This window comes from Oncorhynchus tshawytscha, unplaced genomic scaffold (assembly GCF_018296145.1).
Source record: "Oncorhynchus tshawytscha isolate Ot180627B unplaced genomic scaffold, Otsh_v2.0 Un_contig_6493_pilon_pilon, whole genome shotgun sequence".
NCBI classification, from domain to species: Eukaryota; Metazoa; Chordata; class Actinopteri; order Salmoniformes; family Salmonidae; genus Oncorhynchus; species Oncorhynchus tshawytscha.
The window spans coordinates 1-69,291 of record NW_024608595.1 but is presented as its reverse complement, the minus strand read 5'-3'; the positions used below and the strand labels follow the sequence as shown (position 1 = coordinate 69,291).

Below are 69,291 nucleotides of genomic sequence, written 5' to 3'. Positions count from 1 at the left end.
TGTTTATATCTGAACCTCTGTCTGATAGATGTTTATACCTGAATCACAGCCTCTGATATGATGTTTATATCTGAACCTACAGCCTCTGCCTGATAAATGTTTATATATGAACCTCTGTCTGATAGATGTTTATGTCTGATCCTACAGCCTCTGTCTGATAGATGTTTATATCTGAAACCTACAGCCTCTGCCTGATAGATGTTTATGTCTGAACCTCTGTCTGATGGATGTTTATGTCTGTACCTACAGCCTCTGTCTGATAGATGTTTATGTCTGAACCTCTCTGCTTGATAGATGTTTATGTCTGAACCTACAGCCCCTGCACACACACATGATCTCATCAAAGTACTGCTCCACAACCATGCTGCAGACAAACACACACACACACACACACACACACACACACACACACACACACACACACACACACACACACACACACACACACCCATCTACCAGTGGAGGTGACAGACTTGCTGTGGTCCCATTTTGCACCCAGCTCCTTGTCTCATTGGTGCGTCTGGAGAAAGAAAAAGCAGCTGCACGTGTTTTCTCTCTCTGGTATTTTCTTTTGATGGAAGAAGGGGGGAAGAAACAAACAAACTCTCTGCCACCCCACCTTTCCCTCTTGTAGTGGGCTGAAAGGAGACGTGGTGTTTAATGTTGAGAGGACTGTGTGAGAACTGACGGAAAAACACCGACAGACAGACTGACTGCCTGACAGACAGACGGCCCTCTGTTTGTTGTTGTTGTGTAGGTCAGGTGTGACGTCCATTACATGTCAGACCTGTCGTAGATACACCAGACACCCATACACAAACACCTGTGGGCCTCACATGACTTCCCAGACTGCCAGTCTGGAGTCTGCAATGGGCATATACACTTCACAGGTGTGACTGTGGTCAACATCCAGCATGTGGCACAGCGGCTGTGAAGAGACACTCCAGCACCACCTTGAATGCAGCTGTGGTCAAAGCTGAGGTACTTCAAGGAATGTTGTTATTTCTATCTTATACCAAGTCATTAACACCAAGTACTGGAGGATGAAAGCCTGTTGGATATCAGGTGAGCTGCCACTGTCAACTCTTCATTTGTTGTTGAAGACAATACATCGAGTTATTCACTTGGTAGGTGACGCACCCGGAAGTAACGTGGTAAAGAAGAGAGGTCACTTTGCTTCTGTTTGTATAATGTTTTGATTCAGCAACACTGCTGATAATTATGGAAGCAACCAAAGCAGGTATTGTATAGACAATATGTTGCGTATCATTTTCCTATGTCGCTTTTACGGCATCGGTATAGTTATAAAGCATCTGTAGAAAAGTGTGTGGTCATACGCACATCTTTAAAAACACAACGTTAGGTTCTGGGCTAACAACGTCTAGTGAACAACAAGAAGGCCCCGCCGCACAACTGTCAAAGCTCCCAATTCACCGACAACGTTTCCATCCCGACCCGGATCTTCGTCAGTAAAGCGGTGGATTGGGAGTTTTAACGGTGTGCGGCGGGGCCTTCTTGTTGTTATCATGGTAAGCAAGTGTCGTAGCCGATTCAACTTGAACTTATAACTGAGTTTTATTTCATCTACAAGTCACGTAGCTGTCATTTTGTTTTAGCTATTATACTTCTAATCTTCGACGTTCATTGTTTACGTCCTCAGAAACGACTGGGTGAGCTAGATGTTGTTAACTAGCTGTTTAGCTAGTTAGTTTGATGGATATGCTAGCCCTGGCACAGCAGGGTAGCTATGACTTGTGTGTGTGTGTGTGTGTGTGTGTGTGTGTGTGTGTGTGTTATTGGGTTGTGTTTCAGAGGAGCCTTTCCTGAGGCATGTGGAGACTGATGTACTCATCCCCAAGATGATGAGGGAGAAAGCCAAGGAGCTCTGTGCTGAAAAGGTTACAGGTGAATATCTGAGATTTAATAAAATCTTGTGTTCGCTAACCTGAACAAATGCTTAGGCTTTAGGTCAGCGGGCTTACAGTCTTGTGGCACCCATGGGCTGGAACCCAGGCTATATGGGCTGGAACCCAGGCTATATGGGCTGGAACCCAGGCTATATGGGCTGGAACCCAAGATGGTCACAGAGATACAGTTGAAGTCAGAAGTTTGCATACACCTTAGACAAATGCATTTAAACTCAGTTTTTCATAATCCCTGACATTTTAATCCAAGTAAACATGTCCTGTTTAAGGTCAGTTAGGATCACCACTTTATTTTAAGAATGTGAAAAGTCAGAATAATATTCGAGAGAATGATTTATTTCAGCTTTTATTTCTTTCATCACATTCCCAGTGGGTCAGAAGTTTACATACACTCAATTAGTATTTGGTAGCATTGCCTTTACATTGTTTAACTTGGGTCAAATGTTTCGGGAAGCCTTCCACAAGCTTCACACAATAAATTGGGTGAATTTTTGCCCATTCCTCGTGACAGAGCTGATGTAACTGAGTCAGGTTTGTAGGCCTCCTTGCTTGCACACGCTTTTTCAGTTCTGCCCACACATTTTCTATAGGATTGAGGTCAGGGCTTTGTGATGGCCACTCCAATACCTTGACTTTGTTGTCCTTAAGCCATTTTGCCACAACTTTGGAAGTATGCTTGGGGTCAATGTCCATCTGGAAGACCCATTTGCGACCAAGCTTTAACTTCCTGACTGATGTCTTGAGATGTTGCTTCAATATATCCACATAATTTTCCTCCCTCATGATGCCATGTATTTTGTGAAGTGCACCAGTCCCTAATGCAGCACAGAACCCCACAACATGATGCTGCCACCCCGTGCTTCACGGTTGAGATGGTGTTCCTTGGCTTGCAAGCCACCCCTTTTTCCTCCAATCATAACGATGGTCATTAAGGCCAAACAGTTCTATTTTTGTTTCATCAGACCAGAGGACATTTCTCCAAAAAGTACAATCTTTGTCCCCATGTGCAGTTGCAAACCGTAGTCTGGCTATTTTATGGCTGTTTTGGAGCAGTGCCATCTTCCTTGCTGAGCGGCCTTTCAGGTTATGTCGATATAGGACTCGTTTTACTGTGGATATAGATACTTTTGTACCTGTTTCCTCCAGCATCTTCACAAGGTCCTTTGCTGTTGTTCTGGGATTGATTTGCACTTTTCACACAAAGTACGTTCATCTCTAGGAGACAGAACACGTCTCCTTCCTGAGCGGTATGACGGCTGTGTGGTCCCATGGTGTTTATACTTGCGTACTATTGTTTGTACAGATGAACGTGGTACCTTCAGGCGTCTGGAAATTGCTCCCAAGGATGAACCAGACTTGTGGAGGTCTAAACATTTTTTTCTGGGGTCTTGGCTGATTTCTTCAGATTTTCCCATGATGTTAAGCAGAGGCACTGAGTTTGAAGGTAGGCCTTGAAATACATCCACAGGTACACCTCCAATTGACCCAAATGTTGTCAATTAGCCTATCAGAAGCTTCTAAAGCTATGACATAATTTTCTGGAATTTTCCAAGCTGTTTAAAGGCAAGGTCAACTTTGTGTATGTAAACTGCTGACCCACTGGAATTGTGATACAGTGAAGTAGATGTCCTAACCGACTTGCCAAAACTATAGTTTGTTAACAAGAAACTTGTGGAGTGGTTGAAAAACGAGGTTTAATGACTCCAACCTAAGTGTTTGTAAACTTCTGACTTCAACTGTATATCCAAAGTTCACCTCCCGCTGTTTACACACATTGTCGGGTTGCTGAGGTCTCTACCTTCCCAGTTACAAGCTCAAGTAAAGGCCCTATTAATGCCCTGAGCCATGACAGAGTATTAATGGATACCTCCCCTGTTGCGTTCATCTGGCTGTCATGCCCGGTCTGAAAACCAGTCAGAAGTAGATGACCTGATAAAGGGGAAAAAAAGACAGTCAAGTCATTTTCTATCTCGACCAAACCTGATATGGTGGTTTAAATATGAATATTCCTCTTGATACACTTCCTCTTTTCTGTCCCCAACGCCTTTTTTAAAATAGCAGTGTTAATGGTACCTTTTATTATAAGGAGTAGAGGCTGCTGATCTGATTGTGTTATAGCTCGACACGTCGGCCTAACAGAAACGTGTTCTCCTTTTTTACAGGAAGATAGTTAAATGTTTTTTGTTAACATCTCTAAATTCACTTTATGCTGCTGGCATGAACACGGTTATTTATTTTTAACCTTACGGAGTCTCGGGGTCACTGCTGTTATGTTGCTGCAGGGCATTTCCACGGCAACGGAGAGATGCTGGAGACTCCGATTTTTTTTTTTTCACTTTAAAAAAATGTATGCCAAACAAAAAAAACAATGATTGCAAAAGTTAAACAAACCATTACAACTCGATGCATAAAACTACTTTTAACAATTTCCACCATTTTTTTTTTCTTCACAAAAACACATTTTTCTTGAAGAACAGTACATGGCACCAGCAGCACAAACCGTCAGTCTGTTACCAAAATGTACATCTGCACTGTTCAAGTAAATTAATTAATCAATTAAGTGTTTTTTTTGTTGTTGTAAAACTATTATTTTGAAAATCGTTAAAAGTAATTGTGCGTAGAGTTGTATTGTTTTGTTTTTTTAAAAGTTAGCAATCATTGTTTTTTTGTTTGGCGTCCATTTTAAAAGTGAAAACGTCTCTGCATCATTCTGTTACTGTGGGATTGCCCAACAGCAACTCTTGGTGCTGCATAGGTGCTTCGATTGTGGTTAGGCCTAAAGTCTGTCCTCTTCATCCTCTGAGGCGGCACGCCTGCTGCTGCTCGCCCAGAGAGACACAGCCCTCGAGGTGACAGGGCTGTGGAAATCCCCTTCTGGTCTCCTCTCTGCCCCCTCCTTTTCACACCTCCGCCCCAGCTGCTGTATTGCCTGCATACTACTCTATTTGTATTACTGATGCCTGCAGTGGCTGTTTGCTCTGGTTCTGCTCTGGTTCTGACCTGGTTCTGACACGTGTGTCCTTACTCCTCAGTACTGCACTGATTAGATCAGCTACTTCAGAACAGTCAAACGTGTCCTCAGTACTGCACTGATTAGGTCAGCTACTTCAGAACAGTCACACGTGTCCTCAGTACTGCACTGATTAGATCAGCTACTTCAGAACAGTCACACGTGTCCTTACTCCTCCGTACTGCACTGATTAGATCAGCTACTTCAGAACAGTCAGCTCTCCGTATCTCATCACATACAGTGGGGTGAACAAGTATTTGATACACTGCCGATTTTTTGCAGGTTTTCCTACTTACAAAGCATGTAGAGGTCTGTCATTTTTATCGTAGGTACACTTCAACTGTGAGACACGGAATCTAAAACAGAGTAGGAATGGGAGAAGGTCAGGTGGTCTGATGAGACAAAAATAGAGCTTTTTGGTCTAAACTCCACTCGCCGTGTTTGGAGGAAGAAGAAGGATGAGTACAACCCCAAGAACACCATCCCAACCTTGAAGCATGGAGGTGGAAACATCATTCTTTGGGGATGCTTTTCTGCAAAGGGGACAGGAGGGACGGGTTTCTCCACGGAAACATCGCGCCGACAGAAACAAACATCTTTCTGGTAAGAAGAGGGGCGGGGCGTATGTCTTATGGCCACGACTGCACCGTATTGAGGGGAGGATGGATGGGGCCATGTATCGCGAGATCTTGGCCAACAACCTCCTTCCCTCAGTAAGAGCATTGAAGATGGGTTGTGGCTGGGTCTTCCAGCATGACAACGACCCGAAACACACAGCCAGGGCAACTAAGGAGTGGCTCCGTAAGAAGCATCTCAAGGTCCTGGAGTGGCCTATAGCCAGTCTCCAGAACTGAACCCAATAGAAAATCTTTGGAGGGAGCTGAAAGTCCGTATTGACCAGTGACAGCCCCAGAAACCTGAAGGATCTGGAGAAGGTCTGTATGGAGGAGGGGGCCAAAATCCCTGCTGCAGTGTGTGCAAACCTGGTCAAGAACTACAGGAAACGTATGATCTCTGTAATTGCAAACAAAGGTTTCTGTACCAAATATTAAGTTCTGCTTTTCTGATATATCAAATACTTATGTCATGCAATAAAATGCTAATTAATTACTTAAAAATCGTGTGATTTCTCTGGACAGAGGAATACCTATGTGAGAATGCTGTTCATCGACTACAGCTCGGCATGGACCCTGGGTCTCCCCCGCCTGTGCAACTGGGTACTGGACTTCCTGACGGCCGCCCCCAGGTGGTGAGGGTAGGCAACAACATCTCCTCCCCGCGGATCCTCAACACTGGGGCCCCACAAGGGTCGTTCTGAGCCCTCTCCTGTATATTTGTTTTCGATTCCGTGTCTCACAGTTGAAGTGTACCTATGATAAAAATTGCAGACCTCTACATGCTTTGTAAGTAGGAAACACTGCCGATTTTGCAGGTTATCAAATACTTGTTCACCCCACTGTAGATGATTATGTAGAGGTGATTGATGTCAGTTTTGTCTGGGGACTTGGATTAGGAGATTATAATTTTAGTGGAGGGGGGGGGGGTTGTGATAATCCCTCACTACTTCATACCTCCTCCTCCCGAAGTCCCCTTCCTCTCACTACCACGGAGTCTCTAGTGGAGATCACTGGATAATGTGTACGTCCCACGTGGTACCCTATTCCCTAATGGGCCCTGGTCAAAAAAAGTGCACTATATAGGGAATAGGGTGTCAGTTGGGAGGCTACCTCTGAGATCACTGTCAATATGGTCCTTTCTGTCACTGTGTTGCGTGACTGCTGATGTGTGATGGGATACCCCCAGTACAGTCCTCTGAGATCACAGTCACTGTGTTGCGTGACTGCTGATGTGTGATGGGGTACCCCCAATACAGTCCTCTGAGATCACAGTCACTGTGTTGGGTGACTGCTGATGTGTGATGGGATACCCCCCAGTACAGTCCTCTGTGTTTCTGTTCTGCTGATTTACATTAGTCACACTGTTCTGCCTCGTCAAATTGCTTCTGCAGGTTTTCCTGCGTTGGGATGAAAGCAAGTCGTGGTGATAATCACGCTGATCAGAACAGGGAGATTATTATGATGGGTTTGCATCCCAAATGCTACCCTATTCTCTATACAGTGTACTGCTGTTGAGCAGGGCTCTGGTCTAAAAGGTTGTGCACTTCGTAGGGGTTAGGATACATTGTCATTTTGGGATGCGTTCCATTGTTGTTTATGAGACGCTGGAGACGGTGGGGGTGGGGGGGGGACGAGGCTAATTAAAGTCTGGCTAACAGCACGAAGAGACGAGGACCCTTCAGCACCTCTTTAACACCACCAACACAATGGCACCTTTTCATCCACAACACCTTGATATCCGTTAGAAAGGATTGACAGGGAATATCTCTGTAGTCTAACTCAGTTAGGCCTAATGGCCAACTCCATCTCTGTATGATTCACTTTGCACTCAGCTGTTTGTCAGGGTCTCAACTGCTTTTTGGCAAACATCGTGTATTTTTTTATAAAATGGTTAGAAAAGGAGAGTCTTTGTTAAGTTGAACATCTCAGCCCTAAATGTGTCTTCTACGGTCAAACTAAAAGAGACACACTGAGTTCTGTACGTCATTCAGAGTAACTATAGACCTCGTTGGTTTACAGAGTTCTATACGTCATTCAGAGTAACTATAGACCTGGTTGGTTTACAGAGTTCTGTATGTCATTCAGCGTAACTATAGACCTGGTTGGTTTACAGAGTTCTGTACATCATTCAGAGTAAATATAGACCTGGTTGGTTTACAGAGTTCTATACGTCATTCAGAGTAACTATAGACCTGGTTGGTTTACAGAGTTCTGTACGTTATTTAGAGTCAATATAGACCTCGTTGGTTTCATTTCCTCTTTCTTCCGGTTATTAAACAACTACTTGACCGATGTCGGTTCAATTACTTGAATTCCATTTCGTTAGTTTTTTTTGGGAGCCCAAATAATTCATGAAAGAAATCAGACTAAAGACCGTACAGTATAGGGAGCACATAGCGCTAGATGGCCTGGCTGGCTGCTAATGCCTGAGCAGAGATCAGATGATTTTACTTTAAAGAATGAAAAAGAACAGTTATCAAATGAAAACTAAGTAAAATACGCAACTGAAATATTTAAATTTTTTCATTGTAATTTCCTGTTCTATTGATGTCTACCCAACGTGGGCCTGACAGAGACAGACAATATCATATTTTCCAAGTTTTGGAAATTGAATGTTCACTATTTTAACTAAATCATTCTAACATTATTTCATAATACGTTATCAAAACCGAAATCGAAAACCGTGATGATTTTTTACAATAAAATGCAACCGAAACTGAACTAACCTTCAAAAAGCCCTATTGGCTCAGCACTATTCTATATGTCGGGCCTCTGTGTGAATAGAAAGCCCTATTGGCTCAGCACTATTCTATATGTAGGCCTCTCCTCTGTTTGAATAGAAAGCCCTATTGGCTCAGCACTATTCTATATGTAGGGCCTCTGTGTGAATAGAAAGCCCTACTGGCTCAGCACTATTCTATATGTAATCTGTGTGAATAGAAAGCCCTATTGATGTCTATTCTAATGTGGGCCTGAAAGCCCTATTGACAGCACTATTCTATATGTCCCTCTGTGTGAATAGAAAGCCCTATTGGCTCAGCACTATTCTATATGTAGGGCCTCTCCTCTGTGAATAGAAAGCCCTATTGGCTCAGCACTATTCTATATGTAGGGCCTCTCTGTGTGAATAGAAAGCCCTATTGGCTCAGCACTATTCTATATGTAGGGCCTCTCCTCTGTGTGAATAGAAAGCCCTATTGGCTCAGCACTATTCTATATGTCGGGCCTCTCCTCTGTGTGAATAGAAAGCCCTATTGGCTCAGCACTTCTATATGTCGGGCCTCTGTGTGAATAGAAAGCCCTATTGGCTCAGCACTATTCTATATGTCGGGCCTCTGTGTGAATAGAAAGCCCTATTGGCTCAACACTATTCTATATGTAGGGCCTCTCCTCTGTTTGAATAGAAAGCCCTATTGGCTCAGCTCTTTTCCATTATATTAATATGATAGGCCTGGTCTGTGTGTGAATAGAAAGCCCTATAATGGACCATGCACAGACAGATAGGCCTGGTCTGTGTGAATAGAAAGCCCTTATAATGGACCAGCAGATTCAGATATGCCTGGTCTGTGTGAATAGAAAGCCCTTATAATGGACCATGCCAGCCAGATAGGCCTGGTCTGTGTGAATAGACAGTTATAATGGACCATGCCAGACAGATAGGCCTGGGCCCTATGGCCAGCACAGATATGGCCTGGCCTCTGTGTGAGGGACCGTTATAATGGACCCTATTGGCCAGCACTATTCTATAGGCCTGGTCTGTGTGAGGGACCGTTATATAATGGACCATGCCAGCCAGATAGGCCTGGTCTGTGTGAGGGACAGTTATAATGGACCATGCCAGCCAGATAGGCCTGGTCTGTGTGAAGGACAGTTATAATGGACCATCCAGACAGATAGTTACACTGGTGCCAATGTGGACAGAAACGCCAACCACAAGTATGAATAGATATGGAGTCTCCTTTTTTTACCTCAGCCTGGTGGAAGAGGAGACACTGGGGCTGTGGTAAGATAAGAGGCCTGTCAGTACCCACTACTAGTATCTACTCTGACCAGGCTTGTCACCTGTGGCAGAGATGCCCTAGCAGAGACAGTATGGTTGGCTGTCCCCTCTCTCTCCTCTCAGCCTGTGGCTACACTCAGATTGGCTAGTAGGGGGACAGATTTGAAAGAGACATGACCTGTTTAGACTGGGGGCTCTTACCCTGGTTGCTTTTTAAAAGGCTCTTGTCTTAACGGTATCATAGCTTGGGAATCCAAACTGAATCGCGCTGCGTTTTGCCATTGTTTTACTTTCACTAATTCAGTCTGGTTTTCGTGATTAAGTTTGGATTTCAAGACTACTCTGATCCACTGGCTAAATCTGTCTCCTTCCACTGATCTGGTTTCAGGGTTCAACCACTGTTGTAAAGAGACTGGTTTCCTGATGGTGGTAATTTACTGGCTAAATCTGTCTCCTTCCATCTATCTGGTTTCTGGTCTGTTGTAAAGAGACTGGTTTCCTGATGGTGTTCAAGTGTCGGGATCAGAACGCTGCCCTGAAGGAGTGTCTGACCGTACAGTGAGTCAACTAACTCACACCTCATGTCATCAAGAAGACTTCCTAAAACATGTATTTTATTTACAGTTTAAAACAAATAAATTTCATGTTTTATAACCGTTTTAAGACCAAACAAATTATATACAGTACAATACATTTTTTTTTTTCTGGTATGTTCTTCATACTAGTTCCAATGATAACTGTTGTTCATAATGACTGTTCTAATGATAACTGTTGTTCATACTAGTTCTAATGATAACTGTTGTTCATACTAGTTCTAATGATAACTGTTGTTCGTACTAGTTCTAATGATAACTGTTGTTCGTACTAGTTCTAATGATAACTGTTAGTTCCTGGTTCTAATGATAACTGGTTCATACTAGTTCTAATGATAACTGTTGTTTTACCTGCCAATGAGAACTGTTGTTCCTGTTCTAATGATAACTGTTGTTCCCACTACTAGTTCTAATGATAACCAGTTGTTCCGTGTGGCTAGATGCCTAGATAACTGTTGTTCTGTTATAGTTCTAATGATAACTGTTGTTCCTAATGGTGTTGTTCATAATGACTGACCTGTTCTAATGATAACTGTTGTTCATACTAGTTCTAATGATAACTGTTGTATCATACTAGTTCTAATGATAACTGTTGTTCATTGTTCTAATGATAACTGTTGTTCAGTCTGGTTCTAATGATAACTGTTGTTCAATGACTGTTCTAATGATAACTGTTGTTCATGGTCTAGTTCTAATGATAACTGTTGTTCATACTAGTTCTAATGATAACTGTTGTTCATACTAGTTCTAATGATAACTGTCTGTTCCATACTGGTTCTAATGATAACTGTTGTTCGACTAGTTCTAATGATAACTGTTGTTCGTACTAGTTCTAATGATAACTGTTGACCGTACTAGTTCTAATGATAACTGTTGTTCGTACTAGTTCTAATGATAACTGTTGTTCGTACTAGTTCTAATGATAACTGTTGTTCATAATGACTGTGTTCTAATGATAACTGTTGTTCATACTAGTTCTAATGATAACTGTTGTTCATAATGACTCAGTGTTCTAATGATAACTGTTGTTCATACTAGTTCTAATGATAACTGTTGTTCATACTAGTTCTAATGATAACTGTTGTTCATAATGACTCAGTGTTCTAATGATAACTGTTGTTCATACTAGTTCTAATGATAACTGTTGTTCATACTAGTTCTAATGATAACTGTTGTTCGTACTAGTTCTAATGATAACTGTTGTTCGTACTAGTTCTAATGATAACTGTTGTTCATAATGACTGTGTTCTAATGATAACTGTTGTTCATACTAGTTCTAATGATAACTGTTGTTCATAATGACTCAGTGTTCTAATGATAACTGTTGTTCATACTAGTTCTAATGATAACTGTTGTTCATAATGACTCAGTGTTCTAATGATAACTGTTGTTCATACTAGTTCTAATGATAACTGTTGTTCATACTAGTTCTAATGATAACTGTTGTTCATACTAGTTCTAATGATAACTGTTGTTCATACTAGTTCTAATGATAACTGTTGTTCATACTAGTTCTAATGATAACTGTTGTTCATACTAGTTCTAATGATAACTGTTGTTCATACTAGTTCTAATGATAACTGTTGTTCATACTAGTTCTAATGATAACTGTTGTTCGTACTAGTTGTAATGATAACTGTTGTTCGTACTAGTTGTAATGATAACTGTTGTTCGTACTAGTTGTAATGATAACTGTTGTTCGTACTAGTTGTAATGATAACTGTTGTTCGTACTAGTTGTAATGATAACTGTTGTTCGTACTAGTTCTAATGATAACTGTTGTTCATACAGTTGTTCTAATGATAACTGTTGTTCAACTAGTTCTAATGATAACTGTTGTTCATACTGGTGTTCTAATGATAACTGTTGTTCATACTAGTTCTAATGATAACTGTTGTTCATACTAGTTCTAATGATAACTGTTGTTCATACTAGTTCTAATGATAACTGTTGTTCATACTAGTTCTAATGATAACTGTTGTTCATACTAGTTCTAATGATAACTGTTGTTCATACTGAATATTTACAGTTGTAATGATAACTGTTGTTCATAGTTGTAATGATAACTGTTGTTCGTACTAGTTGTAATGATAACTGTTGTTCATACTGTTGTTTGACTAATGATAACTGTTGTTCGTACTAGTTCTAATGATAACTGTTGTTCATACTAGTTCTAATGATAACTGTTGTTCATAATGATAACTGTTGTTCGTACTAGTTCTAATGATAACTGTTGTTCATACTAGTTCTAATGATAACTGTTGTTCATAATGATAACTGTTGTTCGTTTCTAATGATAACTGTTGTTCATAATGACTAGTTCTAATGATAACTGTTGTTCGTACTAGTTCTAATGATAACTGTTGTTCGTACTAGTTCTAATGATAACTGTTGTCAGTACTAGTTCTAATGATAACTGTTGTTCGTACTAGTTCTAATGATAACTGTTGTTCGTACTAGTTCTAATGATAACTGTTGTTCGTACTAGTTCTAATGATAACTGTTGTTCGTACTAGTTGTAATGATAACTGTTGTTCGTACTAGTTGTAATGATAACTGTTGTTCGTACTAGTTGTAATGATAACTGTTGTTCGTACTAGTTGTAATGATAACTGTTGTTCGTACTAGTTGTAATGATAACTGTTGTTCGTACTAGTTGTAATGATAACTGTTGTTCGTACTAGTTCTAATGATAACTGTTGTTCGTACTAGTTCTAATGATAACTGTTGTTCGTACTAGTTCTAATGATAACTGTTGTTCGTACTAGTTCTAATGATAACTGTTGTTCGTACTAGTTCTAATGATAACTGTTGTTCGTACTAGTTCTAATGATAACTGTTGTTTGTACTGACTCAGTGTTCTAATGATAACTGTTGTTTGTACTGACTCAGTGTTCTAATGATAACTGTTGTTCATACTAGTTCTAATGATAACTGTTGTTCATACTAGTTCTGTGTTCTAATGATAAGTCTTCTGTATACCACTCTCTCTCAGCTACAGAGACTCGGCGTTCTTCGAGGAGTGCAAGCAGGAGTACATCAAGGAGAAGCTGGAGTACCAGAGGACAGGGGTGGCGGCTAAGAACCGCTCACAAAAACTACCAACCAGCATGTAGGTTCCAAATTGACCCCTGACCCCTGAACGTGTTGCTTCCACCTGTCCAATCCTCTCAGATCTACGGGATTGGTTCGGTAGCAGGGGCTAGGGGTCATGGAGGGTGGCAGGGGGAGTGAGGGCTACTCACGGGGCATTACAGTGTGTGTATTGTACATCTGGTTGGGATGCTCATTGCCCCAACGGGAGGAACTAGATCAACGAAGTGGCAGGAGACAGGAGGTCATCCTAGGCCCTAAGTGACCTGTGTAACGACTACGCGGCAGGTTGGCAAGGTGTGTCTAAAGGCCTCCGTTCACCTGTATGTAGGGAAAAGGAATCTCTTACAGATACATGTCCTCAACAGAGTCTCTCTGGTTGATCTGATCAAACAGCCATGATGGAAAATCACACTGTCCTCAACAGAGTCTCTCTGGTTGATCTGATCAAACAGCCATGATGGAAAATCACACTGTCCTCAACAGAGTCTCTCTGGTTGATCTGATCAAACAGCCATGATGGAAAATCACACTGTCCTCAACAGAGTCTCTCTGGTTGATCTGATCAAACAGCCATGATGGAAAATCACACTGTCCTCAACAGAGTCTTCTGGTTGATCTGATCAAACAGCCATGATGGAAAATCACACTGTTTCTCCTAATTTCAGAATGATCCAAAATGCCATGATGGAAAATCACTGTCTGTCTGCTCTGCAGTTTGTATATTTATGAAGAATTCTTTGTCAATGCTTTGGAAACGTTTTCATGTTGAGTTTGTTAGCAACAATACTGTCAATGACTGTCCCAAATTTCAGTAATGATTCCAATAATATTTTGTTGTTGATGCTGACATCCCAACATCCTCCAGTCCAAAGTTTGATTCCATGATTTATCTGTCCAAAGTACATTAATATTCAATGCTGACATCCCAACATTTCAAAGTGAGATTGATTCCAATGATATAAGATCTGTCCAAAGTACATGAATAGTATTCAAGGTGCTGACATCCCAACATCCTCCAGTCCAAAGTGAGATTGATTCCAATGATATAAGATCTGTCCAAAGTACATGAATAATATTCAAGGTGCTGACATCCCAACATCCTCCAGTCCAAAGTGAGATTGATTCCAATGATATAAGACCTGTCCAAAGTACATGAATAGTATTCAAGGTGTTGACATCCCAACATCCTCCACTATGAGAATGTTCCGGAAGGTTCATAATTATACACAAGATTGATACTGCATAGAGGCTCTATCCTGTAGTTAGGATTCACCGGTGAGTTGCTGTAACTACTGGTGTGATGACCGGTGAAGCATTATGGGTAGAGTTGTTATAAAAGGTCTGATTTTTAATATAACATTTGACTTGACATTGTGTTAAGGTACATATAAATAGTAAAGACAGATGTTCTAGCCTCTGTGTGTGTGTGTGTTGTGACTTCTGCTTTTTAAACCATACAGGTGTCACAACGAATGACTTCCAGGTTCACAATCACACTTTTGTTTTTTCTCGATGTCCCTTGAAATACCTATTTGAAGTCTTATTACGGAGTCACTTAGGCTTGTGACTGTAGTACATCCACACAGCCTTGATTTATACAGTTTGTGGTTCGCTGACTCTCACCCAGATCTCATCTGCCATGTTTATATTACATGTGTTAATCTCTATTCATTTTATTCATACGAGCCTGACGCTGTTGTGCTACCAGACAGGAATAGCAACACAACGAGCCGTGGCAGGGCCCATTTTCAGTGTTCGGCTGTCAAAGCAAGTAGTCTCACCCAAGTGAGACGATTGTTCAGCGATGTCTGCCTATCATCAGAATTCACCTCCTTGGATTAAAATGGATTGAATTGTTTTTTTTGTCAATGATCTACAGAAAATATTCTGTGAAAGTGATTTTTTATTTTCTTTAAATATTAATTAAGAAAACCCTCATCTATTTTGATTAGATAACTATTCACTCCCCTGAGTCAATACACGTCAGAAACACCTTTAGCAGCGATTACAGCTGTGAGTCTTTCTGGGAAAGTCTCTAAAGGGCCGATCTCGATATAGGAATTCATGCCTTTACACACAGTAGAATAACGTGCGCACTCTTGAATACATTTCATTCAACCGTTGAAAACCCATCCCACTTGGTGTCCAATAGATTTATTTATTTTTTCGTGGAGTTTTCATTCAATAAGAGTTTTCAGTACATTTATCTTAGCCATCCTTTTAAATACGGTGTGCAATTTTAATTAGAATTTAGTTGACAGACACTAGAATACATGGAGAGAACGGGGTCAGAATACAGGAATCAAGGGAGAAAAAACCCATCTATGTATATTCGCTTCCGTTTCAGGACCAACTAGTAGATTTAAAAATACTCTTGATCTTCAAGATTATTTAGGCACATTTTAGGTTTAGGAAAGTATGCGTGTATATATATAAAAAAACACGTTTTGGAGAGCCTTTACGCACGAAAAATTTTGATAAATAAAAAAATAGTGATTGAATTCATCCTGAAAGATGTCATATTCAAGTTTAATCCATAAAATATCGGAAGGTGGTGAAAAGTGTACAATAGAGGTTGACAATAGTCGTATAAATCTACCCTGATCCTCACTAATGGCACTGTATGACCACCGCCGCGGTGAACCGAGCTGCCAGGCTCCAGGTTTAACCTGTTACGCTACGTGAGTTGCGTAATGATTCAATAGGCTACACGTCCCAAATCATTACACGTTAGTCTAATGTCATCCACTAACTCTAGTGACGCCCAGGAACAACTTTACAAGGACGTGACAGAGGAAATACAATGTAAACGGAATGGAATGATAAAAAATAAAAATAAATGTATGTGGGTATTTATTACTGACGTGGCTCTCGATATTCGCTAATATTTAACATGATACAAATTGTAAAATAAAACGGAGAAAAGCCCGGACATAATCAAGACATTCGAAAGCGCAAACACAACTCGGCAGGTTGAGCCCTACAGAAACATGTAGCTTGGATGTCCACATTTCATCCATGCAAATGATGAGGGCACATCATAAAAATTCTGAGTAATGGCGAAAGTATTTATATCCTATTTCACAGTATTAAAAGGGACCGCAATACACGTGATATGATTTTCAGTTTGGCTTCCATATATATGGCTGGCTTCACATTCGTCTCCAGGGATCATAAGGAAAACTAATCTAAAACAAGTGCTATGTATATTTACAATCGCCTTATCCAAATGGATTACTCATTTACCTAGGTTTTATCAATAGTTCTTATCAATGTATAAATTGTTTATAAATTTATGAAGGCATAAAAGGGAATTGCATTCCATTTAAGAGCTTAACTCGAGTCAGAACAAAATCGGGATTTATTATTGAGTTTTCCACACCTGGATTGTGCAATATTTGTCCGTTATTCTTTTCAAAATTCTTCAAGCTCTTGTCAAGATGTTGGGTATCATGGTTAGACAGCATTTTATAAGTCTTGCCATATATTTTCAAGCAGATTTAAGTCAAAACTGTAACTTGGCCAAATTCACATTTTCTTGGTAAGGAACGCCAGTGTAGATTTGGCCATATGTTTAAGGTTATTGTCCTGCTGAAAGGTGAATTCATCTCCCAGTGTCTGGTGGACAGCAGACTGAAACAGGTTTTCCTCTGGAATTTTGTCTGTGCTTAGCTCATCCCATTTATTTTTATCCTGAAAAACTCCTGTCTTAGCCGATGTCAAGCATACCCATAACATGATGCAGCCATCACCATGCTTGAAAATAAGGAGGCAGCTACTCAGTGATGATGTGGATTTTCCCCAAACATAAGACAGACAACTATATTCCTTGGTGGAGTCACTACAATGTTGTCGATCCCATCCTCAGTCTTCTCCCATCACAGCCATTGAACTCTATAGCTGTTTTTTTTTTTTTTTTAATCATATGGGTCACAGAACCAAGTGTTTTAAAAATCGTCATGACGACATCCCCGAGCAGTTTCCTTCACGTCCTGCAGCTCAGGAGGATCACTATCTTGGTGTCTGGGTGATGTAATACATCATCCACAGAATAATGATTCACTTGACCACGCTGTGATTTGTTCTTGTTACCCATCCACCAATCACGGCTCTTTTCTCTATGAGGCTTTTGAAAAGCTCCCTTTGGTCTTTGGAGTTGAATCTGTGCTTGAAATTCAACACTTGACTGGAGGGACCTTCCAGGTGTTGTATGTTGTATTATTCCAGACAGAGTCCATGTCATTTATGTGATTTGTAAAGACACATTTTATTCCTGTACTAAATTGAGGCCTAAACAAAAGGGGGTGTATACATAAGCAACTAATATTGGTTAGCTATAAAATGTGTATTCATTTGTAAATATATTTGTAGAATTATTTTCACTTTGACTTTATGGAGAATTTTGTGTAGATCAATGATAAAAAAATAAAAATCACAATTAAATCTGTTATTAATCCCTCATGGCAACACAGCACAATGGGAAGAAATCCAAGGGGGGTGAATACTTCTGATACCCACAACTATGTGGAAAACTGGAAATCCCAGCTAGCCAATCATCAGTATCCATGATAGAAGAACAAGGAGGGGGGGGTGAATACCTCTGATACCCACAACTATGTGGAAAACTGGAAATCCCAGCTAGCCAATCATCAGTATCCATGATAGAAGAACAAGGAGGGGGGTGAATACCTCTGATACCCACAACTATGTGGAAAACTGGAAATCCCAGCTAGCCAATCATCAGTATCCATGATAGAAGAACAAGGAGGGGGGTGAATACCTCTGATACCCACAACTATGTGGAAAACTGGAAATCCCAGCTAGCCAATCATCAGTATCCATGATAGAAGAACAAGGAGGGGGGGGTGAATACCTCTGATACCCACAACTATGTGGAAAACTGGAAATCCCAGCTAGCCAATCATCAGTATCCATGATAGAAGAACAAGGAGGGGGGTGAATACCTCTGATACCCACAACTATGTGGAAAACTGGAAATCCCAGCTAGCCAATCATCAGTATCCATGATAGAAGAACAAGGAGGGGGTGAATACCTCTGATACCCACAACTATGTGGAAAACTGGAAATCCCAGCTAGCCAATCATCAGTATCCATGATAGAAGAACAAGGAGGGGGTGAATACTCTGATACCCACAACTATGTGGAAAACTGGAAATCCCAGCTAGCCAATCATCAGTATCCATGATAGAAGAACAAGGAGGGGGTGAATACTCTGATACCCACTGTACCTACAACTATGTGGAAAACTGGAAATCCCAGCTAGCCAATCATCAGTATCCATGATAGAAGAACAAGGAGGGGGGTGAATACCTCTGATACCCACTGTACCTACAACTATGTGGAAAACTGGAAATCCCAGCTAGCCAATCATCAGTATCCATGATAGAAGAACAAGGAGGAGGGGGGGTGAATACCTCTGATACCCACTGTACCTACACAACTATGTGGAAAACTGGAAATCCCAGCTAGCCAATCATCAGTATCCATGATAGAAGAACAAGGAGGGTGGTGAATACTTCTGATACCCACAACTATGTGGAAAACTGGAAATCCCAGCTAGCCAATCATCAGTATCCATGATAGAAGAACAAGGAGGGGGGTGAATACCTCTGATACCCACAACTATGTGGAAAACTGGAAATCCCAGCTAGCCAATCATCAGTATCCATGATAGAAGAACAAGGAGGAGGGGGGTTGAATACCTCTGATACCCACTGTACCTACAACTATGTGGAAAACTGTACTGTATCTGAGCCAGTCAGTCTATAACTGGAGATGTGGATGGTGGGGCGTCTGATGCCGAGACACAATCTGAACTCATGTCGCTCTTGTAAAACAATTGATAGCTAAAAATCAAATAAAATGATTTGCCCGAATGAGAAATGACCAATGTCATGGGACAATGGGCCTGATACAGCTACAACTTGATATGAATTAATCAGTCTTTAGATTGCATGACTGTTTGACTGGTGAATAAGTACCGTACAGTTGGCACTTATATATGCACTACTCTGCCATCACTCGTTATATTACAGTACTTGGTATAACTGAAATAGGTCTCAGGGTTGGACTGGAATAACCTGAATAACTACGGTATGTGTGATGGGGTCACTTCCTGTATTTTATCAAATAGAGACACTGGCTCGACCTTTTCCCTGCTCTTCTCTGACGGAACTATTTTAGTCTACGAGACAGAACCTCTCTCCCCTCTCTCCCCTCTCTCTCTCGAACTAGGTTGGTCAGTTATCCGTTGCACAAAAATAGATGGTGAAAGAGAACGCCTTTATTCACACATTAGTATAAATAGCGTGATCTTTCTCCAACCCGTTTCAAACCAGTCAATAAATATTCCTCACTGGCAGTCCACATTATTTATGGTTTTTTTTTATGATGTAGAATCACAGGATATGAAATAGTGAAAAAACATTCACATTCAATCATTTATTTAATTTAAATCATATTTACATACAGTGGTAGGTTCTAAAATATAATTGTTATCTACTGTACATTGCATTGTGGTCTGCAAATCTTTTACAGGAGTAATGAAACAACTGCTGTAAAAGAACGTTGGTTTAAAACAAATTTAAAATATAAATAAATCAATGATCACAATTGTAAGGGACTGAAGGAGAAAATGGAGGTCAGAGAAACTCCCTTTTAACATCGTGGACCCCCCAGACAAGACAGGAAGTCACATGACATTTCCCCTTTATATCCATGGAGACGCTTCCTCTATATTAAGACGCCTCTTTAAGAAAACACTGGAGTGAACTCAACTCAGCCCGGCTGAAACACTTCAAAACATCCTGTACACGACTCTACATGGATCTCAGCACCTCCCAAACGGCACACTATCCCCTACATAGTGAACTACTTTTTTAAACCCGGGTAAGTGCACTAATATAGAGAATAGGGGGCCAAATCTTGCGTGCCCCACTGACCTAGTGGATTACCATCTCACAAGAAACAAGACTGTACATCTACTGCACACCAACTCTCATATGATTAAATGTGTTTCCCATAACACCTCTTTCATATATATATTATTGTATTGACACGGTTTTGGTGTAAAAGACAAGCCCTACTTCCATTGACTTCAAAGCAGAATAGCTGAACCATAATCATTGGGGAAAAAAGTGAGTAATTTGGAAATAAAGATTCATTTTGACGTGAAGATACCAGGTTAGGTGTGGATTTGGCCCGTCAGCCCACCAGAACTTGGTACCAGGTTAGGTGTGGATTTGGCCTGTAAGCCCACCAGAACTTGGTATCAGGTATGGTGTGGATTTGGCCCGTCAGCCCACCAGAACATGGTACCAGGTATGGTGTGGATTTGGCCTGTCAGCCCACCAGAACTTGGTACCAGGTGTGGTGTGGATTTGGCCTGTCAGCCCACCAGAACTTGGTACCAGGTAAGGTGTGGATTTGGCCTGTCAGCCCACCAGAACTTGGTACCAGGTTAGGTGTGGATTTGGCCTGTCAGCCCACCAGAACTTGTCGGTAGCAGTACTGGGTTAAAGGCCTTGATATTTCAGGGGATTTCTGCTATGCTTATTTGCCATGATACACTATATATACACACACACACACACACACACGTATGTTGACACCCCTTTAAATTAGTGGATTTCAGCCACACCCGTTGTTGACAGGTGTATAAAATCAAGCACAGAGCCATGCAATCTCCATAGACAAACATTGGCAGTGGAATGGCCTTCATGAAGAACTCGGTGACTTTCAACGTGGCACCGTCATAGGGTGCCACCTTTCCAACAAGTCAGTTCGTAATTTCTGCCCTGCTAGAGCTGCCCCAGGTCAACTGTAAATGCTGTTATTGTGAAGTGGAAACGTCTAGGAGCAACAACGGCTCAGCCGCAAAGTGGTAGGCCACACAAGTTCACAGAACATGACCACCGAGTGCTGAACCGCATAAAAATCTTCTTTCCTCGGTAGCAACACTCACTACCGAGTTCCAAACTGCCTCTGGAAGCAACGTCAACACAACAACTTTTTGTCGGGAGCTTTATGAAATGTGTTTCCATGGCAGAGCAGCCTCACATAAGCCGAAAAATCACCATGCGCAATGCCAAGCCTCAGCTGGAGTGGTGTAAAGCTCACGGCCATTGGACTCTTGGAGCAGTGGAAACACATTCTCTGGAGTGATGAATCACACTTCACCATCTGGCAGTCCGACGGACGAATCTGGGTTTGGCGGATGCACTACGTGCCCCAATGCATAGTGCCAACTGTAAAGTTTGGTGGAGGAGGAATAACGATCTGGGGCTGTTTTTCATGGTCCGGGCCCCTTAGTTCCAGTGAAGGGAAATCTTAACGCTACAGCATACAATGACATTCTTCACGATTCAGTGCCTCCAACTTTGTGGCAACAGTTTGGGGAAGGCCCTTTCCTGTTTCAGCATGACAATGCCCCCGTGCACAAAGCGAGGTCCATACAGAAATGGTTTGTCGAAGATTGGTGTGGAAGAACTTGACTGACCTACACAGAGCCCTGACCTCGACCCCATCGAACACCTTTGGGATGAATTGGAGCGCCGACTGCGAGCCAGGAGGCCTAATCGCCCAACATCAGTGCCTGACCTCACTAATGCTCTTGTGGCTGAATGGAAGCAAGTCCCTGCAGCAATGTTCCAACATCTAGTGGAAAGCCTTCCCAGAAGAGTGGAGGCTGTTATAGCAGCAATGTTCCAACATCTAGTGGAAAGCCTTCCCAGAAGAGTGGAGGCTGTTATAGCAGCAATGTTCCAACATCTAGTGGAAAGCCTTCCCAGAAGAGAGGAGGCTGTTATAGCAGCAATGTTCTAACATCTAGTGGAAAGCCTTCCCAGAAGAGTGGAGGCTGTTATAGCAGCAATGTTCCAACATCTAGTGGAAAGCCTTCCCAGAAGAGTGGAATGGCTGTTATAGCAGCAATGTTCCAATACTGTTGGTGGAAAGTGTCCCAATGTAAGGCTGTAATAGCAATACAATGTTCCAACATCTATCTGAAAGCCTTCCCAGAAGAGTTGCCTGTTATAGCAGCAATGTTCCAACATCTGCGTGGAGTTTAAAGCCTTCCCAAACTTTGGCTTTATAGGTGCTATGTTCCAAATCAGATTTTTAACCTCGTCAAAGAGTAGGGCTGTTATCCAGCTACCTGCCCCCAACCCCTCTAACCACCAGGCTACCTGCCTCCCCAGAACCACTGGAGGCTACCTAGCAGCCCCCTCCAACCACTAGGCTAAGCCTTCCCTCTCTAACCACTAGGCTACCTGCCTCCCCCTCTAACCACTAGGCTACCTGCCTCCCCCATCTAACCACTAGGCTACCTGCCTCCCCCTTAACCACTAGGGGGATGCCTCCCCCTTAACCCATGATTTTGCCTGAGATGTTCCACTAGGCTACCTGCCTCCCCCTCTAACCACTGTTGGCTAGTGCCTAATGTAAGTTGTAACCAAATACAATACCTGCCTCCCCCTCTAACCAACTGGCTATTTGCCTCCCCTCTTTAACCACTAGGCTACCTGCCTCCCCCTTAACCACTTTTGGCTTTTGGTGCCCCCCAAACAGTAACCACTAGGCTACCTGCCCCCACCCCCTTAACCACTCCAGGCTACCTGCCCCCCCTCTAACCACTAGGCTACCTGCCCCCCCCTCTAACCACTAGGCTACCTGCCTCCCCCCTCTAACCACTAGGCTACCTGCCCCCCCCTCTAACCACTAGGCTACCTGCCCCCCCCCCTCTAACCCCTAGGCTACCTGCCCCCCCCCCCTCTAACCACTAGGCTACCTGCCCCCCCCCCTCTAACCAGTAGGCTACCTGCCCCCCCTCCTCTAACCACTAGGCTACCTGCCCCCCCCACCCCTCTAAACCCCTAGGCTACCTGCCCCCACCCCCTCTAACCACTAGGCTACCTGCCCCCCACCCCCTCTAACCACTAGGCTACCTGCCCCCCTCCTCTAACCACTAGGCTACCTGCCCCCCCCTCTAACCACTAGGCTACCAGTCCCCCCCCCTCTAACCACTAGGCTACCTGCCCCCCACCCCTCTAAACCCCTAGGCTACCTGCCCCCACCCCCTCTAACCACTAGGCTACCTGCCCCCCCCCTCTAACCAGTAGGCTACCTGCCCCCCCCCTCTAACCACTAGGCTACCTGCCCCCCCCCCTCTAACCCCTAGGCTACCTGCCCCCCCCCCTCTAACCCCTAGGCTACCTGCCCCCCCCCCTCTAACCACTAGGCTACCTGCCCCCCTCCTAACCAGTAGGCTACCTGCCCCCCCTCCTCTAACCACTAGGCTACCTGCCCCCCCCCCCCTCTAAACCCCTAGGCTACCTGCCCCCCACCCCCTCTAAACCCCTAGGCTACCTGCCCCCACCCCCTCTAACCCCCTAGGCTACCTGCCCCCCTCCCTCTAACCAGTAGGCTACGCTGTGTTGTGTGATTAAAAACAGCTTTAGGTGCTACTGGGGTGTATATATATATAAACCACTATATATACTATACCAGTATCTGTTACAACCACTAGCGCAGACACACTATGACCTCTATATTATTAAGGACAGATAACAGAAGGATTGACTATATACACCTTTATAATAGATAACATGTAAATAAGTCACATTAGGAGGGAGGGGCTAAAATTGAAAAGCAGTCAGACTGTAAATTAGTTCACTACAGCTTTGAGCTCTAGTAAATACCAGTATGGGATACACACACATAAACACAGTCATAATCTGGCTGTCCAGGACTCATCCCATCATCTTTCTCTCTTGGGTGGATGAAACTCTTCCTGATTCCCAGGGAGGGGAGTCATCCGTGTGTCTGGGCCGGGTCAGAGGGGAGTCATCCGTGTGTCTGGGCCGGGTCAGAGGGGAGTCATCCGTGTGTCTGGGCCGGGTCAGAGGGGAGTCATCCGTGTGTCTGGGCCGGGTCGGAGGGGAGTCATCCGTGTGTCTGGGCCAGGTCGGAGGGGAGTCATCCGTGTGTCTGGGCCAGGTCAGAGGGGAGTCATCCGTGTGTCTGGGCCAGGTCGGAGGGGAGTCATCCGTGTGTCTGGGCCGGGTCAGAGGGGAGTCATCCGTGTGTCTGGGCCGGGTCAGAGGGTAGTCATCCGTGTGTCTGGGCCGGGTCAGAGGGGAGTCATCCGTGTGTCTGGGCCGGGTCAGAGGGGAGTCATCCGTGTGTCTGGGCCGGGTCAGAGGGGAGTCATCCGTGTGTCTGGGCCGGGTCAGAGGGGAGTCATCCGTGTGTCTGGGCCGGGTCAGAGGGGAGTCATCCGTGTGTCTGGGCCGGGTCAGAGGGGAGTCATCCGTGTGTCTGGGCCGGGTCAGAGGGGAGTCATCCGTGTGTCTGGGCCAGGTCAGTGGGGAGTCATCCGTGTGTCTGGGCCAGGTCAGTGGGGAGTCATCCGTGTGTCTGGGCCGGGTCAGTGGGGAGTCATCCGTGTGTCTGGGCCGGGTCAGAGGGGAGTCATCCGTGTGTCTGGGCCAGGTCGGAGGGGAGTCATCCGTGTGTCTGGGCCAGGTCGGAGGGGAGTCATCCGTGTGTCTGGGCCGGGTCGGAGGGGAGTCATCCGTGTGTCTGGGCCGGGTCAGAGGGGAGTCATCCGTGTGTCTGGGCTGGGTCAGAGGGGAGTCATCCGTGTGTCTGGGCCGGGTCAGAGGGTAGCCCATCAGAAGCTTCTCCCGTGGTTTGCTCTGTGGCTAGTTGAATCATCCTGGAGCAAGTTCCCCAGGCTGGAGAGTCCATAGGAGTTGTCTCCTCATCTTAAGGCAGGTTTGGTGTTGCACAGCAGGGCAGCCTTAGAGCCAGGGGTTCTCCACCTCAGTAGGGTGGGGGCTTGGCCCAGTCTCCATTAGGGCTCATGGGGGTACTACCCCTGGAGGAGTGGATGGGGCTGCCCTGGCTCAGACCCTGCCTCTGGCCCTCCCAGAAGAGGGCGTCGCTGGGTTTGGGCGGGGAGGGGAAGGACCAGGAGGAGTCATCTAGAGAGGCCTGGTTGAGAGGAGGAGGAGGCAGGAGGACAGGGCTCGTACTGTCCAGGCCCAAGGCTCCAGGGTAGTGGCTGGACCAGGGACCGTTTGGCCAGTAGTCCTCCCTGAGACCCTCCAGAGCCGGAGGGCCCACGGGGGGAAGGCAGGGCCGGCCAGAGCTAGAGGGGACAGGGGGGGCTCGGGGCTCGGTCATACGGACTGTTCGATGGTTCAGGTTCTTCTCCACATCGTCCAGGCACTGAACAGGGACAGTTGGTGCAGCTAGAGAGAGAAGGGCACAAACAGTTTCTTTAACTTGCTTCAAAATCAGGTTGTCAGATAATTAAAAACATTCTACCTGGTTGTGTTCAGTAGACGTCAAAACAGGAGGAAACATTTTGACACGGTTGTTTCGGTACTAAACTGAACTGGTACAATGACACCAATTGTTGGTTTTCAGTTGCATTATGTTCTACCACGTTATGCCCTACTGAACAAGACCCAGTATTTAGCACCATCACCCTTGCCACCTACCCCAAAGCAGAGGGACAGACAGCCAGACAGGCACCATCACCCTTGCCACCTACCCCAAAGCAGAGGGACAGACAGCCAGACAGGCACCATCACCCTTGCCACCTACCCCAAAGCAGAGACACAGACAGCCAGACAGGCACCATCACCCTTGCCACCTACCCCAAAGCAGAGGGACAGACAGCCAAACAGGCACCGTCACCCTTGCCACCTACCCCAAAGCAGAGGGACAGACTGCCAGACAGGCACCGGACCCTTGCCACCTACCCCAAAGCAGAGGGACAGACAGCCAGACAGGCACCATCACCCTTGCCACCTACCCGAAAACAGAGGGACAGACAGCCAGACAGGCACCATCACCCTTGCCACCTACCCCAAAGCAGAGGGACAGACAGCCAGACAGGCACCATCACCCTTGCCACCTACCCCAAAGCAGAGGGACAGACAGCCAGACAGGCACCATCACCCTTGCCACCTACCCCAAAGCAGAGGGACAACAGCCAGACAGGCACCATCACCCTTGCCACCTACCCCAAAGCAGAGGGACAGACAGCCAGACAGGCACCATCACCCTTGCCACCTACCCCAAAGCAGAGGGACAGACAGCCAGACAGGCACCATCACCCTTGCCACCTACCCCAAAGCAGAGGGACATACAGCCAGACAGGCACCATCACCCTTGCCACCTACCCCAAAGCAGAGGGACAGACAGCCAGACAGGCACCGGTTCACCCTTGCCACCTACCCCAAAGCAGAGGGACAGACAGCCAGACAGGCACCGTCACCCTTGCCACCTACCCCAAAGCAGAGGGACAGACAGCCACCGTCACCCTTGCCACCTACCCCAAAGCAGAGGGACAGACAGCCAAACAGGCACCGTTTGCCACCTACCCCAAAGCAGAGAGACAGACAGCCAGACAGGCACCATCACCCTTGCCACCTACCCCAAAGCAGAGGGACAGACAGCCAAACAGGCACCGTCACCCTTGCCACCTACCCCAAAGCAGAGAGACAGACAGCCAGACAGGCACTATCACCCTTGCCACCTACCCCAAAGCAGAGGGACAGACAGCCAGACAGGCACCGTCACCCTTGCCACCTACCCCAAAGCAGAGGGACAGACAGCCAGACAGGCACCGTCACCCTTGCCACCTACCCCAAAGCAGAGGGACAGACAGCCAAACAGGCACCGTCACCCTTGCCACCTACCCCAAAGCAGAGAGACAGACAGCCAGACAGGCACCATCACCCTTGCCACCTACCCCAAAGCAGAGGGACAGACAGCCAAACAGGCACCGTCACCCTTGCCACCTACCCCAAAGCAGAGAGACAGACAGCCAGACAGGCACCATCACCCTTGCCACCTACCCCAAAGCAGAGGGACAGACAGCCAGACAGCCACCATCACCCTTGCCACCTACCCCAAAGCAGAGGGACAGACAGCCAGACAGGCACCATCACCCTTGCCACCTACCCCAAAGCAGCACTCAAGAAAATAAATCCATTTCAACCAATTTCAAACAAAGCAACTCATCACACCGGACTGTTCATGAAGACCAGAGAATATTCATTTGGATTATGTTGCAATCCTTTGTCTATGGAACTCTCTTAGTATCGCAACACCACACCATTTAGTCCACTGTTTATTATGACTGGCTCTAGTGATCATTTCAGTTAGTGTGACTGGCTCTAGTGATCATTTCAGTTAGTGTGACTGGTTCTAGTAATCATTTCAGTTAGTGTGACTGGTTCTAGTAATCATTTCAGTTAGTGTGACTGGTTCTAGTAATCATTTCAGTTAGTGTGACTGGTTCTAGTAATCATTTCAGTTAGTGTGACTGGTTCTAGTAATCATTTGGGCTCAATAATCAACTCTAAATGCTGTTGATTGATATCCATTATCCTCTAAGTTGGATGACTGCCAATAACTAGGCTAATTAATTAAAGATTGTTCCTGTGTACCTTGAGGGATGTGTGGTTGGGTGATGCTGACAGAGTGTACCTTTAGGGATATGTGGTTGGGTTGGGTGATGCTGAAAAGGAATTAGTAAACAGTGTGTGAATATAATAGACAAAATATTTATTAAGAAATTATTTATCTTACATTCAGTCAGCATTTTAGTTTAGTTTTATCCTCTAGAAATCAAAGTGACAGGCAGACATGTAGAGAGACAGGCAGACATGTAGACAGACAGGCAGACATGTAGACAGACAGGCAGACATGAAGACAGACATGTAGACAGACAGGCAGAGCGACAGACAGGCAGGCAGTCAGACAACAGAACAGCCATGCACAGACAGGCAGACAGAAGAACAGCCATGCAGACAGGCAGAGCGACAGACAGGAAGAGCGACAGACAGAGCGACAGACAGCCAGAGCGACAGACAGCCAGACAGACGAACAGCCATGCAGACAGCCAGCCAGACAGGCAGAAGGCCAGCCAGCCAGACAGGCAGAGCGACAGCCAGCCAGACAGGCAGAGCGACAGCCAGCCAGACAGGCAGAGGGACAGACAGACAGAAGAACAGCCATGCAGACAGGCAGAGGGCCAGACAGACAGGCAGAGCGACAGCCAGCCAGACAGGCAGAGGGACAGACAGACAGGCAGAGGGCCAGACAGACAGGCAGAGCGACAGCCAGACAGACAGGCAGAGGGCCAGACAGACAGGCAGAGGGACAGCCAGACAGACAGGCAGAGCGACAGCCAGCCAGACACTGTAGTTTCCAGAGGCTGTATAGCTAATTGGGCTGAGTAGTGTGAGGAGAGATGGGAGTGAGAATCACACCTCTGACGTTCCCTTCAGAACTAGACAGGCTTCAGAAACACAACACACACAGGCCTGATTAAGGCTTTTAGAGAGATGCATCCCTCAAGAGATAACATGGCTTAGCAACTATATTTAAAGAGAATATACATTTATTTCTATGGTAAAGAGAGTCAGAGCAGTTCAGTCAAACGTCTCACACACACACACACACACCCTCTTTAATATGCAGCACAAACGCATGCAACATTAGACACACACATCATTGGTTTTCTATCCAATCATCATGTTGAGCAGACAGTAAAGTTTAAATGAGAGTTCCTCTGTTTTTGATGGAAGAGCAGGAGGCAGAGAGAGAGAGAGAGAGAGAGAGAGAGAGAGAGAGAGAGTCTCATGAGAGTTTCCCATTTGAATAAAAGTGATTTCGTAGTAAGAACCTCTGACGAATACAGATGCTCGGTGTCTTTGAATAAATACATCTCTCCCCTTTTTCTCTCATCTACGAAACAGGATTAGTCTGGGATATTCACTAGAATAAATATATTTGCTCTTTACATTTCATTCTAATTTACACCTCTTGTTTGGTCCCCTGTTCCACAAAGAAAATAGCAACAAACTACATCTCTTCAGGGGTGAAAAACATCAGAACAGGAAAGAGAGATAGCTTTAATATCCTAATATATCCTCTACCATTGTAGTGCTATGATAATAGCCCAGCTGTTTTTTCCACCTAGCCTACAGTAGCATCCCTCTTTCTCCACCGAGCCTCCAGTAGCATCCCTCTTTCTCCACCTAGCCTCCAGTAGCATCCCTCTTTCTCCACCTAGCCTAGTAGCATCCTTTCTCCACCTTCCCTCTTTCTCCACCTAGCCTCCAGTAGAATCCCTCTTTCTCCACCTAGCCTCCAGTAGCATCCCGCTTTCTCCACGTAGCCTCCAGTAGCATCCCTCTTTCTCCAGTAGCATCCCTCTTTCTCCACCTAGCCTACAGTAGAATTCCTCTTTCTCCACCTAGCATCCAGTAGCATCCCTCTTTCTCCACCTAGCCTACAGTAGAATTCTTCTTTCTCCACCTAGCATCCCTCTTTCTCCACCTAGCCTATAGTAGAATTCCTCTTTCTCCACCTAGCCTCCAGTAGCATCCCTCTTTCTCCACCTAGCCTCCAGTAGCATCCCTCTTTCTCCACCTAGCCTCCAGTAGAATCCCTCCTTCTCCACCACTAGCCTCCAGTAGCATCCCGCTTTCTCCACGTAGCCTCCAGTAGCATCCCTCTTTCTCCAGTAGCATCCCTCTTTCTCCACCTAGCCTATAGTAGAATTCCTCTTTCTCCACCTAGCCTCCAGTAGCATCCCTCTTTCTCCACCTAGCCTACAGTAGAATTCCTCTTTCTCCACCTAGCCTACAGTAGAATTCCTCTTTCTTCCACCTAGCCTCCAGTAGCATCCCTCTTTCTTCCACCTAGCCTCCAGTAGCATCCTTCTTTCTCCAGTAGCATCTTTCTTCCACCTAGCCTACAGTAGAATCCCTCTTTCTTCCACCTAGCCTAACAGTAGCATCCCTCTTTCTCCACCTAGCCTCCAGTAGCATCCCTCTTTCTCCACCTAGCCTCCAGTAGAATCCCTCTTTCTTCCACCTAGCCTCCAGTAGCATCCCTCTTTCTTCCACCTAGCCTCCAGTAGCATCCTTCTTTCTCCACCTAGCCTCCAGTAGAATCCCTCTTTCTTTCAACCTAGCCTACAGTAGCATCCCTCTTTCTCCACCTAGCCTCCAGTAGCATCCCTCTTTCTTCCACCTAGCCTACAGTAGCATCCCTCTTTCTTCCACCTAACCTACAGTAGCATCCCTCTCTCCACCTAGCCTACAGTAGCATCCCTCTCTCCACCTAGCCTACAGTAGCATCCCTCTCTCCACCTAGCCTACAGTAGCATCCCTCTTTCTTCCACCTAGCCTCCCTCTTTCTTCCACCTAGCCTCCAGTAGCATCCCTCTTTCTCCACCTAGCCTCCAGTAGAATCCCTCTTTCTTCATCTAGCCTCCAGTAGCATCCCTCTTTCTTCCACCTAGCCTCCAGTAGCATCCCTCTTTCTTCCACCTAGCCTCCAGTAGAATCCCTCTTTCTTCCACCTAGCCTCCAGTAGCATCCCTCTTTCTTCCACCTAGCCTACAGTAGCATCCCTCTCTCCACCTAGCCTACAGTAGCATCCCTCTCTCCACCTAGCCTACAGTAGCATCCCTCTTTCTTCCACCTAGCCTACAGTAGCATCCCTCTTTCTTCCACCTAGCCTACAGTAGCATCCCTCTTCTCCACCTAGCCTACAGTAGCATCCCTCTCTCCACCTAGCCTACAGTAGCATCCCTCTCTCCACCTAGCCTACAGTAGCATCCCTCTTTCTTCCACCTAGCCTCCAGTAGCATCCCTCTTTCTTCCACCTAGCCTCCAGTAGCATCCCTCTTTCTTCCACCTAGCCTCCAGTAGAATCCTCTTTCTTCAACCTAGCCTCCAGTAGCATCCCTCTTTCTTCCACCTAGCCTAGTAGCATCCCTCTTTCTCCAGTAGAATCCCTCTTTCTTCCACCTAGCCTCCAGTAGCATCCCTCTTTCTTCCACCTAGCCTACAGTAGCATCCCTCTTTCTCCACCTAGCCTCCAGTAGAATCCCTCTTTCTTCCACCTAGCCTACAGTAGCAACCCTCTCTCCACCTAGCCTACAGTAGCATCCCTCTCTCCACCTAGCCTACAGTAGCATCCCTCTCTCCACCTAGCCTACAGTAGCATCCCTCTTTCTTCCACCTAGCCTCCCTCTTTCTTCCACCTAGCCTCCAGTAGCATCCCTCTTTCTTCCACCTAGCCTCCAGTAGCATCCCTCTTTCTTCCACCTAGCCTCCAGTAGCATCCTTCTTTCTCCACCTAGCCTCCAGTAGAATCCCTCTTTCTTCAACCTAGCCTCCAGTAGCATCCCTCTTTCTTCCACCTAGCCTACTGTAGCATCCCTCTTTCTCCAGTAGAATCCCTCTTTCTTCCACCTAGCCTACAGTAGCATCCCTCTTTCTTCCACCTAGCCTACAGTAGCATCCCTCTTTCTCCACCTAGCCTCCAGTAGAATCCCTCTTCTTCCACCTAGCCTACAGTAGCATCCCTCTCCACCTAGCCTACAGTAGCATCCCTCTCTCCACCTAGCCTACAGTAGCATCCCTCTTTCTTCCACCTAGCCTACAGTAGCATCCCTCTTTCTTCCACCTAGCCTCCCTCTTTCTTCCACCTAGCCTCCAGTAGCATCCCTCTTTCTCCACCTAGCCTCCAGTAGATCCCTCTTTCTTCCACCTAGCCTCCAGTAGCATCCCTCTTTCTTCCACCTAGCCTCCAGTAGCATCCTTCTTTCTCCACCTAGCCTCCAGTAGAATCCCTCTTTCTTCCACCTAGCCTCCAGTAGCATCCTTCTTTCTCCACCTAGCCTCCAGTAGCATCCCTCTTTCTTCCACCTAGCCTACAGTAGCATCCCTCTTTCTCCAGTAGAATCCCTCTTTCTTCCACCTAGCCTACAGTAGCACCCCTCTTTCTTCCACCTAGCCTACAGTAGCATCCCTCTTTCTCCACCTAGCCTCCAATAGAATCCCTCTTTCTTCCACCTAGCCTCCAGTAGCATCCTTCTTTCTCCACCTAGCCTCCAGTAGCATCCCTCTTTCTTCCACCTAGCCTACAGTAGCATCCCTCTTTCTCCACCTAGCCTACAGTAGCATCCCTCTCTCCACCTAGCCTACAGTAGCATCCCTCTTTCTTCCACCTAGCCTCCAGTAGCATCCCTCTTTCTCCACCTAGCCTCCAGTAGCATCCCTCTTTCTTCCACCTAGCCTCCAGTAGCATCCTTCTTTCTCCACCTAGCCTCCAGTAGAATCCCTCTTTCTTCAACCTAGCCTCCAGTAGCATCCCTCTTTCTTCCACCTAGCCTACAGTAGCATCCCTCTTTCTCCAGTAGAATCCCTCTTTCTTCCACCTAGCCTACAGTAGCATCCCTCTTTCTCCACCTAGCCTCCAGTAGAATCCCACTTTCTTCCACCTAGCCTACAGTAGCATCCCTCTCTCCACCTAGCCTACAGTAGCATCCCTCTTTCTTCCACCTAGCCTCCCGCTTTCTTCCACCTAGCCTACAGTAGCATCCCTCTTTCTTCCACCTAGCCTCCAGTAGCATCCCTCTTTCTTCCACCTAGCCTCCAGTAACATCCCTCTTTCTTCCACCTAGCCTCCAGTAGAATCCCTCTTTCTTCAACCTAGCCTCCAGTAGCATCCCTCTTTCTTCCACCTAGCCTACTGTAGCATCCCTCTTTCTCCAGTAGAATCCCTCTTTCTTCCACCTAGCCTACAGTAGCATCCCTCTTTCTTCCACCTAGCCTACAGTAGCATCCCTCTTTCTCCACCTAGCCTCCAGTAGAATCCCCTCTTTCTTCCACCTAGCCTACAGTAGCAACCCTCTCTCCACCTAGCCTACAGTAGCATCCCTCTCTCCACCTAGCCTACAGTAGCATCCCTCTCTCCACCTAGCCTACAGTAGCATCCCTCTTTCTTCCACCTAGCCTCCCTCTTTCTTCCACCTAGCCTCCAGTAGCATCCCTCTTTCTTCCACCTAGCCTCCAGTAGCATCCCTCTTTCTTCCACCTAGCCTCCAGTAGCATCCTTCTTTCTCCACCTAGCCTCCAGTAGAATCCCTCTTTCTTCAACCTAGCCTCCAGTAGCATCCCTCTTTCTTCCACCTAGCCTACTGTAGCATCCCTCTTTCTCCAGTAGAATCCCTCTTTCTTCCACCTAGCCTACAGTAGCATCCCTCTTTCTTCCACCTAGCCTACAGTAGCATCCCTCTTTCTCCACCTAGCCTCCAGTAGAATCCCCTCTTTCTTCCACCTAGCCTACAGTAGCATCCCTCTCTCCACCTAGCCTACAGTAGCATCCCTCTCTCCACCTAGCCTACAGTAGCATCCCTCTTTCTTCCACCTAGCCTACAGTAGCATCCCTCTTTCTTCCACCTAGCCTCCCTCTTTCTTCCACCTAGCCTCCAGTAGCATCCCTCTTTCTCCACCTAGCCTCCAGTAGATTCCCTCTTTCTTCCACCTAGCCTCCAGTAGCATCCCTCTTTCTTCCACCTAGCCTCCAGTAGCATCCTTCTTTCTCCACCTAGCCTCCAGTAGAATCCCTCTTTCTTCCACCTAGCCTCCAGTAGCATCCTTCTTTCTCCACCTAGCCTCCAGTAGCATCCCTCTTTCTTCCACCTAGCCTACAGTAGCATCCCTCTTTCTCCAGTAGAATCCCTCTTTCTTCCACCTAGCCTACAGTAGCACCCCTCTTTCTTCCACCTAGCCTACAGTAGCATCCCTCTTTCTCCACCTAGCCTCCAATAGAATCCCTCTTTCTTCCACCTAGCCTCCAGTAGCATCCTTCTTTCTCCACCTAGCCTCCAGTAGCATCCCTCTTTCTTCCACCTAGCCTACAGTAGCATCCCTCTTTCTCCACCTAGCCTACAGTAGCATCCCTCTCTCCACCTAGCCTACAGTAGCATCCCTCTTTCTTCCACCTAGCCTCCCGCTTTCTTCCACCTAGCCTCCAGTAGCATCCCTCTTTCTCCACCTAGCCTCCAGTAGCATCCCTCTTTCTTCCACCTAGCCTCCAGTAGCATCCTTCTTTCTCACCTAGCCTCCAGTAGAATCCCTCTTTCTTCAACCTAGCCTCCAGTAGCATCCCTCTTTCTTCCACCTAGCCTACAGTAGCATCCCTCTTTCTCCAGTAGAATCCCTCTTTCTTCCACCTAGCCTACAGTAGCATCCCTCTTTCTCCACCTAGCCTCCAGTAGAATCCCACTTTTTCCACCTAGCCTACAGTAGCATCCCTCTCTCCACCTAGCCTACAGTAGCATCCCTCTTTCTTCCACCTAGCCTCCCTCTTTCTTCCACCTAGCCTCCAGTAGCATCCCTCTTTCTCCACCTAGCCTCCAGTAGAATCCCTCTTTCTTCCACCTAGCCTCCAGTAGCATCCCTCTTTCTTCCACCTAGCCTCCAGTAGCATCCTTCTTTCTCCACCTAGCCTCCAGTAGAATCCCTCTTTCTTCAACCTAGCCTCCAGTAGCATCCCTCTTTCTTCCACCTAGCCTACAGTAGCATCCCTCTTTCTCCAGTAGAATCCCTCTTTCTTCCACCTAGCCTACAGTAGCATCCCTCTTTCTCCACCTAGCCTCCAGTAGAATCCCCTTTCTTCCACCTAGCCTCCAGTAGCATCCCTCTTTCTTCCACCTAGCCTCCAGTAGCATCCTTCTTTCTCCACCTAGCCTCCAGTAGCATCCCTCTTTCTTCCACCTAGCCTACAGTAGCATCCCTCTTTCTCCACCTAGCCTACAGTAGCATCCCTCTTTCTTCCACCTAGCCTACAGTAGCATCCCTCTTTCTTCCACCTAGCCTACAGTAGCATCCCTCTTTCTTCCACCTAGCCTACAGTAGCATCCCTCTCTCCACCTAGCCTACAGTAGCATCCCTCTTTCTTCCACCTAGCCTCCCTCTTTCTTCCACCTAGCCTCCAGTAGCATCCCTCTTTCTCCACCTAGCCTCCAGTAGAATCCCTCTTTCTTCCACCTAGCCTCCAGTAGCATCCCTCTTTCTTCCACCTAGCCTCCAGTAGCATCCTTCTTTCTCCACCTAGCCTCCAGTAGAATCCCTCTTTCTTCAACCTAGCCTCCAGTAGCATCCCTCTTTCTTCCACCTAGCCTACAGTAGCATCCCTCTTTCTCCAGTAGAATCCCTCTTTCTTCCACCTAGCCTACAGTAGCATCCCTCTTTCTCCACCTAGCCTCCAGTAGAATCCCCTTTCTTCCACCTAGCCTCCAGTAGCATCCCTCTTTCTTCCACCTAGCCTCCAGTAGCATCCTTCTTTCTCCACCTAGCCTCCAGTAGCATCCCTCTTTCTTCCACCTAGCCTACAGTAGCATCCCTCTTTCTCCACCTAGCCTACAGTAGCATCCCTCTTTCTTCCACCTAGCCTACAGTAGCATCCCTCTTTCTTCCACCTAGCCTACAGTAGCATCCCTCTTTCTTCCACCTAGCCTACAGTAGCATCCCTCTCTCCACCTAGCCTACAGTAGCATCCCTCTTTCTTCCACCTAGCCTCCCCTTCCACCTAGCCTCCAGTAGCATCCCTCTTTCTTCCACCTAGCCTCCAGTAGCATCCCTCTTTCTTCCACCTAGCCTCCAGTAGAATCCCTCTTTCTTCCACCTATCCTCCAGTAGACCTCCTCCTTCTTTTACCTAGCCTCCAGTAGCATCCCTCTTTCTTCCACCTAGCCTACAGTAGCATCCCTCTCTCCACCTAGCCTACAGTAGCATCCCTCTCTCCACCTAGCCTACAGTAGCATCCCTCTCTCCACCTAGCCTACAGTAGCATCCCTCTTTCTTCCACCTAGCCTCCCTCTTTCTTCCACCTAGCCTCCAGTAGCATCCCTCTTTCTTCCACCTAGCCTCCAGTAGCATCCCTCTTTCTTCCACCTAGCCTCCAGTAGAATCCCTCTTTCTTCCACCTAGCCTCCAGTAGCATCCCTCTTTCTTCCACCTAGCCTCCAGTAGAATCCCTCTTTCTTCCACCTAGCCTACAGTAGTATAGTAGACTCTCTTTCATCAACAACTTTTATTTTGAAAGATTCCTTGTTGATGGCATCTTGTTTTAAGATGTGTGAAAAGACAGGTTGGGTTTCGTTATCACTCAGAGAGAAGGGGAAGGGAACTTGAAGAGAAAACATTCATTTCTCTACACTAAATAAGTAGCAGTATGTCAGACAATCTGCTCTTTAGTCCGAGGCCCTCTCCCTCATACACAGGGATTATGTTAATGAGGGCACATTATCCTGGATTGTTCAGATAGAAATACATTACCTAGAAAATACACACATCAAGACATTTCTGTCTGCAGCCTTCCAGATCATTACAGAACATCTGCTGAAAGTGCCCCCAGCCAGGACTTACGTTCTCTGTTAGCTGTGGTTTGTCACTCGCCTCGTCTGTGAGCTGCGGTTTGTAACTCGCCTCGCCTGTGAGCTGCGGTTTGTCACTCGCCTCGTCTGTGAGCTGCGGTTTGTCACTCGCCTCGTCTGTGAGCTGCGGTTTGTCACTCGCCTCGTCTGTGAGCTGCGGTTTGTAACTCACCTCGTCTGTTAGCTGCTAGCTGTGGTTTAACTCACCTCGTCTGTTAGCTGCTAGCTGTGGTTTGTAACTCACCTCGTCTGTGAGCTGCTAGCTGTGGTTTGTAACTCACCTCGTCTGTTAGTTGCTAGCTGTGGTTTGTAACTCACCTCGTCTGTTAGCTGCTAGCTGTGGTTTGTAACTCACCTCGTCTGTTAGTTGCTAGCTGTGGTTTGTAACTCACCTCGTCTGTTAGTTGCTAGCTGTGGTTTGTAACTCACCTCGTCTGTTAGTTGCTAGCTGTGGTTTGTAAATCACCTCGTTTGTTAGCTGCTAGCTGTGGTTTGTAAATCACCTCGTCTGTTAGCTGTGGTTTGTAACTCACCTCGTCTGTTAGCTGCGGTTTGTAACTCACCTCGTCTGTGAGCTGCTAGCTGTGGTTTGTAACTCACCTCGTCTGTGAGCTGCTAGCTGTGGTTTGTAACTCACCTCGTCTGTGAGCTGCTAGCTGTGGTTTGTAACTCACCTCGTCTGTTAGCTGCTAGCTGTGGTTTGTAACTCACCTCGTCTGTTAGCTGCTAGCTGTGGTTTGTAAATCACCTCGTCTGTTAGCTGTGGTTTGTAACTCACCTCGTCTGTTAGCTGCGGTTTGTAACTCACCTCGTCTGTGAGCTGCTAGCTGTGGTTTGTAACTCACCTCGTCTGTGAGCTGCTAGCTGTGGTTTGTAACTCACCTCGTCTGTGAGCTGCTAGCTGTGGTTTGTAACTCACCTCGTCTGTGAGCTGCTAGCTGTGGTTTGTAACTCACCTCGTCTGTGAGCTGCTAGCTGTGGTTTGTAACTCACCTCGTCTGTGAGCTGCTAGCTGTGGTTTGTAACTCACCTCGTCTGTGAGCTGCTAGCTGTGGTTTGTAACTCACCTCGTCTGTTAGCTGCTAGCTGTGGTTTGTAACTCACCTCGTCTGTTAGCTGCTAGCTGTGGTTTGTAACTCACCTCGTCTGTTAGCTGCTAGCTGTGGTTTGTAACTCACCTCGTCTGTGAGCTGCTAGCTGTGGTTTGTAACTCACCTCGTCTGTTAGCTGCTAGCTGTGGTTTGTAACTCACCTCGTCTGTAAGTTGCTAGCTTCTTCACCAGGTCAGACTGTTGTTGCAACACTGAGTGTAGAGAGGAGATCTCAGTGGCCAGGGCCTCATAGGACTGTAGCACTGCCTTATCGCTGTAGAATAACAACACAAGACTACAATGAGACAAGACTACAGGACAACACTCCTACATTCATCTACAGGACCATTTACATTTGCACAATACATACTTAAATCAGGAATACACAGATTATTATATTTGTGGAAACAGTAATGCTGCCACTTTCCCCTGCAGTTCCAGAATATTAAAAATAAATAAATAAACATACATTTAATTGATAGAAGAAAAATCCTTTAACATTAAAACGCAAAAGACCTACATGTATATTTTCTATTATCGGGTCAAGATGCAAGAAGACAAGATGTTTTGAGCATCAAAAAAGGGAGTTTGAGACGTGATGTTGGTGGCAGCACCTGGAAGACTGCCTTGTAGAGGGGCACAGATCTCATGAACACGTGGACTAAACCGGACTCAGCAGAGAGAGAGAGACCAACTGGAAGACTGCCTTGTAGAGGGGCACAGATCTCATGAACACGTGGACTAAACCGGACTCAGCAGAGAGAGAGACCACCTGGAAGACTGCCTTGTAGAGGGGCACAGATCTCATGAACACGTGGACTAAACCGGACTCAGCAGAGAGAGAGACCACCTGGAAGACTGCCTTGTAGAGGGGCACAGATCTCATGAACACGTGGACTAAACCGGACTCAGCAGAGAGAGAGACCAACTGGAAGACTGCCTTGTAGAGGGGCACAGATCTCATGAACACGTGGACTAAACCGGACTCAGCAGAGAGAGAGACCAACTGGAAGACTGCCTTGTAGAGGGGCACAGATCTCATGAACACGTCGACTAAACCGGACTCAGCAGAGAGAGAGACCAACTGGGAGACTGCCTTGTAGAGGGGCACAGATCTCATGAACACGTGGACTAAACCGGACTCAGCAGAGAGAGAGACCAACTGGAAGACTGCCTTGTAGAGGGGCACAGATCTCATGAACACGTCGACTAAACCGGACTCAGCAGAGAGAGAGACCAACTGGAAGACTGCCTTGTAGAGGGGCACAGATCTCATGAACACGTCGACTAAACCGGACTCAGCAGAGAGAGAGACCAACTGGAAGACTGCCTTGTAGAGGGGCACAGATCTCATGAACACGTGGACTAAACCGGACTCAGCAGAGAGAGAGACCAACTGGAAGACTGCCTTGTAGAGGGGCACAGATCTCATGAACACGTGGACTAAACCAGACTCAGCAGAGAGAGAGAGACCAACTGGAAGACTGCCTTGTAGAGGGGCACAGATCTCATGAACACGTCGACTAAACCGGACTCAGCAGAGAGAGAGACCAACTGGAAGACTGCCTTGTAGAGGGGCACAGATCTCATGAACACGTCGACTAAACCGGACTCAGCAGAGAGAGAGAGAGACCACGGGATAAAAAAAAAAAAAAAATCTACAACGTTACTGATTTCCTACTGAATTATAACATATTTATTTGCCAAGTGCTTTTCAAACCTTACACTTAAAAAAAAAAAGATACTCGGGCTTAAAGATTTCTCTGTGAGATTCACAGGAAGGAGAAGGAACCTGTTCAGTGTGATAAAAGGCCATTACTTTGTTCTCTATGAATAAAACTCTGGGCCTGTAGCGCCAACTAGTGGACATAATAATGTACTGGAGGTCCAAATGAGATCAAATCCCTTTTGTATTTGTCAAACGCTCCTGATACACACAGCTGTAGTGAACTTTACAGTGAAGTGCTTCTTCACCAGCCATTTCCCAACCATGTAGAGTTTAAGTATGAAACATCTGCTAAATAAACTAGGAAATAGAAACACAATAAAATAATGAGACTATATACAAGGAGTACAGAGTCACTGTGCAGGGGTACCAGGTAGTAATGAGACTATATCCAAGGAGTACCAGTACAGAGTCACTGTGCAGGGGTACCAGGTAGTAATGAGACTATATACAAGGAGTACAGAGTCACTGTGCAGGGGTACCAGGTAGTAATGAGACTATATACAAGGAGTACAGAGTCACTGTGCAGGGGTACCAGGTAGTAATGAGACGATATACAAGGAGTACAGAGTCACTGTGCAGGGGTACCAGGTAGTAATGAGACTATATACAAGGAGTACAGAGTCACTGTGCAGGGGTACCAGGTAGTAATGAGACTATATACAAGGAGTAGAGTCACTGTGCAGGGCTACCAGGTAGTAATGAGACGATATACAAGGAGTACAGAGTCACTGTGCAGGGGTACCAGGTAGTAATGAGACTATATACAAGGAGTACAGAGTCACTGTGCAGGGGTACCAGGTAGTAATGAGACTATATCCAAGGAGTACCAGTACAGAGTCACTGTGCAGGGGTACCAGGTAGTAATGAGACTATATACAAGGAGTACCAGTACAGAGTCACTGTGCAGGGCTACCAGGTAGTAATGAGACTATATACAAGGAGTACAGAGTCACTGTGCAGGGCTACCAGGTAGTAATGAGACGATATACAAGGAGTACAGAGTACAGAGTCAATGTGCAGGGGTACCAGGTAGTAATGAGACGATATACAAGGAGTACAGAGTCAATGTGCAGGGCTACCAGGTAGTAATGAGACGATATACAAGGAGTACCAGTACAGAGTCACTGTGCAGGGGTACCAGGTAGTAATGAGACTATATACAAGGAGTACAGAGTCACTGTGCAGGGGTACCAGGTAGTAATGAGACTATATACAAGGAGTACGGAGTCACTGTGCAGGGGTAGCAGGTAGTAATGAGACTATATACAAGGAGTACCAGTACAGAGTCACTGTGCAGGGGTAGCAGGTAGTAATGAGACTATATACAAGGAGTACCAGTACAGAGTCAGGGGTACCAGGTAGTAATGAGACTATATACAAGGAGTACCAGTACAGAGTCACTGTGCAGGGGTACCAGGTAGTAATGAGACTATATACAAGGAGTACCAGCACAGAGTCAGGGGTACCAGGTAGTAATGAGACTATATACAAGGAGTACCAGTACAGAGTCAGGGGTAGCAGGTAGTAATGAGACTATATACAAGGAGTACCAGTACAGAGTCAGGGGTAGCAGGTAGTAATGAGACTATATACAAGGAGTACCAGTCACTGTGCAGGGGTACCAGGTAATAATGAGACTATATACAAGGAGTACAGAGTCACTGTGCAGGGGTACCAGGTAGTAATGAGACGATATACAAGGAGTACCAGTACAGAGTCAGGGGTACCAGGTAGTAATGAGACTATATACAAGGAGTACCAGTACAGAGTCAGGGGTACCAGGTAGTAATGAGACTATTTACAAGGAGTACCAGTACAGAGTCAGGGGTACCAGGTAGTAATGAGACTATATACAAGGAGTACCAGTACAGAGTCAGGGGTACCAGGTAGTAATGAGACTATATACAAGGAGTACCCGTACAGAGTCAGGGGTACCAGGTAGTTGAGGTAATATGTACATGTAGGTGGAGGTGAAAGTATCTTGGCAATCAGGATAGATAATAAACAGAGTATCAGCAACGTGAAGAGTGTCTGTGTGTGTGAGCGTATGGTGTGTGTGAGCGTATGGTGTGTGTGTGTGAGCGTATGGTGTGTGTGAGCGTATGGTGTGTGTGTGTGAGTGTATGGTGTGTGTGTGTGGCGTCAATATGTGTGTGTGAGCGTATGGTGTGTGTGTGTGGCGTCAATATGTGTGTGAGCGTATGGTGTGTGTGTGTGGCGTCAATATGTGTGTGTGAGCGTATGGTGTGTGTGTGTGGCGTCAATATGTGTGTGAGCGTATGGTGTGTGTGTGTGGCGTCAATATGTGTGTGTGAGCGTATGGTGTGTGTGTGTGGCGTCAATATGTGTGTGAGCGTATGGTGTGTGTGTGAGCGTATGGTGTGTGTGTGTGGCGTCAATATGTGTGTGTGAGCGTATGGTGTGTGTGTGTGGCGTCAATATGTGTGTGAGCGTATGGTGTGTGTGTGTGGCGTCAATATGTGTGTGTGGCATCAATATGTGTGTGTGAGCGTATGGTGTGTGTGTGTGGCGTCAATATGTGTGTGAGCGTATGGTGTGTGTGTGAGCGTATGGTGTGTGTGTGTGGCGTCAATATGTGTGTGTGAGCGTATGGTGTGTGTGTGAGCGTATGGTGTGTGTGTGAGCGTATGGTGTGTGTGTGTGGCGTCAATATGTGTGTGTGAGCGTATGGTGTGTGTGTGTGGCGTCAATATGTGTGTGTGAGCGTATGGTGTGTGTGTGAGCGTATGGTGTGTGTGTGTGGCGTCAATATGTGTGTGAGCGTATGGTGTGTGTGTGTGGCGTCAATATGTGTGTGAGCGTATGGTGTGTGTGTGTGGCGTCAATATGTGTGTGAGCGTATGGTGTGTGTGTGTGGCGTCAATATGTGTGTGAGCGTATGGTGTGTGTGTGTGGCGTCAATATGTGTGTGAGCGTATGGTGTGTGTGTGTGGCGTCAATATGTGTGTGAGCGTATGGTGTGTGTGTGTGGCGTCAATATGTGTGTGAGCGTATGGTGTGTGTGTGTGAGCGTATGGTGTGTGTGTGTGGCGTCAATATGTGTGTGTGAGCGTATGGTGTGTGTGTGTGGCGTCAATATGTGTGTGAGCGTATGGTGTGTGTGTGTGGCGTCAATATGTGTGTGTGAGCGTATGGTGTGTGTGTGTGGCGTCAATATGTGTGTGTGAGCGTATGGTGTGTGTGTGTGGCGTCAATATGTGTGTGTGAGCGTATGGTGTGTGTGTGTGGCGTCAATATGTGTGTGTGAGCGTATGGTGTGTGTGTGGCGTCAATATGTGTGTGAGCGTATGGTGTGTGTGTGTGGCGTCAATATGTGTGTGTGAGCGTATGGTGTGTGTGTGTGGCGTCAATATGTGTGTGTGTGAGCGTATGGTGTGTGTGTGAGCGTATGGTGTGTGTGTGTGGCGTCAATATGTGTGTGTGAGCGCATGGTGTGTGTGTGTGGCGTCAATATGTGTGTGTGAGCGTATGGTGTGTGTGTGTGGCGTCAATATGTGTGTGTGAGCGTATGGTGTGTGTGTGTGGCGTCAATATGTGTGTGAGCGTATGGTGTGTGTGTGTGGCGTCAATATGTGTGTGTGAGCGTATGGTGTGTGTGTGTGGCGTCAATATGTGTGTGTGAGCGTATGGTGTGTGTGTGTGGCGTCAATATGTGTGTGTGAGCGTATGGTGTGTGTGTGTGTATATATATAGAGCCAGTGATTGTATATAGAGCCAGTGAGTGTATATAGAGCCAGTGAGTGTATATAGAGCCAGTGATTGTATATAGAGCCAGTGAGTGTATATAGAGCCAGTGAGTGTATATAGAGCCAGTGAGTGTATATAGAGCCAGTGAGTGTATATAGAGCCAGTGAGTGTATATAGAGCCAGTGAGTGTATATAGAGCCAGTGAGTGTATATAGAGCCAGTGAGTGTATATAGAGCCAGTGATTGTATATAGAGCCAGTGAGTGTATATAGAGCCAGTGAGTGTATATAGAGCCAGTGAGTGTATATAGAGCCAGTGATTGTATATAGAGCCAGTGAGTGTATATAGAGCCAGTGAGTGTATATAGAGCCAGTGAGTGTATATAGAGCCAGTGAGTGTATATAGAGCCAGTGAGTGTATATAGAGCCAGTGAGTCCAGTGAGTGTATATAGAGCCAGTGATTGTATATAGAGCCAGTGATTGTATATAGAGCCAGTGATTGTATATAGAGCCAGTGAGTCCAGTGAGTGTATATAGAGCCAGTGAGTGTATATAGAGCCAGTGATTGTATATTGAGCCAGTGATTGTATATAGAGCCAGTGAGTGTATATAGAGCCAGTGAGTCCAGTGAGTGTATATAGAGCCAGCTAGTACGATCAGTCTATCTGAGTGGCATGCATCCTAGTCTATTGTCGTACAATCCTCCTATCTGAGTGGCATGCATCCTAGTCTATTCTAGTACGATCCTTCTATCTGAGTGGCATGTCCCAGTACTCAGACAAGTTTCTTGTTGAACGTGAACCCTGTTGCTAGGTAAACTACAGACATAGATTTTCCCGGCTCTGAGGTAAACAATGCTTTGTCTCCACCTGGTGGCTGACGTATGGCATCTACACTATGACAGGTGTTTCAAATGGGGCTAAATTCTGCTTCAATTTATTTAGTGAGATCTTTCCCCCGGTGTCAAACCTGAAGAAGTATTTCTGATGAGATGAAGGACATACCTGGGGTTGGACTCCACGTGATTCTGGTCACAGTCAGTTCCAGAAGAATCCTAGGAAGAGGAGGTCATCAAAAGAGTTATAAATTAAACCCTAGAATAAGAGCGTAGTTCACAGACCATGTCTGGAAAAGAAAGCCCGGCAAACTACACCGGCATTCTGGTTGATCCACAATGTGTGTTCCTGGACCTCAAACAAAGGTTTCTGGGTCAACAGACCTTCACCAGGGTTTTTGGGGTCAACAGACCTTCACCCGGGTTTTTGGGGTCAACAGACCTTCACCCGGGTTTTTGGGGTCAACAGACCTTCACCCGGGTTTTTGGGGTCAACAGACCTTCACACTAGTTCTATATCCCCATAGTCTTACCCCACAGTGTTCCTGCAGTCGGTTCTTCTCCAGAGTCATCCTCTCCAACTCCTCCTGCAGAGTATGCATCTTCAGTTCACTGTTGATCCTGTCCACCTGCCAGTAGTCCTGAGTACTGGTTAGAGACTTCATCACTATGGAGAGAGAGAGAACACACACGGTTAGAATACAACGTTGTCACTTCTGGGTCATGTGACATCAGTCCCCTTCTACTTCTGTTACACTCTAGAAACATTGAACACCAGGGTAGAGGGTTGAACAATGAATACTCTAGCTTGTCTGGGAGAAACATTGAACATCAGGGTAGAGAAGGTTGAACAATGAATACTCTAGCTTGTCTGTGGGATAGTGGGCACATTGGGATTTGAGCGTCTAGACTCAGTGAAAAGTCATGGGCATTAACTGTCCCTTAGCTGGACATTAGGTAAAATCCTGGTCATTACACCTTGGCTGAGCATAAAGGGAAAGTCCCTGCCTGGTCAGGATGACACCACATGACAGTCTGTTGGTGAGACTAAGGGGAAAACCTGATAATGATACTGTCCCTTGGCTGAGGTTAAGTCCCTGGTCATTAAAGTACCTTGGCTGAGGTTAAGTCCCTTGGCTGAGGTTAAGTCCCTGATCATTAAAGTACCTTGGCTGAGGTTAAGTCCCTGGTCATTAAAGTACCTTGGCTGAGGTTAAGTCCCTGGTCATTAAAGTACCTTGGCTGAGGTTAAGTCCCTGGTCATTAAAGTACCTTGGCTGAGGTTAAGTCCCTGGTCATTAAAGTACCTTGACTGAGGTTAAGTCCCTGGTCATTAAAGTACCTTGGCTGAGGTTAAGTCCCTGGTCATTAAAGTACCTTGGCTGAGGTTAAGTCCCTGGTCATTAAAGTACCTTGGCTGAGGTTAAGTCCCTGGTCATTAAAGAACCTTGGCTGAGGTTAAGTCCCTGATCATTAAAGTCCCTTGGCTGAGGTTAAGTCCCTGGTCATTAAAGTCCCTTGGCTGAGGTTAAGTCCCTGGTCATTAAAGTCCCTTGGCTGAGGTTAAGTCCCTGGTCATTAAAGTACCTTGGCTGAGGTTAAGTCCCTGGTCATTAAAGTCCCTTGGCTGAGGTTAAGTCCCTGGTCATTAAAGAACCTTGGCTGAGGTTAAGTCCCTTGGCTGAGGTTAAGTCCCTGGTCATTAAAGTACCTTGGCTGAGGTTAAGTCCCTTGGCTGAGGTTAAGTCCCTGGTCATTAAAGTCCCTTGACTGAGGTTAAGTCCCTGGTCATTAAAGTACCTTGACTGAGGTTAAGTCCCTTGACTGAGGTTAAGTCCCTGGTCATTAAAGTACCTTGACTGAGGTTAAGTCCCTGGTCATTAAAGTACCTTGACTGAGGTTAAGTCCCTGGTCATTAAAGTACCTTGGCTGGTCTCCATCTCAGTCTTTAACTGCAGCAGCTCCATCTCTTTGGCCTGCAGCTGCTCATTCAGGAGCCTCTCAGACTCACTCTTCTCCCTCTTCTAGAGAAACACAGTTAAAGAAAAGAGAGATATGATGAAGAGTAAAAGATGAAGAGTCAGTGAAGGAGAGACAATTACAAAGAGACAGGATAAAGACAGGAAGAGATACTGACCAGCTGGACCCAGTGGACTGTCCACACCAGCTGGACCCAGTGGACTGTCCACACCAGCTGGACCCAGCTGGACTGTCCATACCAGCTGGACCCAGCTGGACCGTCCACACCAGCTGGACCCAGCTGGACCGTCCACACCAGCTGGACCGTCCACACCAGCTGGACCCAGTGGACTGTCCACACCAGCTGGACCCAGCTGGACTGTCCATACCAGCTGGACCCAGCTGGACCGTCCACACCAGCTGGACCCAGCTGGACCGTCCACACCAGCTGGACCGTCCACACCAGCTGGACCGTCCACACCAGCTGGACCTAGTGGACTGTACATACCAGTTTATTAAGCTCCAGCTGCAGGTCCTCCTTCTCCATGTAGATGCCACGGTAGGCACTGAAGGCCTTGTTGACGTACTGGGGTCCTTCAGGGGAAGGAGCTTCAGGCCTGAACAGCTACAGGGTACAACACACAGCTACAGGTTACAACACACAGCTACAGGGTACAACACACAGCTACAGGGTACAACACACAGCTACAGGGTACAACACACAGCTGTTGAATCTCATGATGCAAGCCTCTCCATGAACAGGATTACCTCAACACATTGATAAGTGACAATGTTTTTTTACTGTACGAACAACCCATGACAATTGAGCTAGATGTACTTTGACCATTTGAGGTTTTATCTGTTCCCCAAAAAATAAATCAATGTCCCTATCAGGATAATAAAGTTGTATTTTACTGCTACTGCTGAGAACTTACTGTATCAAGATATGCATGTATGAAGTGGTTACTGTTGTGTCTTAATGAAGCCCCACCCCTCATCCTGTACCTTATCTTCCAGTTGTTTGACTCTCTTCCTCAGCAGTGTGTTCTCTCTCTCCGTGTCTCTCAGCCTCTTCTTGATGTCCTCGTATGCTGTGACCAAGGCAAAGTGGGAGGCTACGGACTCATCCCCGGCACACACGGACACGGGGCTCTCCCCTGCTCCACCGTACGCCGTCTCATGCTTCAGAATGCAGATATCATCCTCCACTGCCTCCATGCCAAGCTCCATGCCAGGCCTAGCTAGTAGAGAGCAGAGGTAGATCCGAGGAGTCAATTATACACAACTAAGACAATAATGCCAAGCTCCATGCCAGGCCTAGCTAGTAGAGAGCAGAGGTAGACCCGAGGAGTCAATTATACACAACTAAGACAATAATGCCAAGCTCCATGCCAGGCCTAGCTAGTAGAGAGCAGAGGTAGACCCGAGGAGTCAATTATACACAACTAAGACAATAATGCCAAGCTCCATGCCAGGCCTAGCTAGTAGAGAGCAGAGGTAGACCCGAGGAGTCAATTATACACAACTAAGACAATAATGCCAAGCTCCATGCCAGGCCTAGCTAGTAGAGAGCAGAGGTAGACCCGAGGAGTCAATTATACACAACTAAGACAATAATGCCAAGCTCCATGCCAGGCCTAGCTAGTAGAGAGCAGAGGTAGACCCGAGGAGTCAATTATACACAACTAAGACAATAATGCCAAGCTCCATGCCAGGCCTAGCTAGTAGAGAGCAGAGGTAGATCCGAGGAGTCAATTATACAGTCAATTATACACAACTAAGACAATAATGTCAAGCTCCATGCCAGGCCTAGCTAGTAGAGAGCAGAGGTAACATAGACAGGGCTCTAACTCCTCTAGCTCCACAATGAAATAGGGTGCAGGCCAGGCAGCAGGCTGTTAGCCAGCCTGCCAGCATAGTGGAGTCTGCCACTAGCACAGTCAGTGTAGTCAGCTCAGCTATCACCATTGAGACCGTGTCTGTGCCTCGACCTAGGTTGGGCAAAACTAAACATGGCGGTGTTCGCCTTAGCAATCTCACTAGGATAAAGACCACCTCCATTCCTGTCATTACAGAAAGAGATCATGATACCTCACATCTCAAAATAGGGCTACTTAATGTTAGATCCCTTACTTCAAAGGCAATTATAGTCAATGAACTAATCACTGATCATAATCTTGATGTGATTGGCCTGACTGAAACATGGTTTAAGCCTGATGAATTTACTGTTTTAAATGAGGCCTCACCTCCTGGCTACACTAGTGACCATATCCCCGTGCATCCCGCAAAGGCGGAGGGGTTGCTAACATTTACGATAGCAAATTTCAATTTACAAAAAAAAAATGACGTTTTCGTCTTTTGAGCTTCTAGTCATGAAATCTATGCAGCCTACTCATTCACTTTTTATAGCTACTGTTTACAGGCCTCCTGGGCCATATACAGCATTTCTCACTGAGTTCCCTGAATTCCTATCGGACCTTGTAGTCATAGCAGATAATATTCTAATCTTTGGTGACTTTAATATTCACATGGAAAAGTCCACAGACCCACTCCAAAAGGCTTTCGGAGCCATCATCGACTCAGTGGGTTTTGTCCAACAGGTCTCTGGACCCACTCACTGTCACAGTCATACGCTGGACCTAGTTTTGTCCCATGGAATAAATGTGGTGGATCTTAATGTTTTTCCTCATAATCCTGGACTATCGGACCACCATTTTATTACGTTTGCAATTGCAACAAATAATCTGCTCAGACCCCAACCAAGGAACATCAAAAGTCGTGCTATAAATTCACAGACAACACAAAGATTCCTTGATGCCCTTCCAGACTCCCTCTGCCTACCCAAGGACGCCAGAGGACAAAAATCAGTTAACCACCTAACTGAGGATCTCAATTTAACCTTGCGCAATACCCTAGATGCAGTTGCACCCCTAAAAACTAAAAAAAAAAATCTCATAAGAAACTAGCTCCCTGGTACACAGAAAATACCCGAGCTCTGAAGCAAGCTTCCAGAAAATTGGAACGGAAATGGCGCCACACCAAACTGGAAGTCTTCCAACTAGCTTGGAAAGACAGTACCGAAGAGCCCTTACTGCTGCTCGATCATCCTATTTTTCTAACTTAATTGAGGAAAATAAGAACAATCCGAAATTCCTTTTTGATACTGTCGCAAAGCTAACTAAAAAGCAGCATTCCCCAAGAGAGGATGACTTTCACTTTAGCAGTGATAAATTCATGAACTTCTTTGAGGAAAAGATTATGATTATTAGAAAGCAAATTACGGACTCCTCTTTAAACCTGCGTATTCCTCCAAACCTCAGTTGTCCTGAGTCTGCACAACTCTGCCAGGACCTAGGATCAAGAGAGACGCTCAAGTGTTTTAGTACTATATCTCTTGACACAATGATGAAAATAATCATGGCCTCTAAACCTTCAAGCTGCATACTGGACCCTATTCCAACTAAACTACTGAAAGAGCTGCTTCCTGTGCTTGGCCCTCCTATGTTGAACATAATAAACGGCTCTCTATCCACCGGATGTGTACCAAACTCACTAAAAGTGGCAGTAATAAAGCCTCTCTTGAAAAAGCCAAACCTTGACCCAGAAAATATAAAAAACTATCGGCCTATATCGAATCTTCCATTCCTCTCAAAAATTTTAGAGAAGGCTGTTGCTCAGCAACTCACTGCCTTCCTGAAGACAAACAATGTATATGAAATGCTTCAGTCTGGTTTTAGACCCCATCATAGCACTGAGACGGCACTTGTGAAGGTGGTAAATGACATTTTAATGGCATCGGACCGAGGCTCTGCATCTGTCCTCGTGCTCCTAGACCTTAGTGCCGCTTTTGATACCATCGATCACCACATTCTTTTGGAGAGATTGGAAACCCAAATTGGTCTACACGGACATGTTCTGGCCTGGTTTAGATCTTATCTGTCGGAAAGATATCAGTTTGTCTCTGTGAATGGTTTGTCCTCTGACAAATCAACTGTAAATTTCGGTGTTCCTCAAGGTTCCGTTTTAGGACCACTATTGTTCTCACTATATATTTTACCTCTTGGGGATGTTATTCGAAAACATAATGTAAACTTTCACTGCTATGCGGATGACACACAGCTGTACATTTCAATGAAACATGGTGAAGCCCCAAAATTGCCCTCGCTAGAAGCATGTGTTTCAGACATAAGGAAGTGGATGGCTGCAAACTTTCTACTATTAAACTCGGACAAAACAGAGATGCTTGTTCTAGGTCCCAAGAAACAAAGAGATCTTCTGTTGAATCTGACAATTAATCTTAATGGTTGTACAGTCGTCTCAAATAAAACTGTGAAGGACCTCGGCGTTACTCTGGACCCTGATCTCTCTTTTGAAGAACATATCAAGACCATTTCAAGGACATCTTTTTTCCATCTACGTAACATTGCAAAAATCAGAAACTTTCTGTCCAAAAATGATGCAGAAAAATTAATCCATGCTTTTGTCACTTCTAGGTTAGACTACTGCAATGCTCTATTTTCCGGCTACCCGGATAAAGCACTAAATAAACTTCAGTTAGTGCTAAATACGGCTGCTAGAATCCTGACTAGAACCAAAAAATTTGATCATATTACTCCAGTGCTAGCCTCTCTACACTGGCTTCCTGTCAAAGCAAGGGCTGATTTCAAGGTTTTACTGCTAACCTACAAAGCATTACATGGGCTTGCTCCTACCTATCTCTCTGATTTGGTCCTGCCGTACATACCTACATGTACGCTACGGTCACAAGACGCAGGCCTCCTAATTGTCCCTAGAATTTCTAAGCAAACAGCTGGAGGCAGGGCTTTCTCCTATAGAGCTCCATTTTTATGGAACGGTCTGCCTACCCATGTCAGAGACGCAAACTCGGTCTCAACCTTTAAGTCCTTACTGAAGACTTATCTCTTCAGTGGGTCATATGATTGAGTGTAGTCTGGCCCAGGAGTGGGAAGGTGAACGGAAAGGCTCTGGAGCAACGAACCGCCCTTGCTGTCTCTGCCTGGCCGGTTCCCCTCTTTCCACTGGGATTCTCTGCCTCTAACCCTATTACAGGGGCTGGGTCACTGGCTTACTGGGGCTCTCTCATGCCGTCCCTGGAGGGGGTGCGTCACCTGAGTGGGTTGATTCACTGTTGTGGTCATCCTGACTGGGTTGGCGCCCCCCTTGGGTTGTGCCATGGTGGAGATCTTTGTGGGCTATACTCAGCCTTGTCTCAGGATGGTAAGTTGGTGGTTGAAGATATCCCTCTAGTGGTGTGGGGGCTGTGCTTTGGCAAAGTGGGTGGGGTTATATCCTTCCTGTTTGGCCCTGTCCGGGGTGACCTCGGATGGGGCCACAGTGTCTCCTGACCCCTCCTGTCTCAGCCTCCAGTATTTATGCTGCAGTAGTTTATGTGTCGGGGGCTGGGGTCAGTTTGTTATATCTGGAGTACTTCTCCTGTCCTATTCGGTGTCCTGTGTGAATCTAAGTGTGCGTTCTCTAATTCTCTCCTTCTCTCTTTCTTTCTCTCTCTCGGAGGACCTGAGCCCTAGGACCTGAGCTCCAGGACTACCTGACATGATGACTCCTTGCTGTCCCCAGTCCACCTGGCCATGCTGCTGTTCCAGTTTCAACTGACCTGAGCCCTAGGACCATGCCCCAGGACTACCTGACATGATGACTCCTTGCTGTCCCCAGTCCACCTGGAAATGCTGCTGCTCCAGTTTCAACTGTTCTGCCTTATTATTATCTGACCATGCTGGTCATTTATGAACATTTGAACATCTTGGCCATGTTCTGTTATAATCTCCACCCGGCACAGCCAGAAGAGGACTGGCCACCCCACATAGCCTGGTTCCTCTCTAGGTTTCTTCCTAGGTTTTGGCCTTTCTAGGGAGTTTTTCCTAGCCACCGTGCTTCTACACCTGCATTGCTTGCTGTTTGGGGTTTTAGGCTGGGTTTCTGTACAGCACTTTGAGATATCAGCTGATGTACGAAGGGCTATATAAATAAATTTGATTTGATTTGAGGTAGACCCGAGGAGTCAGTAGTAACATAACTAAGACAAAACAATAGTCATGAGTGTGACATAGAGTTGCATATATTTGGGAACAAATGTATTTATTTCCAGCACACTTTAGAATGACAATCGTTGTGCGCCGTGCTACAAATCCAGGATTGAGATTCTAGCGATGAGTTGACCTCACTGTTTGAAAATGCAGAGAAAATATAAAAAATATATAGGAGGAGCAGGTTGAACACCTCTCTCTTTCTTATCTGAGCCATAACAAGCTGCGTTGGGCTTGGCTGTGTGTGCAAGTCACCACGATAACCTGCTCTGCATTGGGCTTGACTGCGTGTGCAAGTCACCACGATAACCTGCTCTGCATTGGGCTTGACTGCGTGTGCAAGTCACCACGATAACCTGCTCTGCATTGGGCCACTGAAGACACCACGATAACCTGCTCTGCATTGGGCTTGGCTGTGTGTGCAAGTCACCAAGATAACCTGCTCTGCATTGGGCTTGACTGTGTGTGCAAGACACCAATAACCTGCTCTGCATTGGGCTTGACTGCGTGTGCAAGACACCACGATAACCTGCTCTGTATTGGGCTTGGCTGCGTGTGCAAGACACCACGATAACCTGCTCTGCATTGGGCTTGGCTGTGTGTGCAAGACACCACGATAACCTGCTCTGCATTGGGCTTGGCTGTGTGTGCAAGACACCAAGATAGCCAAGCCCAATGCAGAGCAGGTTGTGTGTGCAAGACACCAAGATAACCTGCTCTGCATTGGGCAGGCTGTGTGTGCAAGACACCAAGATAACCTGCTCTGCATTGGGCTTGACTGCGTGTGCAAGACACCACGATAACCAGCTCTGCATTGGGCTTGGCTGCGTGTGCAAGACACCACGATAACCTGCTCTGCATTGGGCTTGGCTGTGAAGACACCACGATAACCTGCTCTGCATTGGGCTTGGCTGTGTGCGCAAGACACCACGATAACCAGCTCTGCATTGGGCTTGACTGCGTGTGCAAGACACCACGATAACCTGCTCTGCATTGGGCTTGACTGCGTGTGCAAGACACCACGATAACCAGCTCTGCATTGGGCTTGACTGTGTGTGCAAGACACCACGATAACCAGCTCTGCATTGGGCTTGACTGCGTGTGCAAGACACCACGATAACCAGCTCTGCATTGGGCTTGAAAGACACCACGATAACCAGCTCTGCATTGGGCTTGACTGTGTGCAAGACACCACGATAACCAGCTCTGCATTGGGCTTGACTGTGTGTGCAAGACACCAAGATAACCTGCTCTGCATTGGGCTTGACTGCGTGTGCAAGACACCACGATAACCAGCTCTGCATTGGGCTTGGCTGTGTGTGCAAGACACCACGATAACCAGCTCTGCATTGGGCTTGACTGCGTGTGCAAGACACCACGATAACCAGCTCTGCATTGGGCTTGACTGCGTGTGCAAGACACCAAGATAACCTGCTCTGCATTGGGCTTGACTGCGTGTGCAAGACACCACGATAACCAGCTCTGGGACACAACATCGTGAGTCTGTGTATTGGTTGGATTCCCAATACACAGACTCCTGATGTTGTGTCCCGATGTTACACGATAACGGAAGTGAGAGCTAAGGAACTGTTGCGTCAAAGAGAAACCAAAACCAGCGTTGTATGTCATGACACTTGTTGAAATTAATCTATCTATTATTGAAACGACTAGTTAAAGCCATAATCAATTATTATCGGTTAAAAACAATTCGTAAATATATCAGGTTGTCATAAAATAAACACGTCCCTTTCCACCACACCAGGAAAAAAATCAAAACATCAGCATTTCGAAGGACGTTAGCATACCTAGCTACCGTTAGCAACTCTGGACAGGCCATTATTCGATATGGATCAACCCAAACTAAAGACTGATGTGTTATCTATCGTGCTAAATTGCTAATCTAGACCGTACAACTGTGAGACAGTTTTCTATGACAGTCTTATAGCAGTTATCTGGCAGCTAAACGATACAAGAATACGCAGCCAGCTGATGACCAATTGATACTAGCTAGCCGCGTTAGCTTATTTTACCTTTGTTGATGTTGTTTTCGACGATATCACGTTGTGTATCTACCGAGCATGGTTTTAGTACCAATTAACGGGACGACTGTGATGGCAAAAAAATTGATCTCTCTGTTGTAAATCGTTATTTGATATGTTTTCGATATCAAATACATTTGTGATTAAACATGAACCAGGAAACGTCCAACGTCTGGTGAAATGTCACTTCCGGGGTTGATGTGACTTTCAAAATAAAAGGCCCGACGTCATCCTCGACTTAAAAATTAAAAAAAAACCTAAAACCTATGAATCTGGTTGTGTAGCTAGATATACGACTCGGATGAACACTATAATATTTGAAAAGCTTCCAAACTATGGGTTAGAGATTATAGAAACAATATCGTGTTTATTCATACTATTTTTTTATGACATGAACAGCATTTCTGGTCTCGGGTTTCTTCTGACCGCTCCCCTGCAAAGTTCGACAATCGATTATTTTAGCCTTTTGCCGGGTAGCTAGCAAAATGCTAAATTGGCGAGCTGGCTAGCTAAATTCGCTAGTAGTAGTGATGCACATTTAGCGATTCAATCTGTGTAAGGTTAAATACATTTATTCGGAGATAGCTAGCCAGTCAGTAAGTTACCTATTAATATATTTTTGAAACGACTTGAACGAAGAGGGACGTTAGCTAGGCGCTAATAAGAATGATTATTTTTCCATCCAAAGCTAGAATGTTGTTAGCCAGCTGGCTAACGTTAGCTACAATCATGACGATCTAAATGTGTGGATCATTAGCAAAGGCCATTCATTCATTGTCTAGCTAGTAGCTCAGTATATTCAAAAATATTTGCTAGCAAGTAGTCTTAGCAAATACATTATAGATCGCTGACACTGATTTATTTTCTCTATGACAATATCAGATGGGCTAGCTAGCCAATATGTTTGTGTTTGCTTGTTTAGGTCAGCCAAGATCGCTCAGTTCAGCTGTAAAACAAAAAATGAGTCTTCTTCCAGACCTGAATGCCAATGAGGATGAAACATCCTACTATGCAGACAAGACCTGGGTCCAGTGCAAGTCTCCCAGATGTCTGAAGTGGAGACTGGTACCAAAGAGTGATGAAACGGTGGCTGAGCTGGACCATGGCAAGTCCTGGCACTGTCATATGAACCCAGACCCTCTGTTCAGCCACTGCAGCGTCCCTCAGGGCCCTTTCCCCAACAACTCCCAGTTCAAGGAACATGGCCTGAAGGTTGTGTACTCCGGGCTGCCTGTCGGGAGCCTGGTGCTGGTGAAAGCATGTAACTGGCCATGGTACGGGATGGTTGGCAGTCAGTGCTTATGTGCCCGTTTCCAGGACTCAGATCAAGGCCTGAAAGGGCTTTTTAGTCCAGAAGTAGGTTTAATCTAGTTCCATGAAAACAGGCACGAACCCTAGGCCTGAAAGGGCTTTTTAGTCCAGAAGTAGGTTTAATCTAGTTCCATGAAAACAGGCACTAACCCTAGGCCTGAAAGGGCTTTTTAGTCCAGAAGTAGGTTTAATCTAGTTCCATGAAAACAGGCACTAACCCTAGGCCTAAATATCTGTTTAGTCCAGAAGTAGGTTTAATCTAGTTCCATGAAAACAGGCACGAACCCTAGGCCTAAATATCTGTTTAGTCCAGAAGTAGGTTTAATATAGTTCCATGAAAACAGGCACGAACCCTAGGCCTAAATATCTGTTTAGTCCAGAACTAGGTTTAATCTAGTTCCATGAAAACAGGCATGAACCCTAGGCCTAAATATCTGTTTAGTCCAGAACTAGGTTTAATCTAGTTCCATGAAAACAGGCATGAACCCTAGGCCTAAATATCTGTTTAGTCCAGAACTAGGTTTAATCTAGTTCCATGAAAACAGGCACGAACCCTAGGCCTAAATATCTGTTTAGTCCAGAAGTAGGTTTAATCTAGTTCCATGAAAACAGGCACGAACCCTAGGCCTAAATATCTGTTTAGTCCAGAAGTAGGTTTAATCTAGTTCCATGAAAACAGGCACTAACCCTAGGCCTGAAAGGGCTTTTTAGTCCAGAAGTAGGTTTAATATAGTTCCATGAAAACAGGCACGAACCCTAGGCTTAAATATCTGTTTAGTCCAGAAGTAGGTTTAATATAGTTCCATGAAAACAGGCACGAACCCTAGGCCTAAATATCTGTTTAGTCCAGAAGTAGGTTTAATATAGTTCCATGAAAACAGGCACGAACCCTAGGCTTAAATATCTGTTTAGTCCAGAAGTAGGTTTAATCTAGTTCCATGAAAACAGGCACTAACCCTAGGCCTAAATATCTTTTTAGTCCAGAAGTAGGTTTAATATAGTTCCATGAAAACAGGCACGAACCCTAGGCCTAAATATCTTTTTAGTCCAGAAGTAGGTTTCATCTAGTTCCATGAAAACAGGCACGAACCCTAGGCCTAAATATCTGTTTAGTCCAGAAGTAGGTTTAATCTAGTTCCATGAAAACAGGCACTAACCTAGGCCTAAATATCTGTTTAGTCCAGAAATAGGTTTAATCTAGTTCCATGAAAACAGGCACTAACCCTAGGCCTAAATATCTTTTTTAGTCCAGAAGTAGGTTTAATCTAGTTCCATGAAAACAGGCAACCCTAAAATATCTGTTTAGTCCAGAAGTAGGTTTAATATAGTTCCATGAAAACAGGCCTAAATATCTGTTTAGTCCAGAAGTAGGTTTAATCTAGTTCCATGAAAACAGGCACGAACCCTAGGCCTAAATATCTTTTAGTCCAGAAGTAGGTTTAATCTAGTTCCATGAAAACAGGCACTAAGCCCTTTTTAGGCCAGAAGTACTATCCATGTTTGAGTTTTTAGAAGTAGGTTTAATATAGTTCCATGAAAACAGGCACGAACCCTAGGCCTAAATATCTGTTTAGTCCAGAAGTAGGTTTAATATAGTTCCATGAAAACAGGCACTAACCTAGGCCTAAATATCTGTTTAGTCCAGAAGTAGGTTTAATATAGTTCCATGAAAACAGGCACTAACCCTAGGCCTAAATATCTGTTTTAGTCCAGAAGTAGGTTTAATATAGTTCCATGAAAACAGGCACTAAACCTAGGCCTAAATATCTTTTTAGTCCAGAAGTAGGTTTAATATAGTTCCATGAAAACAGGCACGAACCCTAGGCCTAAATATCTGTTTAGTCCAGAAGTAGGTTTAATATAGTTCCATGAAAACAGGCACTAAACCTAGGCCTAAATATCTGTTTAGTCCAGAAATTTGTTTAATTCTAGTTCCATGAAAACAGGCACGAACCTAGGCCTAAATATCTTTTTAGTCCAGAAGTAGGTTTAATCTAGTTCCATGAAAACAGGCACTAAGCCTAAATATCTTTTTAGTCCAGAAGTAGGTTTAATATAGTTCCATGAAAACAGTATGCAGTTTGTCTGTTTCTATGTTTTGGTTGTAGGCCTAAATATCTGTTTAGTCCAGAAGTAGGTTTAATATAGTTCCATGAAAACAGGCACTAAACCTAGGCCTAAATATCTGTTTAGTCCAGAAATAGGTTTAATCTAGTTCCATGAAAACAGGCACGAACCCTAGGCCTAAATATCTTTTGATAGAAGTGGTTTAATCTAGTTCCATGAAAACAGGCACTTGCCTAAATATGTTTTGGTCCAGAAGTAGGTTTAATATAGTTCCATGAAAACAGGCATTCCTAGTTGTAAATATCTTTTTAGTCTAGGTTTCATGTTTTCCATGAAAACCGTGTAGCTACTACAGTTAGTTCTATTGAATTCATCCATACCAGTGTTAGACCGTAGATAAAGCGTTAACTGTCATTGCTGCTTTCCAGGTGGCCAGTTTCTAAGTCCAGACCCCAGTGGAGTGAGTATGTGAGGCTGGACAGCAGGGTTATGTTGTATGTCTAGTTTGTCTGTTTCTGTTTTGGTTGGTCCTCATACATTCAGATTCTGGGCTGCTGCCAAACATGTGAACTCTGGGCATTCTCCACTAAAGTTGTATCTTTTTATTTTGTCTGTTTAATGTTTTGGTGAAGGTCAATAGAGATGAAAGATTCAGTGATATGGGCATTCTATGTCACACATGTCCATAGTTTGTTTGTTTCTATGTTTTGGTTGGTCGGGGTGTGATATGAGTGGGCATTCTATGTTGTATGTCTAGTTTGTCTGTTTCTATGTTTTGGTTGGTCAGGGTGTGATATGAGTGGGCATTCTATGTTGTATGTCTAGTTTGTCTGTTTCTATGTTTTGGTTGGTCAAGGTGTGATATGAGTGGGCATTCTATGTTGTATGTCTAGTTTGTCTGTTTCTATGTTTTGGTTGGTCGGGGTGTGATATGAGTGGGCATTCTATGTTGTATGTCTAGTTTGTCTGTTTCTATGTTTTGGTTGGTCGGGTGTGATATGAGTGGGCATTCTATGTTGTATGTCTAGTTTGTCTGTTTCTATGTGTTTGGCCTGATATTGTTCTCAGTCAGATGCAGGTGTTAGTCGTTGTCTCTGATTGGGAACCATATTTAGGTGGCCTGTTTTTGTATTGTGGGGTGTGGGTGATTGTTCCTGTTTCCAGTGTTGGTGGTCACGGTACAGGACTGTTTCGTCTTCGTTCATTTTGGAGGTTTATTGTTTTTTTTTTTTGTTCGTTGTTCAAGTATTCTATTAAAATGGATAATCGTCACGCTGCATTTTGGTCCTCCTCTCTTTTGCCCGACGAAGAGTGTTACACATACTCTTATCTTGGAGGGAGTTAAAAACATTTTAAACATTTTGCACTGTTTTTTTTCCAGACACAGATTTAGCCTGGTCCTAAAACTAGAATAAAACCTCTCAATGGAGAATCTCTAATAAAAAATTTTTTTATTTTTTTTTAATTCCAAAACTAGGCTTAATCTGTGTTTGAGAAACAAAATAAATACATTTTAAAAAAAATCCGGCATAGCCCAGATACAGGAACCTGCGAGGCGCTATGAGGAAGTCTTATGAGGTGGCGATGGAGGAGGTGGCTAAGGTCAGGGAGATGGGCTGTGAGGAGAGACTGCAGATCAGCCACTTCCAGCCACAGGATTGTGAGTAGACTTACATCGGAATAACTGCATTGATAAGAGTCTCTGAGATACTGTCACCTGACCACTGTCTTTTTTTAACATGGTTAGAGCGTTGGACTAGTAACCGAAAGGTTGCAAGTTCAAACCTCCGAGCTGACAAGGTACAAATCTGTCGTTCTGCCCCTGAACAGGCAGTTAACCCACTGTTCCTAGACCGTCATTGAAAATAAGAATTTGTTCTTAACTGACTTGCCTGGTTAAATAAAGGTAAAAATAAATAAAATATGGTACATTTGTTTTTTAACGACATTCAGGAAGTTTCCAGAATCGGATTCCAATGTTTCATATTTGAAATCGGTTCCATATTTGAAATCAGTTTCATATTTGAAATCAGTTCCATATTTGAAATCGGTTCCATATTTGAAATCGGTTCCATATTTGAAATCGGTTCCATATTTGAAATCGGTTCCATATTTGAAATCGGTTCCATATTTGAAATCGGTTCCATATTTGAAATCGGTTCCATATTTGAAATCGGTTTCATATTTGAAATCGGTTCCATATTTGAAATCTGTTTCATATTTGAAATCGGTTCCATATTTGAAATCGGTTTCATATTTGAAATCGGTTTCATATTTGAAATCGGTTTCATATTTGAAATCGGTTTCATATTTGAAATCGGTTCCATATTTGAAATCGGTTTCATATTTGAAATCGGTTCCATATTTGAAATCGGTTCCATATTTGAAATCGGTTCCATATTTGAAATAGGCAGATAAAATACATTCAGAAATATGGAGATGGTGCCGTGCTGTTGTCCAAATAGTTCTGTGATGATAATGCGTTGATTCTGTGTTGCATGATGTGATCCCCCCCCTATGACTGTGTTCCAGTGTTGAGTCAGGCTCAGAGGTTAATGCATGCTATTGAGAGGATGCTCAGACAATACTCCAACCAGCAGGACAACCATGGCAAGGTAGAGACATTTTAGGTTCTAGTAACTTCTGTATTTTACTAACAATCTCCTGGGTATCCAGTATCCACTGCTATTAGGATGTGTGACACTGCACATACAGCCAATGATTTGACTATTTTCAATGAGATAAAATGACGCTGCAATGTGTTGTATTTCGCTACATGTTATGTGTGTTATTGGTGTTGTGACAGCAGGACCAGAGGATTCGGATGTGGGATGCCGGCATCGAGGAGGACGGAGACACTCTGATCATAGAAGGGTTCAGGTTTGACAGCGCCACCTGTCTGGAGGACCTGATGACTGCAGGAAACAAGAAATAAAGAGATTTTTTATTTTTTTTTAACAAGATATTTCCAGATAGTTTTTCTTCAAGACCTGTTAATCCTTTCCCCTTAAAAGTGCTTTATATTGTATGATATTTATTTGAAATGTTATATTTTTCTAAAATATTTGTTTGTGGTCATTGTTTGAAGAAAATCTACATTGTGGTGACTGGCAGTTTGAAGAAGCCTTCAACCTCAGTCTTTCCTGTTCGGCCCGTTTGTTAAATCTTTCTCTGTGTTCATTCATTCTCATGTTGTCATCGTATGTTGTTGTTCCAGTGCAACACGGCTGTATGTTGTTGTTCCAGTGCAACACGGCTGTATGTTGTTGTTCCAGTGCAACACGGCTGTATGTTGTTGTTCCAGTGCAACACGGCTGTATGTTGTTGTTCCAGTGCAACACGGCTGTATGTTGTTGTTCCAGTGCAACACGGCTGTATGTTGTTGTTCCAGTGCAACACGGCTGTATGTTGTTGTTCCAGTGCAACACGGCTGTATGATGTTGTTCCAGTGCAACACGGCTGTATGTTGTTGTTCCAGTGCAACACGGCTGTATGTTGTTGTTCCAGTGCAACACGGCTGTATGTTGTTGTTCCAGTGCAACACGGCTGTATGTTGTTGTTTCAGTGCAACACGGCTGTATGTTGTTGTTCCAGTGCAACACGGCTGTATGTTGTTGTTCCAGTGCAACACGGCTGTATGTTGTTGTTCCAGTGCAACACGGCTGTATGTTGTTGTTCCAGTGCAACACGGCTGTATGTTGTTGTTCCAGTGCAACACGGCTGTATGTTGTTGTTCCAGTGCAACACGGCTGTATGTTGTTGTTCCAGTGCAACACGGCTGTATGTTGTTGTTCCAGTGCAACACGGCTGTATGTTGTGTTCCTCATGGTGTTTAACGGTCAGCGAATGGAGGAAATAAACGTTGGTATCAGACAAGAAAACCACGGTAGTGCAGCGACAATCACTGCTTAATTGCCTCAGGATAATGTACTGTATATAGCAGGATAATGTACTGTATATAGCAGGATAATGTACTGTATATAGCAGTATGGTGCAGGATAATGTACTGTATATAGCAGGATAATGTACTGTATATAGCAGGATGGTGCATGTACTGTATATAGCAGGATAATGTACTGTATATAGCAGGATAATGTACTGTATATAGCAGGATAATGTACTGTATATAGCAGGATAATGTACTGTATATAGCAGGATAATGTACTGTATATAGCAGGATAATGTACTGTATATAGCAGGATAATGTACTGTATATAGCAGTATGGTGCAGGATAATGTACTGTATATAGCAGCATGGAGCAGGATAATGCATTGTGTATATAGCAGGATAATGTACTGTATATAGCAGTATGGTGCAGGATAATGTACTGTATGTAGCAGTATGGAGTAGGATAATGTACTGTATATAGCAGGATAATGTGCTGTATATAGCAGTATAATACAGGATAATGTACTGTATATAGCAGTATGGTGCAGGATAATGAACTGTATATAACAGTATTAGCTTGGGTTTGGCCATGAAGCATGACACTCCACTATATCCTATCCTACCTCCTTCCTACCGACATCCTACCAGTCTCAACAGCTTCACTGGCAGAAATGTTCTGTCTACTTGATGTTTTCTGTTCTTAACCTGAAAAGCTGCTGACCAGCTATTTGACTCCTGGTTTATTGTTATAAACACAGAGTCTGTGAGGGTCTTCATACGTTTCTGGTTTATTCATCACGGTGTAGTGGAGGTTGTTAGTAATGGGTGACTCTAGTTATCTCTCTCTCTAGAGCTCTTTGGTAACAAACACACAATGTTTTGGCGTGTGAAAGAAGGATGTAGAAAATAACCTCATACCTACTGTAAAACATTGTGGTGGATCTGTGATGTTATGGGGCTGTTTAGCCTCCACTGGTCCTGGGATCCTTGTTAAGGTCAACGGCATCATGAACTTTACCAAATACTTGGACATTTTAGATAAAAACCTGGTTGTCTCTGCCAGGAGACTGAAACTTGGCCACAAGTGGATCTTCCAGTAAGACGATAACCCCAAGCACCCATCAACATCCACGAAGAAATGGTTCATTGACCACAAAATCAAGTCTCCGAACTTTAAACATATTGAAAATCTGTGGTGTGAATTGAAGAGAGCCGGTCCATAAGCACAGACAGAGGATATCAAGGATCTGAAAGGATTCTGTATGGAGGACTGTTCTAAGATCCCTCACAATGTGTTCTAGAATCTCAGAAAACATTCTAGAATAAGTCTCAGTACCTTTTGTCCTCACAAGGTGTTCTAGAATCTCAGAAAACATTCTAGAATAAGTCTCAGTACCTTTATCCTCACAATGTGTTCTAGAATCTCAGAAAATATTCTAGAATACGTCTCAGTACCTTTTGTCCTCACAAGGTGTTCTAGAATCTCAGAAAACATTCTAGAATAAGTCTCAGTACCTTTATCCTCACAATGTGTTCTAGAATCTCAGAAAACATTCTAGAATAAGTCTCAGTACCTTTTGTCCTCACAAGGTGTTCTAGAATCTCTGGAAAACATTCTAGAATAAGTCTCAGTACCTTTATCCTCACAAGGTGTTCTAGAATCTCAGAAAACATTCTAGAATAAGTCTCAGTACCATTATCCTCACAAGGTGTTCTAGAATCTCAGAAAACATTCTAGAATAAGTCTCAGTACCATTATCCTCACAATGTGTTCTAGAATCTCAGAAAACATTCTAGAATAAGTCTCAGTACCTTTATCCTCACAAGGTGTTCTAGAATCTCAGAAAACATTCTAGAATAAGTCTCAGTACCATTATCCTCACAAGGTGTTCTAGAATCTCAGAAAACATTCTAGAATAAGTCTCAGTACCATTATCCTCACAAGGTGTTCTAGAATCTCAGAAAACATTCTAGAATAAGTCTCAGTTTATCCTCACAATGTGTTCTAGAATCTCAGAAAACATTCTAGAATAAGTCTCAGTACCATTATCCTCACAATGTGTTCTAGAATCTCAGAAAACATTCTAGAATAAGTCTCAGTACCTTTTGTCCTCACAAGGTGTTCTAGAATCTCAGAAAACATTCTAGAATAAGTCTCAGTACCTTTATCCTCACAATGTGTTCTAGAATCTCAGAAAATATTCTAGAATACGTCTCAGTACCTTTATCCCCGTAAGGGTAGGGTGCCGGAGTATTGAAAACAGGGGTGCCAATAAAAATCTCTTCTCTGGGCAATTGTATTAGTAGTGGTGGAAAAAGTACCCAACTGTCATATTTGAGTAAAAGTATAGACACCTTAATAGAAAATGACTCAAGTAAAAGTTAAAGTCACCCAGTAAAATACTACTTGAGTAAAAGTCTAAAAGTATTTGGTTTTAAATATACTTAAGTATCAAAAGTAAATATAAATCATTTCAAATTCAGGCACCATTTACTTCATTTTTATTTTTACATTGACTGATAGCCAGGGGCACACTCCAACACTAGCCAATAGAGATGACCAGGGATGTTCTCTTGATAAGTGTGTGAATTGGGCCTTCCTGTCCTGCTAAGCTTTAAAAATGTAATGAGTACATTTGGGTGTCAGGAAAAATGTACATTATTTTATTTTTTTGAGCCTACTATATAGCTCAGTATTTATATTGTAGCTCATCTAAAGGGTGTCAATCATTTTGGAACTGACTCAGCATGTTGAGGGTTTTTTGTAATATCTTGAGTTGTTGAATAGGAACAAAAGACAAATACTGAGCTATTTTGTGTGGTGCAAACCTTTTTAAGGATATGATGGAGAGATGCCACCGGCACGCTTTCCTCATCAGCCCACAAACAACTTGCGGTGGTGAGTACTGGTCGAAGATACAATGTAGAAGTACTGGTCAAAGATACAATGTAGAAGTACTGGTCGAAGATACAATGTAGAAGTACTGGTCAAAGATACAATGTAGAAGTACTGGTCGAAGATACAATGTAGAGGTACTGGTCGAAGATACAATGTAGAAGTACTGGACAAAGATACAATGTAGAAGTACTGGTCGAAGATACAATGTAGAGGTACTGGTCGAAGATACAATGTCACTTTAAACTCTCAAAAAAATCATTTTAAGGTTTATATTTCGCTGTTAATATGTTGTAAACCTACTGCGGGGTATATCGTGAAACATTAGGATGATAAGTAAACATTTATAGCAAATATTTACTAAATGTGTTTTAAGCCAAATTGGGAAAATGCAATGCAGTGGAACATCTGAATCCTCACATCCTCTCACAACTCAAGGTAGGCTTACTAGGAGTGTGTGTGTGTGTGCCTCAATCGATTCAGGCTTTGCAGCAGTTCATTTATCAGCTGTGAAAAAAATGTGAGTTTGGGTGGGGAGGGACCAAGCCAATACTGTATATTATAACAGACAGGATGGCGAGGGACCAAGCCAATACTGTATATTATAACAGACAGGATGGGGAGGGACCAAGCCAATACTGTATATTATAACAGACAGGATGGGGAGGGACCAAGCCAATACTGTATATTATAACAGACAGGATGGGGAGAGACCAAGCCAATAATGTATATTATAACAGACAGGATGGGGAGGGACCAAGCCAATACTGTATATTATAACAGACAGGATGGGGAGGGACCAAGCCAATACTGTATATTATAACAGACAGGATGGGGAGGGACCAAACCAATACTGTATATTATAACAGACAGGATGGGGAGGGACCAAGCCAATACTGTATATTATAACAGACAGGATGGGGAGGGACCAAGCCAATACTGTATATTATAACAGACAGGGTGGGGAGGGACCAAGCCAATACTGTATATTATAACAGACAGGGTGGGGAGGGACCAAGCCAATACTGTATATTATAACAGACAGGATGGGGAGGGACCAAGCCAATACTGTATATTATAACAGACAGGATGGGGAGGGACCAAGCCAATACTGTATATTATAACAGACAGGATGGGGAGGGACCAAGCCAATACTGTATATTATAACAGACAGGATGGGGAGGGACCAAGCCAATACTGTATATTATAACAGACAGGATGAGGAGGGACCAAGCCAATACTGTATATTATAACAGACAGGATGGGGAGGGACCAAGCCAATACTGTATATTATAACAGACAGGATGGGGAGGGACCAAGCCAATACTGTATATTATAACAGACAGGATGGGGAGGGACCAAGCCAATACTGTATATTATAACAGACAGGATGGGGAGGGACCAAGCCAATACTGTATAACAGACAGGGTGGTGATGGACCAAACCAATACTGTATAACAGACAGGGTGGTGATGGACCAAACCAATACTGTATAACAGACAGGGTGGTGATGGACCAAACCAATACTGTATAACAGACAGGGTGGTGATGGACCAAACCAATACTGTATAACAGACAGGGTGGTGATGGACCAAACCAATACTGTATAACAGACAGTTTTGTGATGGACCAAACCAATACTGTATAACAGACAGGGTGGTGTCCCACATGGAACCCTTTTCCCTTCATGGTGTTCAGCCCTATGGCCTCTGGTAAAATGTAGGCTTAGTGCATTAGACAGTATATATACAATACTGTATAAATGTAGGCTTAGTGGACTAGACAGTATATATACTGTATAAATGTAGGCTTAGTGCACTAGACTTTTACTCGGACAAAACAGAGATGCTTGTTCTAGGTCCCAAGAAACAAAGAGATCTTCTGTTGAATCTGACAATTAATCTTAATGGTTGTACAGTCGTCTCAAATAAAACTGTGAAGGACCTCGGCATTACTCTGGACCCTGATCTCTCTTTTGAAGAACATATCAAGACCATTTCAAGGACAGCTTTTTTCCATCTACGTAACATTGCAAAAATCAGAAACTTTCTGTCCAAAAATGATGCAGAAAAATTAATCCATGCTTTTGTCACTTCTAGGTTAGACTACTGCAATGCTCTACTTTCCGGCTACCCGGATAAAGCACTAAATAAACTTCAGTTGGTGCTAAATACGGCTGCTAGAATCCTGACTAGAACCAAAAAATTTGATCATATTACTCCAGTGCTAGCCTCTCTACACTGGCTTCCTGTCAAAGCAAGGGCTGATTTCAAGGTTTTACTGCTAACCTACAAAGCATTACATGGGCTTGCTCCTACCTATCTCTCTGATTTGGTCCTGTCGTACATACCTACAAGTACGCTACGGTCACAAGACGCAGGCCTCCTAATTGTCCCTAGAATTTCTAAGCAAACAGCTGGAGGCAGGGCTTTCTCCTATAGAGCTCCATTTTTATGGAACGGTCTGCCTACCCATGTCAGAGACGCAAACTCGGTCTCAACCTTTAAGTCTTTACTGAAGACTCATCTCTTCAGTGGGTCATATGATTGAGTGTAGTCTGGCCCAGGGGTGGGAAGGTGAACGGAAAGGCTCTGGAGCAACGAACCGCCCTTGCTGTCTCTGCCTGGCCGGTTCCCCTCTTTCCACTGGGATTCTCTGCCTCTAACCCTATTACAGGGGCTGAGTCACTGGCTTACTGGGGCTCTCTCATGCCGTCCCTGGAAGGGGTGCGTCACCTGAGTGGGTTGATTCACTGATGTGGTCATCCTGTCTGGGTTGGCGCCCCCCCTTGGGTTGTGCCATGGCGGAGATCTTTGTGGGCTATACTCGGCCCTGTCTCAGGATGGTAAGTTGGTGGTTGGAGATATCCCTCTAGTGGTGTGGGGGCTCTGCTTTGGCAAAGTGGGTGGGGTTATATCCTTCCTATTTGGCCCTGTCCGGGGTGTCCTCGGATGGGTCCACAGTGTCTCCTGACCCCTCCTGTCTCAGCCTCCAGTATTTATGCTGCAGTAGTTTATGTGTCGGGGGCTAGGGTCAGTTTGTTATATCTGGAGTACTTCTCCTGTCCTATTCGGTGTCCTGTGTGAATCTAAGTGTGCGTTCTCTAATTCTCTCCTTCTCTCTCTCGGAGGACCTGAGCCCTAGGACCATGCCCCAGGATTACCTGACATGATGACTCCTTGCTGTCCCCAGTCCACCTGGCCGTGCTGCTGCTCCAGTTTCAACTGTTCTGCCTTCTTATTATTCGAACATGCTGATCATTTATGAACATTTGAACATCTTGGCCATGTTCTGTTATAATCTCCACCCGGCACAGCCAGAAGAGGACTGGCCACCCCACATATGCTCTCTAATTCTCTTTTTTTTCTCTCTCGGAGGACCTGAGCCCTAGGACCATGCCCCAGGACTACCTGACATGACTCCTTGCTGTCCCCAGTCCATCTGACCGTGCTGCTGCTCCAGTTTCAACTGTTCTGCCTTATTATACGACCATGCGGTCATTTATGAACATTTGAACATCTTGGCCATGTTCTGTTATAATCTCCACCCGGCACAGCCAGAAGATGACTGGCCACCCCACATAGCCTGGTTCCTCTCTAGGTTTCGGCCTTTCTAGGGAGTTTTTCCTAGCCACCGTGCTTCTACACCTGCATTGCTTGCTGTTTGGGGTTTTAGGCTGGGTTTCTGTACAGCACTTTGAGATATCAGCTGATGTACGAAGGGCTATATAAATACATTTGATTTGATTTGATTTGACTAGACAGTATATATACTGTATAAATGTAGGCTTAGTGGACTAGACAGTATATATACTGTATAAATGTAGGCTTAGTGGACTAGACAGTATATATACTGTATAAATGTAGGCTTAGTGCACTAGACAGTATATACAGTGCCTTGCGAAAGTATTCGGCCCCCTTGAACTTTGCGACCTTTTGCCACATTTCAGGCTTCAAACATAAAGATATAAAACTGTATTTTTTTGTGAAGAATCAACAACAAGTGGGACACAATCATGAAGTGGAATGACATTTATTGGATATTTCAAACTTTTTTAACAAATCAAAAACTGAAAAATTGGGCGTGCAAAATTATTCAGCCCCTTTACTTTCAGTGCAGCAAACTCTCTCAGAAGTTCAGTGAGGATCTCTGAATGATCCAATGATGACCTAAATGACTAATGATGATAAATACAATCCACCTGTGTGTAATCAAGTCTCCCTATAAATGCACCTGCACTGTGATAGTCTCAGAGGTCCGTTAAAGCGCAGAGAGCATCATGAAGAACAAGGAACACACCAGGCAGGTCCGAGATACTGTTGTGAAGAAGTTTAAAGCCGGATTTGGATACAAAGATTTCCCAAGCTTTAAACATCCCAAGGAGCACTGTGCAAGCGATAATATTGAAATGGAAGGAGTATCAGACCACTGCAAATCTACCAAGACCTGGCCGTCCCTCTAAACTTTCAGCTCATACAAGGAGAAGACTGATCAGAGATGCAGCCAAGAGGCCCATGATCACTCTGGATGAACTGCAGAGATCTACAGCTGAGGTGGGAGACTCTGTCCATAGGACAACAATCAGTCGTATATTGCACAAATCTGGCCTTTATGGAAGAGTGGCAAGAAGAAAGCCATTTCTTAAAGCTATCCATAAAAAGTGCCGTTTAAAGTTTGCCACAAGCCACCTGGGAGACATACCAAACATGTGGAAGAAGGTGCTCTGGTCAGATGAAACCAAAATTGAACTTTTTGGCAACAATGCAAAACGTTATGTTTGGCCTAAAAGCAACACAGCTCATCACCCTGAACACACCATCCCCACTGTCAAACATGGTGGTGGCAGCATCATGGTTTGGGCCTGCTTTTCTTCAGCAGGGACAGGGAAGATGGTTAAAATTGATGGGAAGATGGATGGAGCCAAATACAGGACCATTCTGGAAGAAAACCTGATGGAGTCTGCAAAAGACCTGAGACTGGGACGGAGATTTGTCTTCCAACAAGACAATGATCCAAAACATAAAGCAAAATCTACAATGGAATGGTTCAAAAATAAACATATCCAGGTGTTAGAATGGCCAAGTCAAAGTCCAGACCTGAATCCAATCGAGAATCTGTGGAAAGAACTGAAAACTGCTGTTCACAAATGCTCTCCATCCAACCTCACTGAGCTCGA

The 69,291-nt window shown here is 44.9% G+C and overlaps 3 protein-coding genes and 1 long non-coding RNA gene across 5 annotated transcripts; 2 read left to right on the top strand and 2 right to left on the bottom strand.

Moving 5' to 3' along the window:
• Positions 1 to 1,126: 1,126 nt before the first annotated feature.
• On the top strand, positions 1,127 to 13,642 carry LOC112239817 (C-x(9)-C motif containing 1). Its single transcript, XM_042313412.1, has 5 exons — positions 1,127 to 1,240; positions 1,813 to 1,905; positions 9,941 to 9,967; positions 10,047 to 10,110; positions 13,141 to 13,642. The coding sequence occupies exons 1-5, from the start codon at positions 1,222 to 1,224 to the stop codon at positions 13,259 to 13,261; spliced, it is 324 nt and encodes a 107-aa protein (XP_042169346.1). The 5' UTR covers positions 1,127 to 1,221; the 3' UTR covers positions 13,262 to 13,642.
• Positions 13,643 to 14,181: 539 nt separating this feature from the next.
• Positions 14,182 to 15,099, top strand: LOC121843650. Its single transcript, XR_006081700.1, has 2 exons — positions 14,182 to 14,322; positions 14,410 to 15,099. It is a non-coding gene; the product is annotated as an uncharacterized LOC121843650 (long non-coding RNA).
• Positions 15,100 to 24,011: 8,912 nt separating this feature from the next.
• On the bottom strand, positions 24,012 to 24,935 carry LOC121843651 (proline-rich receptor-like protein kinase PERK10). The gene has a single exon (XM_042313413.1). It carries the CDS (start codon positions 24,933 to 24,935, stop codon positions 24,012 to 24,014), a length of 924 nt encoding a protein of 307 aa, XP_042169347.1.
• On the bottom strand, positions 24,812 to 54,161 carry LOC112239815 (5-azacytidine-induced protein 2). Of its 2 annotated transcripts, none has more exons than XM_042313410.1 (8): positions 53,944 to 54,161; positions 46,854 to 47,089; positions 46,357 to 46,473; positions 45,814 to 45,913; positions 44,423 to 44,556; positions 44,059 to 44,108; positions 37,779 to 37,891; positions 24,812 to 25,517 (listed from the first exon to the last, which is right to left on the bottom strand). In XM_042313410.1, exons 2-8 carry the CDS (start codon positions 47,076 to 47,078, stop codon positions 25,087 to 25,089), a joined length of 1,170 nt encoding a protein of 389 aa, XP_042169344.1. In that variant the 5' UTR covers positions 47,079 to 47,089; positions 53,944 to 54,161; the 3' UTR covers positions 24,812 to 25,086. The 2 variants fall into 2 exon arrangements, with proteins under 2 accessions (XP_042169344.1, XP_042169345.1); XM_042313411.1 differs by having other exon boundaries at positions 46,854 to 47,085.
• Between the last annotated feature and the right edge of the window lie 15,130 nt (positions 54,162 to 69,291).

Excerpts from the sequence above, each read along its gene's own strand:
- LOC112239817 (XM_042313412.1), top strand. Across the intron at positions 1,906-9,940 it reads CTGTGCTGAAAAGGTTACAG|GGTTCAACCACTGTTGTAAA; the intron begins GTGAATATCTGA and ends ATCTGGTTTCAG. Across the intron at positions 10,111-13,140 it reads AAGGAGTGTCTGACCGTACA|CTACAGAGACTCGGCGTTCT; the intron begins GTGAGTCAACTA and ends ACTCTCTCTCAG.
- LOC121843651 (XM_042313413.1), bottom strand. The coding sequence starts at position 24,935 with ATGGGCTACCCTCTGACCCGGCCCAGACACACGGATGACTCCCCTCTG.
- LOC112239815 (XM_042313410.1), bottom strand. The coding sequence starts at position 47,078 with ATGGAGCTTGGCATGGAGGCAGTGGAGGATGATATCTGCATTCTGAAG. Across the intron at positions 46,474-46,853 it reads TCAAACAACTGGAAGATAAG|CTGTTCAGGCCTGAAGCTCC; the intron begins GTACAGGATGAG and ends TGTACCCTGTAG. Across the intron at positions 44,109-44,422 it reads GACTGCAGGAACACTGTGGG|GATTCTTCTGGAACTGACTG; the intron begins GTAAGACTATGG and ends TCCTCTTCCTAG.